Below are 71,885 nucleotides of genomic sequence, written 5' to 3'. Positions count from 1 at the left end.
TTCAACTTTTCTGAATCCAATCGGAACTTTAATGGCAAAACAGGTTAGCCCAAGATCAAAGAGTGAGGTCCCCATGGACGTTGCATCATCCTACAGCAGTGGCACCGGCCCAATCGTGCATTACGAATTGCCAACTGCTGATGCTCTAGAGGCTAAACTAGTGGTAGAAAGAGATTCTGCTTCTGCACTTAGAGATGAAGTTGACATGTTGAGGAAGCAAACATCACAATCACAAGCAGTACTCAAGACAACCATTAAATATCTTGTGGATTTCAGAACGAAGCAAGCTGAGACTGACCAGATTATTAAGGTCCTGAAGGAAAAAAGGAAATTAAATTCCTACTTGGTAAGTCATAGGTGAAATGTTCTTTCCATCGTTGAATAACCTTTGTGTTGTCTGTTCATGTAATCAATCAAACCATTTGTTTTAGAGATCATGTAATAATTGTTTTTTTTGTTTTTTAGTTTGTAATTTTATTTGAGCACAAGTCTGTATTAATTGATAAGACTCGGAGACATTTCATTTGGATTGCTGTGCCAGACCTACAAATATGCCAATCGGGCTGAATGTGCATTCAACAATAGTAGTAGTATAGATGGACCATAAGTGGCACGCATCGGAAAGGGCCAAGATGTTGGCTAAAAAAGGATGTTGTTGTAGCCAAAAAAAAGTACAACAGCCTGGCTTATGTATGTTAGTTGATATTATTTATCCATATACTCTATAAGTGTTTATATATGTCTGTTAGTTCTGTACATTCTTGGTTGATTGACTCGGTATTTGAATCTTGATACATTACTTCTGTAGATATCTAAATGGGAGTACACATTATGCTGTGTGTGACATTTGAGTTGGACATGAAGTGTTCCCAATATTCGAATTCACCTTAAACTGGATTCTAGCTTATGAATTTGAGTATCGGCATTTGTAAACCATATTCATATATGACAGTGGAATACATCTTTGTCGTCCTTTTGAAGATATATAAAAACACATAGAATGATTTATAAAGATTCATATAGGAATACAAAATGGATTCGAATTTGGTTGCCAGGGTAAACGTGGATGCTTATCGTCCCAAAATTCGAAAGAAGCGGCAAAATGTCCACTCCCATGTCGGCTGCCCGAAGCCAAGAGTTTGGGAGATGGAAATTACTGTCTACCCATTACACGGACAATCCATCGGCCCGATTTCCACTGCTCTAAATAGGGTTAGGTTAGTAACTTCAATTAGACGTGACACGACCGCCTCTAAGCCCATTCCGACACGGTGGGCGGCAAACATGGGCGGCAAAACACATTTGATTCAAGCTCGTCCGAAAGACCTCTGTTTCTCCCTCCATTCCCCATTCATACACGGTGGGCGGCAAAACAAACTCGACTCAGTCGAAATCGATGTAGGCAAATATTTTCAATAGGGGCAGGTTTGTAACTTCACTCAGACGTGACACAACCGCCCTACCTGTCAGCCCTGTTCATACATCATGGGCGCCAACCATGGGCGCCAACCACCCTCTCCTCGTCCGAAATCGCTCTGGGCAAATATTGGCGAGATGTGAGATTACCGTCCTATCCCCAACCGACGAGACGTCCAAATTTTAAACGGGGGCTAAGTTCATAACTTTCCCATATTTTAGACAGGCGCGTCCCAAAAACATGGTTTCCCATACCTCTCCCTCCATTTTCCCATTCATACACCGTCCACGCTAGAACGCCCCATCCCCACAGCAGCCTCCATCCGCCACCCCATCCATCACCATCGTCCTCCACCACATCCATCGCCACCGTCCTCCACCATGCCGGAGCACCTACCAAGACCGCGTCGTCCACTGCTAGAGATGGACGTTTCTCATCCATGGCGACGGACCAATAGCCTTGCATCGCGTCCTCTCGCTTCATCAGCACCGTCGTCCTCTTTGTCGGGGCCGCTCAGATGACCTTCTCTTCCACCACAACGGGACTTATCCCCCGATGCACCCGTCTACCGTCGCAGATCTGCTTCAACGCCACCGACAGCCATCGCACCCCTGATGCCTACACGGCGCCGCAAGAGAGGTGGTACTTCATATCTCCTCAACTTTTTGATCTCAACCAGAAAATAGATCTTAACTTGGTTACTATACTTTCTTTTCAGCTCTTCGAATTTAGTTCTTAGTTCGAAGCAAACAATGGATGCTAAATATCATTTCTCCGATTTGCAGCTTCAAATCTGCCATGGCAGAGCCATAATATGGTTTAATTGATCATGCTTAGGGTTTAATTGATCATGTTGGTTCCGTGGTGGTTTATTTAATAGAAATCGGAGGGGAAACCCTCTTTTGCTAAAAAAATATGCTTAGAGTTTCCCCCTTTTATGATCACTATACGATCAGAATACGTGCTTCGTGTCATAATAACACTGCTCCACGCATCAAGCTAAACAAGCTTAGTTGTTCAAATACAAATATGATATTATTAAAACAGAGTTTTTAATTGGTCAGCTAAATGTACCTAAATTAGTTTCAAAAATGCATGTTCGCTGCTCGGGTGTGTATCTCTATAGGGTGCCCATGGTGGGCCGGCCCACCCTGGGATTTTGGGTCGTCCTAGGCCCCGATTCCCCTCTGTTCTGTTGCGCGCTTCTATCTCTACTCGCCCCCAGCCGCCTGCCTCGCTGGCGAATTGCCGTCCCCGGATGGCATGACTCTAGGAGGAGACGCCGGACTAATAGGAGGCCAGGAGCCGCTCGCCCAACAGCGTCACCGCTGCCCGGGCGCGCCACTGTGCCTACCTTCCCACTCCGTTCAGGGCTCAGGCGTGTAGCACCCACCAAGCCAACCCGATTTATCCTGAGATACGTCCTCAACACTCAGCAGCCACTCCTCATCACCCATTTTCTAATTGATTCATTGCTCATTAGGAAGGACTGTCATTAGGGTTTGTTGTGTGCCCAGTGCTACCTACACTTAATGGTTCAGATGTATTTCGGTAATCTTTAGTACCTCTAAAGTTCACAGGGTTTTCAAAATTCTGGCCCTCGGAAAAGACACTAGTTATTTTGGATTGTTGGTCGTAGTGACATTGACCCAGATTACTACTACAAGCCAAGTTTGTTGACAATTTTACTTGTCTTTCTTACTCATTCGATATAATATCCAATTATTCATGTCGATTAGTTGCAAACAATAAGTGCTAGACAAACTTCTTCATTCAGATTTTGGACAGTCTCTTACTGCAGTTACAATCCTGCATACTTGTTCTAGTAAGCTCACAAGTAAATGATTGATTCACTACATCTATGCTTGCCTTGTCATATTTGTTGTCAATATTCTTTTAGGGTGGACCACCCTGTTTCTAAATACTGGAACCGTAGACATGAGTGAATAGTATTTCTCTATGTGATCTCTTCCGTCATGTGTGGGCAATGAACACTGCATTGTATAGAAAGAAAGTGTCATTTCCAGCTTTTACATAGGTTTCAATCTTTTACATGGAATACAATCTGCCTATTTGCTTTGTGTCGCACTACCAACACTCCACCCTTGAAGCTAAACATTATGCCACTCATAATTGCTTAGTTTATTTGTTCAAATACGAATTTCATATGATTCTAATGTTCCTACTTCAGTTTTGAAATGTGTGCCTGCCTCTTATAGAGACATAAGGGGTTTGTATTTCTGTGTGTGGTCTGGTCAGCACGGCTAGGGAGGCGAACTGTGCATATGTAGGGGTTTATAGGGAGACACTCTCCGAGTTGAATCTGCAATGCATTCCATAGATAATCTGACTACTTTTTATGTTTTCATGAATCTTAGATTCTGAACAGCATCATAATGATTATGAGCTTGCGCGCATGAAAAGAATAAAACAGAACAATGCCATGGCTGTCAAACTTGGCATTAAGGGACTGAAATCAAGTCTGGATGCAATGCAATGCAAACGCTCTCCACCTAGAGATTCATGTTCAGAAATATGATCCTAACAGTGATTCTGAGCTAGAGGGAGACCTAAGTCAATGTAGCTCCCTAGTGGAGGAGTTAGAGGAAGATGCCCTATCTTATTCACCCATCAAGGTACTTGCTCTAACTTTCCAAGGTTACATTGCTCGCACATATCTTGCAACTGATGCTTTGCATTGCTTCTACTTTGTTGAACTGCCATTAGCTTAGTTTACACATCGTGTATGTGAATACGCCCTGCCTATCCATTTTCAGTACATATTCCATCTGTCATCATACCATATTTATCCATTCAAATGATGTTCTTGTGTATCAGACGTTCAAAAGGAAGAGGGCGATTGCTGATCGTGGAGGAGCACAAGCAAAGTATTTGGAAAAGGTAGTGGCATCTGGTAAATCAAATAGCCCATTAGGTGTAGTTGCAATATCACCTGACCCACAAAACACCCCAACTCTAGCAGACTCTAGCCCTACTACACTGGTCATTTCTAATGCCCCAACTCAGCAGACCCCAACTGCAGCAAATAGTATGATTATGCCAGTTGACATAGCACCAGCTGTACGATGCAAAACCCCCATTCCAGCAAAGAGTATACCAAATCCAGTTGCCAAATCCCATTTCGAACCAGAGAGAACCCCAATTGCAGCAAATAGGACCCCTGTTCCATTTCTTCCCCGTTTAGAAGACGAAGCTTATGTTGTTGTCAGGAACTTTGTGCGCATCTTTCCTTCATGGAAAGATTATACTGTAGACACAGAATAATTTCCAGTCTTCCTTCGCAACTTACGCGTAAGTAATGTACTAATGTTATTCATGGTCATTACTGCATATGTTTCTGCTGACAGAAGACACAACATTTCATTCTTTTAAATAGGCGAGGAGCAAACTGGATTGTGATGACGAGCAAGGGTTGGTTGCGCTTTTCAAGCACTCATTGATGAAATATCGTTCCTACCTGAGGCAAGCGCACTTCGATGGCAAGCCTCTGAACGAAATTTCTGTAAAGTCTCCGGTGCTACATTTATCTGACGGTGACTAGAATAATCTTGTTACACATTGGTCTCGGCTGCAGCGTAAGGTACTGTCTATGATAGCACATCACAATTTGAACTACATTTCTTCATTTGCCTTAATGTCTCACTTGTACGAAAACTGTTAGCAGAAGAACATTCGTTCTCAAGGGACCACAGAATCTCGCAACTATACTGCACACTGCATTGCTCTTGTGAGTACCTCTTGCCCTATATGACCATACTTACTTTCATAGATGTTTGATTATGTAGCATCACTGCACATGTTAGCCTCGTAATCGTCCATTTGGTGGACATTATAAGATTCGTATGGACTCTTACATAAATTTAGAATCAACCCAATGCTTTTGAAGAGGTTTAGCTCTGCAGTCCTCTTGTAAGGACTGAACATGGTCTATCACTGTACTTACATTAACAGCTACTCCCTCCGTCCCATAATATAAGAACGTTTTGTATAGTACACCAGTGTTCAAAACACTCTTGTATTATGGGAAGAGGGATTGGTTCATTTTGTAGCATTCTGCATCTTATCTCCCTCGCCCACCATTTACTAAAAAAGATCAGATCTATACATAATCTTACCAACAAGTAGAATACACAGACAATGCCAGTGTAGAAGTGTAGCCCATTGCTCTTGTCAATACATTTTGTCCTGTAACGCTTGTACTTCCAGCGATTGGTAGTTGATTATGTAGCATCAATCTGCATCTTATCTTCATTATCCTCTATCCCGTCCAGTATTATCATATCTATAATTACTCTCTACAAAATGTAGACTACAGGCAATGCTTATGAAGAAGATTTTGTGCTGAAATTCTTGAGTTATCCTTCCCTTGACATGGAGAAGGGCATTATAAAGCCGGTGTTAACTGTTAATGTAAGTCGGTCCTTCTAAAGCCTTTATCCTCAACTGTTGTTTAATTTGCTCATACTCCCTATCTATAATCCAGTGTGTGGTGAAGCAGCCCACGTTTGCACCTTGTCATCTCATGTTTTATCTTACTGATGTGGCTGATGATATGAACAACATGCCATGCACATTATCCAAAATAGATACAATGATTTTTTTGCCCTTCATCTATGCTTGTTATGTTGACATGGTAATCCAGTAGTGTGGTGAAGCTCCCCGCATTATGAACAATGCCAAATTATGCTATTGATATTTTGAACTTACTCTTTATTTTCTAATTTGAAATTGGATGGAATTGACAACACAGTTATCATCTTTGTTTATACGCGTGCAAAACCTATCATCTCTCTGCTTTGTTTCAGGGTGATATGCCTGATGCCATGCACAAGTTTGCTGAAGGCTGTGAGACAAACCCAACATATATTGCAGCAAAGAAGGCAAAACATCTTGAAGATAGCGAGACAACCCCAAAGTCTTGTCTTGATGCAGTTTTCAAGTTACTTGAGACTAACAGTCAGACAAGCTCACAATATTCGTTGTCTGAATCAGTTCGACTTCTTCCGTCCCAAGTTCTACCAGAAAGGCATTCTGCAACTCAACTTCGACTTGAAGTCCTATCTCTAAGAAAGATTGCGGAGAGCACTAATGAGAACCTCATCGCTAAACAGCTACACCTGGAAGCTATGACCGACATGCTTGGCCGGTCTCACAGCCTTGCTCAGCAGTTCCCCTGCAAGGCTAACCTTTCTTGAACTATCTTGGAAGTGGTCTCGGTTCAGTATTATTTTGTTACGCTGCAATGGTGCCCAGTTTTGTAATCTGCTTCTTCGTTGCGCTTTATGATCACTGGTGGCGAACTTCGATGCCCAGTGGATGTAATATACCTTAAATCCTTTATTGTATAGTGTAGGTTTATTCTTAGTTACTATGCCGTAATTTCTTTATTGTATAGAGTAGGTTTGTTCTAAATTCCTACTAGTTACTGCCATCATTCGCTATCTGGAAAAAAATCAGATGTAGTCGACCGGGCTAAAACATTCGACTCTAATGGGCCAGGTTTTTAGCGGGCCATAATTGGGCCAGCCTGCGTCTTTCTTGGGCCCGAATGATTGGGGCCTTCACACATTGCGCCAGGCCCAAACTTACACCAGCCTATATTTTAGTTGGGCCTTTTGTCGACCCAGCGCTTAGTTTGGCCCAGGTAGCATTGGGCCATTAACAGGTTGAATATTGTACTGGCCTGTTACGGCCGAGATGAAACCACGGGCCTTTAGCAGGCCAAAATGCATGTTGGGCCTACATTTTCACTAGTCGTCGACGGGCCTTCAGCAGGCCGAAATGTAGACCAGGCCTTTTTGGGCCCAGTTAGCTCACGGGCCGTTACCAGGCCGAAACATATCTCGGGCCTTAGTTGGCCCACTGATATCATGGGCCTTTAAGAGGCCGAAAGCTTAGTACAGGCATCAACGGTCCGAATTACGTGACAGGCCTTTAACAGGCCCAAAGTCACATTGGGCTTATCTGTTGCCACCTTTAGCATGGGCCATTAGTGGGCTTGATGTCCCGTCGGACCATATATGGCCCATGGGCAGCATGGTCCATTCCCAGGCCGAAAGTCACACCGGGCTGAAATGGGCCCATGTCTACATCAAGCCTCTAACAGGCCGAAAGTCACTGGGCTGTAGTTGGTCCCAAATATTCACGAACAATTAACGGGCCAGATCTGGCTTCGGGCCGCAAATGGGCCCAAATATTGGGCGAACAATTAACGAGCCAGATCTGGCATCGGGCCGTAAATGGGCCCAAATATTGGGCGAAGAATTAACGGGCCAGATCAGGCTTCGGGCCGTAAATGGGCCTTTATTAAGAAGGCCATTATTGGGCTAGCCCACTAGTACCTGATTAAGTATTACGGGCCTTTGACTGGGCCCACCTTTTTAACCTATATGGGCCTCTGTTGGGCCCAGCCACGTGTCGACGTATCATAGGCATGTCTCCTCCAATGGACGGGTGACATGTGGCCCACTGACGAGCTGACAGGTGTTCCCTTCGGCCAATCAGAATTTTACACGTGGAAAATTCCCATTGGTCAGGGCTGTTAACGGGTTATCGGATCCAAAATCTGACGCGATAGCTTAACAGTGTTCCGTTACGGTGGATGCCACGTGTTGGTCATCCTTGACAAAAGCACTTCTGTGACGCGCGATTTATCGTCATGGAAGTGGACTCTTCCGTGATGATAATTTTGGTAATGTCATGGAACACTTCTACGACATCACAGGTATGACTATCTTGATTCTGTCATAAAATCGTCATGGATGTACATGCATGACAAAAACGCGACCTACTGTGACAAACACGTATCATCACGGAAGTGTATTTTTTTGTAGTGTTAGGACCTGGAACGGCGGCTATCGATGCCCATTTTGCAACCACAGGCTTCATGACGCGTATCAAAGTGTTCTGGCGCATGCAAGAGGACGGGTCGTTGGCTCCTTCAAGCAGAAGTATGCTCGAAGGGTGGAGCACGACGCGTACGCCAATTACCTGGAGAAGCTCCGAGATCGTGCCGGCTTGTGAGATGAGATGTGGGATCGAACTATGTACTCTTTAATGACAGTTGAACTATGCTTGTCCATGTGTACAGTTATTATCTATGTCTGAGTATGTTTAATCTATGTTTACTTATGTCTAACTATGGGATATGGATGCAATCAGTTCAGTTGATGGAATCTACCTCCATCCTCGTTTATTGATCCCCTTTGTAATTTGTGTTAAATGTTGACCAAAGATTTAACTGACAAAATGTTAGTGTAGGTCAGCAAAAATTATATCGTTGGATGCATATTTGAACATAGTGTTCAATGATGTAATTTTTGGTGACATGCATAAACATTTCTTAGTCAAATATTTGGTGAAATTTGGTACAAATTACACAGGGGACCAATAAACCAGGACGGAGGTAGTACGTCAATCACACACGGTTCCCAAAATTGGAACTGTGTGCTATGATTTTCATTTTGCCTGTTGCTTCAATCACACACGGTTCCTAAAATTGGAACCGTGTGCAATGCTTTCATTTTGCTTCTTGTGTCAATCACACACGGTTGGCTCTAGCAAACCGTTGCCTCTGAAATTCTTTGTGGGACAGAAAACCCTCACCACCAAATTCAAAAAAGAAAAAAAAGAAAACCCTCGCCATCCCCATGTCACAAAAGCCCTCACCCCCGCCCGCCACCCCATGCCTCTGGTCCCCATTCACACCTGCACAAGCTCCTTCGCGTCTATGCATGACACACCTATCGCGGCGGTAACCACTTAGCTCGACGTCTGCCGCCGCTGCCAGGCTGCCGGCAAACCCCACCGCATTTCGCCACTTCCCCTTGCTGCCACCTATCGCCATCGACTTTCTCAACGCTGCTCACGGTCGATCCAGCTCCGCTCGGTTAGGGAATCTGCTGTACTAAGGGTTTTTTCTCATGGACGACAAGGTAACTAATTTAATGAGATATTATCTCATCTCTCATCCCAATTCATCTGCCTCCTTTAATCACCCGGTGGAAATCGCCATGAATTCATTTTTATTCATGATGATTTGAGGGTTTTCTTTCATTCATAGAGTGTACAGTGCGCCGACACATCAGGACCTTATGACCTCTGCCAGAGATTCCATCTCACCGTACCAGATGACTTGAGCATGTGCGCGGTATGTTCAATCTCACCCTAAATCGATTTTCCTGAAGATATTCTACATATTGCAACATTTGGATAAAAGGTGCCACATGCACCATATACGTCAAAGGGGATCCCCCCCCCCCTCCTTCTTTCTATATTAGGCAAATTAATGATATATTGTTCTTTTGATTACTCTCGTATTTCCATGACATCATGTTTACCCTATCTGTTTAATTATAGATTTTTGTCCTTCGGTTTCAACTTCTGTACAGTTCTTTCAATTGGGGCCCATATTTGCATGTTACCATATTTTCCTTAACAATCCTACCATTTTCTGCAGCGCATCCCTTGCTATGCAACAGATTATGTAGTGCACAATTTTTCCCTTTACATAGATCAAGGCTGCACGGATGTCATACTTCACACAAACCATGGATTTACAATCGTAGCTACTATATTACTTGATGAACGTGGTGACTCCTATTTTGGCGCTGGCTTTTGGAAAGAAATTTCTAAGTTTTATGTACTGAAAGCTGGCACTAAAATTGGACTGCACATAAAAGGGCCTGGTCATGAGATATATGCTAACTTCCCCGACAAAATCATCCGTCCCGAGTTTGTTCGAAGTAAGTTTTCTTTTCAACTATCTGCATGTTGACTTACCCAGCAATGTTAAATGAATTGTGTAGTATTTAAGCAACCAATTGTTATTCCCTTTTCTTACTATATTCCTACCTAATAACTTCTAGTTACCAATACACTTTTCTATTGCCCTGTTTTAACTAAATATTCCCTATACTCTCATTTCTATCAGAAAGCGCCGCTGACAAGGAGACTCCAGAGGTGGACAACGGGCCTGCCAACAAGCGGAGGCGGGGCGAGCTAGGACCGCAAGCGACTCCAGCAGGCATAGACTTCATCAGCAGCCTCCCCGATGATATGTTGGCAGTCATCATCTCCCTCCTCCCAATCAAATGTGGGGCGCGAACAACCGTCCTTTCCCGGCAGTGGCGTCCCCTATGGAACTTCACCCCTCTCGACCTCATCGACACCCACGAGCTCTGCCATGGCTATCACAAAAGCTTGGATGCGTTCTCCAAGATCCTCGGCGGTCACCTTGGCCCAACCAGAGGCCTTAGAATGGGCAAGTTCCATTCCAACGGTAGGGACCGAGCCAAGCTTGATGACTGGTTCGGATCCCCCGCCCTAGATCAGCTCGAGGAGCTCATATTTTATGATGGGCATATGCGCTCACTGCCAACACCTGCGCTCCGCCTCGCGCCCACACTGCTCGTCGCCAAGTTCAGGAACTTCTGGTTTCCCCTCTTAATGATGCGCCCACTCTTATTCTACCATGACTGAAGCACCTCGAGCTCGTCGTCGTCTGCCTCTCAAATGGTGACATGGAGCGCCTGCTCCGTGGCTGTACTACTTGTCTGACAAATACTCCGAACTTGTTATTGGATCCACACCCGTTCAAGTACAACAGCCTCCTTCTACCTCTCCTTCTACAAATTAACATTATTTCTAATTTTGAAGATGTTTGTTCGTGTGTCATTCAGAAAATGATTCCGACAAGCCTGACCGCGAACCTGCGCATAGTGAAGGTCTTGGCACTAGAATCTATTGATCCCAACCTAGAGCAAGGTGGGACCGACTGAACAAACTCGGTGAGACCAAAATTGTTGCAATAGGTCACACAGAATTTGCAAGCCCATCTCGGTGAGACCGATATCCCATCGATGATACCGAACTGATTAGGGTTTGGCAGTGGTTGTATCATATGAACTCGATGGCGCCGGATAGATCAAATCGGTGCGACCGAGTTTGACTTTTAGGTTTAAGACATATGTGGAAATGATAAAGTGGTTGAGGGCTTTGGAGCATATCACTAAGCATTTTGAGCAAGTAATCCATTGATCAACACCTCGTCCCCTTTTAATAGTATTGGCTTTCCTATGGACTCAATGTGATCTTAGATCACTAAAATGAAAATGTAGAGTCTTGAGCTTGTTGCCAATATGTGTCCTTAGCATTTTGAAGGGGTTCCACATCCTCTTGTCCATGTCCATGCCACTCCAATGTTGAACTTACCTAAAATATACTAGGTAGAAATATTAGTCCAACAAGAGATATGTTGACATTAATTAGCAAAATCACCCAGGGAGCACTTGTGCTTTCAATCTCCCCCTTTTTGGTAATTGATGACAACATACATCAAAGCTTTTAGATAAAGATATAAGGAAATAGCAAGTAAAGCTTTGGCAAGACATGCAACATGCATTAACTCCCCCTACATGTACGCAATCATGTGATGATGGATCATAAGAGTATGAGAATGTATAAACATGATAGATCAAGTAATGAGTTACATGTGTCTTGGCTATATGCATCAGAGAAAATGGTGTAGATACTGGAAATATACCTTCATGTTCATGAGTCTCTCTTGCAAACAATATATACCACAGCAAGAGATCTTCATGCACATGAGTGTGATGCATATACTTACCTTGTGGTCTTGAACTAGCTTTGAAGGAGATGTACCTATGTAAACAAGGTTAGATAACACAAGAACATCTACTAGACAGAGCAAGAACAGAAGATCACAAAAATACCAAGACTGGGATGACATGTTCAGAGTGAGTACTAGGTACTCTATTTGGTTATAGACATGTCCCCAAGAATAAAGATATGCAATGAATTCCAAAGATTTTCTTCCCTTAGGTGTCTTTCTCCCCCTGAATCTGACATAGGATAATGGGAGAAGATAGGGTAATAGAAAATCAGAGCAGACAAGAAAATCAGAGAAAATAAAATCATACCATGTCTTTCCCCTCTTGAAGACATGAGACAACTTTACTCTTAAGAATAGGAGCATCAGGAGAAGCCTTAGGAGTGCATTCTCTCTTATGTGATAAGCTTTGATGTGCTCTCTCTCCCCCTTTGACATCAATTTCCAAGAAGGGACTTCTGGAGCATGAGTCAAGTAGGTTTGGTCCTTGGTAACATTACAAAGCAACATGTAATAGGATGCTGGTAGAGGATAAGTATCAATGAGTGGAGCTGGGACAGATGTGCAGGATGCAAGTGATAGAGTTTTTATCTCAGTATTGAAATCGGTAGCACCGAGTTGTCACTGTCACCTATGTTAGAGTATATTGACTTAGGAGTCAAGTGAGGACACTTGATCATAGGTCATACTCATCGTTTAAGCTCAAAATGGGGTTGCCATTTTTTGTTTAAGCATTTTGATGTATTCACATCTTGTTGAGTTTCTTTGATCCATGTCTTGGGGTAAAGCTTCTCTAAGATGGAATGACATACCTAGGGTGGTGGTGTAGGGTGCTCAAGTTGAAGTAGATCATCAAGAGTTGAGAGCACCACTTGTAGTTGAATTTCATCTTACTACATGGGTTAGTTTTGTAAGGAAGACCACTTGTGTATCCAAAGTGACAATCATGAAGTTTGATACCGATTGAAACTTGATATAAGGAATTTGTCAAAGGATATATTGAATGGATTCGTGCTTCCTTGTCTTCGACCACCATATTGTAGAGACTTGGAGATGTGGAGATTGCTTAGAATGTGATTCAGTTTCAATCTCATAGAGTTGGGCTTATCCAAGTACCTACAAGGGTTAGATAGCATGCAAGAGTACAAGAATATCCAAGACATATGTTCATCATAATAAGAGAAATGTTAGGGATTAGTCATAGTAAGGCTCATGCCTTGCATGCATCCACATGGAGTTTCTACTCCAAATTTGAGGCATCAATGATGTTGAATTCACCTCTCAACCTGCAAAACACTTTCTCATCAAGTGGTTTGGTGAATATATCTGCCAATTGCTTATCGGTACGAACATGCGTAAGTTTGATATCTCCCTTAGCAACATGATCTCGAATGAAATGATGACGAACTTCAATATGCTTAGTTCGAGAATGTTGCATGGGATTATGAGAAATCTTAATAGCACTCTCATTGTCACAAAGCAATGGAACATGTTTCACATATATCCCATAATCTTTAAGAGTTTGAGTCATCCAAAGTAATTGAGCACAACATGAATCGGCGGCAATGTATTCCGCTTCGGCAGTGGATAAGGATACCGAGTTTTGTTTCTTGGATGATCAAGACACAAGAGATCTACCAAGAAATTGACAAGTACCCGAAGTGGACTTTCTATCAACCTTGTCACCGGCATAGTCCGAATCGGAGTAGCCAACAAGATTAAAAGAAGACCTCTTAGGATACCAAATGCCAAAATTTGGTGTATGTATTAAGTATCTCACTATCCTTTTTCACAGCCTTAAGATGACACTCTTTGGGGGCACTTGATATCGTGCACACATGCACACACTTAGCATGATATCGGGAAGGGAGGCACATAGATATAACAATGAACCAATCATAGAGCGGTAAACCTTTGGTCAACCGGTTCGCCATCCTTTGTCAAGTCAAGATGTCCACTAGTAGGCATGGGGGTATTCATACCTTTGCATTCTTGAATGTTGAACTTCTTGAATAAGTCCTTGGTATACTTTGTTTGAGATATAAAGGTTCCCTCCTTAGTTTGCTTGATTTGCAAACCAAGAAAGAACTTGAGTTCACTCATCATAGACATCTCAAACTTCTCCGACATAAGCTTTCCAAACTTTTCACTAAAATGAGGGTTAGTTGAACCAAATATGATATCATCAACATAAATTTGGCACGCAAATAATTCTCCATTAACCCTTTTAGTAAAGAGTGTAGAATCGATTTTACCAATTTCAAACCCTTTTTCAAGAAGAAACTTAATCAAACATTTATACCAAGCTCTAGGAGCTTGTTTAAGACCATAAAGAGCTTTGTGGAGTTTGTAAACATGGTCGGGTTTCTTAGGATTAACAAAGCTGGGAGGTTGTTTAACATAAACTTCCTCCTCAATTTCACCATTAAGAAAAGCACTTCCTCCTCAATTTCACCATTAAGAAAAGCACTTTTGATGTCCATTTGATATATGGTAATGGCATGATGATTGGCATAAGCAAGTAAGATGTGAATGGACTCAAGTCTAGCAACGGGGGCATAAGTCTCACCATAGTCCATACCTTCGACTTGAGTGTAGCCTTGAGCAACGAGACGAGCCTTGTTGCGTACAACTTGTCCATCTTCGTCTTGTTTGTTCCGAAACACCCATTTGGTTCCAATGACATTGTGCTTCTCATTGGGCTTTTCAACCAACATCCACACTTGGTTCCTCTCAAAGTTGTATAGATCTTCGTGCATGGCATTTATCCAATCTGGATCTTCTAATGCTTCTTGAACCTTCATAGGTTCAATGCTAGAAATGAATGAGTAATGTTCACAAAAGTTAGCTAAACGAGATTCAGAGCGAGTAATTCTCCCGGTTTGAATGTCATTAAAGATTTGTTCGGTGGGATGATCTCTTGAGACTCTTGCTCGAACTCGTGAGAGCTTTTGTTTGGGTCGGGGTGTGATACGTCTCCAACGTATCTATAATTTTTGATTGATCCTTGCTATTATATTGCCCCTTCTGGATGTTTATGGGCTTTATTTTACACACTTATATCATTTTTGGGACTAACCTACTAACCGGAGGCCCAGCCCATATTGCTGTTTTTTTTGCCTATTTCAGTATTTCGAAGAAAAGGAATATCAAACGGAGTCCAAACGGAATGAAACCTTTGGGAGCGTGATTTTTGGAACGAACGTGATCCGGAGAGCTTGGAGTGCAAGTCAAGAAGCTCCCGAGGACCCCACGAGATAGGGGGCTGCCCCCCTGTAGGACGCGCCCCCCTATCTTGTGGGCCCCTCGGGCGGCCACCGACATACTTCTTCCTCCTATATATACCTACGTACCCCAAAACCAACCAGGAGCACCACGAAACACAATTTCCACTGTCGTAACCTTCTGTATCCGCGAGATCCCATCTTGGATCCTTCGCCGGCACACTGCCGGAGGGGGGATCGACCAAGGAGGGCTTCTACATCAACATCCTTGCCCCTCCGATGAGTTGTGAGTAGTTTACCACAGACCTACGGGTCCATAGTTATTAGCTAGATGGCTTCTTCTCTCTTTTTGGATCTCAATACAATGTTCTCCCCCTCTCTTGTGGAGATCTATTCGATGTAATCTCTTTTTGCGGTGTGTTTGTCGAGATCCGATGAATAGTGGGTTTATGATAAAGATTATCTGTGAACAATATTTGAATCTCCTCTGAGTTCTTTTATTCATGATTTGTTATCTTTGCAAGTCTCTTCTAATTATCAGTTTGGTTTGGCCTACTAGATTGATCTTTCTTGCAATGGAATAAGTGCTTAGCTTCGGGTTCAATCTTGCAGTGTCCTTTCCTAGTGACAGCAGGGGCAGCAAGGCACACATTGTATTGTTGCCATCGAGGATAAAAGATGGGGTTTATATCATATTGCTTGAGTTTATCCCTCTACATCATGTCATCTTGCCTAATGCATTAATCAGTTCTTATGAACTTAATACTCTAGATGCATGATGGATAGCAGTCGATGTGTGGAGTAATAGTAGTAGATGCAGAATCATTTCGATCTACTTGTCGCGGATGTGATGCCTATATACATGGTCATGCCTAGATATTCTCATAACAATGTGCTTTTCTATCAATTGCTCGACAGTAATTTGTTCACCCACCGTAATACTTATGCTATCTTGAGAGAAGCCACTAGTGAAACCTATGGCCCCCGGGTCTATTTTCCATCATGTAAGTTTTCGATCTACTTTATTTTGCAATCTTTACTTTCCAATCTATATCATAAAAATACCAAAAATATTTATCTTATTATCTCTATTAGGTCTCACTTTTGCAAGTGGCCGTGAAGGGATTGACAACCCCTTTATCACGTTGGTTGCAAGGTTCTTATTTGTTTGTGCAGGTACGAGGGATTTGAGAGTAGCCTCCTACTGGATTGATACCTTGGTTCTCAAAAACTGCGGGAAATACTTACGCCACTTGGCTGCATCACCCTTTCCTCTTCAAGGGAAAACCAACGCATGCTCAAGAGGTAGCAAGAAGGATTTCTGGTGCCGTTGCCGGGGAGTCTACGCACAAGTCAAGACATACCAAGTACCCATCACAAACTCTTATCCCTCGCATTATATTATTTGCCATTTGCCTCTCATTTTCCACTCCCCACTTCACCCTTGCCGTTTATTCGCCCTCTCTTTCCCAATCTCCTCCTCTCTTTTTGTTCACCTTCTTCCCGCCTTGCTTTTGTTTGCGCTATGTCTGAAATTGGGAGATTATCATCATTATGGACAATAATGATAACACGGAAAATCCCGAGGCTCTCGCCGATGAACCCCCTATTTTGCATACTAAAAAGTTTCGAATCGGTAGTGGTAACATCATTGTCAAAGGTGTTATTCCAGATTTCTTTACTTGTGCTGGTGCTTTACCTTCCGTGGGTTGTTCTATTCTTCATAGAACTAGTAGTCTTGCGGATGCTATTGCTATGCTTATAGTTGAACTTGAAAGACAATTTATGCATATGCATCCTTGCATACAAAGAATTTTCCTAGGATTCTCTATATTGAGCATTCTTTGGTTAAGCGCGTTGTTACTATCTTTTGTCTCATGAGTTTAGATTTATCATAAGAGAGGCCAAAGTTTTCTTGGGTGGGCCATGCTCCATAGAGCATCCTTATGACAAGATGAATTTAGACTTTTCAATCCCTATGTCGTTAATGAAACTTAGAATCAAGGTTCCTACATATGCTCTAGTTGTTATTATCAAAACAAAATTTTGCTCTATCGAAACAATGAATAGGATACTCACTTGAGTATGTCACAATTTTGCCAAAGAATGCTTAGATGAAACTTTTGTCACTATTAGGCCAAGGGCTTTCCTGTGAGAAAGATAAAGTTATACTAAGAAATTTTCTCTATTGCTTTCCAAATACAATAGCTTGCACTATATTAGATCTATTTCTTCGCTTTTTATGCCTAGCTAGGGCGTTAAACGATAGTGCTTGTTGGGAGGCAACCCAATTTTTCTTTATGTTTTTTGTTTTTTCTCCTGTTTAGGAATAAATCTTGCATCTACTCTCTGTTTAGATGTGGTTTTTATCTTTTAATTAGTGTTTGTGCCAAGTAGAACCTATAGGATAACCTACGATGATAGTTGATTTGATTCTGCTGAAAAACTGAAACTTTGCGCTCACGAGAAAAAATTCAATAAATCACAGAAACGTGCTTTTGCATTGATTCTTTTTGATACTGATCAATAAACAAATTTTCCAGTACTTCCTATTTTGGTAGGATTTTTAGAATTCCATAAGTTTGCGTTAGTTACAGATTGCTACAGACTGTTCTGTTTTTGAAAGATTCTGTTTTTCGTGTGTTATTTGCTTATTTCAATGCATCTATGGCTAGTAAATTAGTTTATAAACCATAAGGAAGTTGGAATACAGTAGGTTTAACACCAAAATAAATAAAGAATGAGTTCATTGCAGTACCTTATGTGGTGGTTTTGTTTTCTTTCACTAACGGAGCTTATAAGATTTCCTGTTGAGTTTTGTGTTGTGAAGTTTTCAAGTTTTGGGTAAAGCTTTTATGGACTATGGAATAAAGGGTGGCAAGAACCTAATCTTGGGGATGCCCATGGCACCCCAAGATATTCAAGGATAGCCAAGAGCCTAATCTTGGGTATGCCCCGGGAAGGCATCCCCTCTTTCGTCTTCGTTCATTGGTAACTTTACTTGGAGCTATATTTTTATTCGCCACATGATATGTGTTTTGCTTGGAGTGTCGTGTATTATATTAGTCTTTGCTTTTTAGTTTGCCACAATCATCCTTGCTGTACACACCTTTTGGGAGAAGCCTATTTGATTAGAATTTGCTAGAATACTCTATGTGCTTCACTTATATCTTTTGAGCTTGATAGTTTTTGCTCTAGTGCTTCACTTATATCTTTTAGAGCACAGTGGTTCTTAATTTTGAAGAAATTGCTAGTCTCTCATGCTTCACTTATATTATTTTGAGAGTCTTTTAGAACAGCATGGTTTTTGCTACGATCATAAAGTTGGTCCTAGAATGATGAGCATCCAAGTTGGGTATAATAAAAACTATCATAGAAAGTGAATTGGATGCTATGATCAATTTGATGCTTGATAATTGTTTTGAGATATGGAGGTAGTAATATTAAAGTTATGCTAGTTGGGTGATTATGAATTTAAAGAATGCTTGTGTTGAAGTTTGTGATTCTCGTAGCATGCACGTATGGTGAACCGCTTTGTGATGAAGTTGGAGCACAATTTTATTTATTGATTGTCTTCCTTATGACTGGCAGTCGGGGACGAGCGATGGTCTTTTCCTACCAATCTATCCCCCTAGGAGCATGCGCGTAGTGCTTTGGTTTTTGATGACTTCTAAATTTTTGCAATAAGTACATGAGTTCTCTTGATTAATGTTGAGTCCATGGATTATACGCACCCTTTCACCCTTCCACCATTGCTAGCTTCTCTTGTGCCGGGCAACTTTCGTCGGTACCATACACCCACCATACTCCTTCCTAAAAATAGCCACCATACCTACCTATTATGGCATTTCCATAGCCATTCCGAGATATATTGCCATGCAACTTTCCACCGTTCCGTTCATATGACACACATTACTTTTGTCATATTGCTCTTTGCATGATCATGTAGTTGACATCGTATTTGTGGCAAGGCCACCTTCATAATTTTCTTACATGTCGCTCTTGATTCATTGCATATCCCGGTACACCGCCGGAGGCATTCATATAGAGTCATATCTTGTTCTAGCTTTGAGTTGTAAATCCATAAAAGTGTGATGATCTTTATTACTGGAGCATTGTCCTCATAAGGAAAGGATGATGAAGGCTATGATTCCCCCACAAGTCGGGATGAGACTTCGGACTTTACAAAAAAAAGAGAGAAAGGCCAAAAAAAAGAAGAAGGCCAAAGAAAAAAAAAGAGAAAAGAAAAAGAAAAAGTAAAAGTGCAACTATCCCTAGGTGGTTTTGGTAATTCATAACAACATATAGCTCATTGAGCTAATGCTATTCCAAGACTATTGTAACATCCCAAAATTCTAAATTTTGGAATGTCATATTAAATAGATAGATTTGATTGATTGTTTGATTGATTGACTGAAAGTGAGTGAATTTGAAACTTTTTGAAAGTTAAATGAGAGGGAATAAAAGGACTTTCCCAAACTTTCATTTTTGCTTTTATGATCTTCGTGAATTCAAATTCTTTTCACCATAAAACCCTGGAGAGAAGATGACATGACTTCTTCCATTTATTTAAATGACAAGGGGTGTTGAAAATATTTGAATTTCATTTGGAAAATATTTCCAATTCTGGAACTTTATGCAACTCAATGATTTTCACGAGAGAAGATAAAATGACTTCTTCAAAACATATGAAATATGAGTTGGGAGTTTCAAATAATTAAATTCAAAGTTCTTTTGAATTTATTTTTTTCAATTTGGAGTTATTTGAGTTTTATTCAAATTATTTTTCTCCAAAAACAAAAATATATGGAAAATAGGGTAACATGATTCCCTACATCAGAAAATTGGAGATAAATAAATTTGAATTAATTTTGGTATTTTTAAAATGATTTTTACTGGATTTTACTAGGGCAGAAGCATTCTTTGCTTTATTTGAATTTGTGAGTATTTTATTTGACTCTACAAAAATGTTCAACTTGTAGGAAATCTTTTTCTGAAAATATATATTTTGTATTTATCTCTTTTATTTTATTTCTCTCTGTTTATTTATTTATTTAAAAAAAACCTTTCCGCCGAACTGGGCCGGCCCAGCCGCGCCGCCCCGTCACGCCCGCGCGACCGACTCCAGGCGGGAGTCCGCCGCCGCCACGGCTCGCCGGAGCCGTCTCCCTGCCGGACTCCTCCTCTCCTGCCCCTTCCCCACGCCACCGCCCTCCCCTGGCCTTTATAAGGCGAGATCGTCGCCCCGCCCCTCTTTTTCCTCCCCTCACGCCGCCCCGCCCTCGCCAGATTCGCCGTCGCGCCGTTTGCCGTCGCCGCCGCAGCTCCGCCGCCCTGCCCCGCACTCCACCGCCGCCGACGACCGCCGCCGGTGACACCATCGACCCCGCCGCCCAGCGCCGCCCCTCCCCGACCTCTCCGTTGCCCTCCTCGACCACCGGAGCTGCCGCCCCATGACGTCCGAGCTGCCGCCGCTGTCTCCCTCGCCGCCGGCAGCCACAGTAGCTGCGGTACGCCTCGCCTCTCCCCTCGTCATCCGATCTGGATCTGACGGTCCAGATCATCTTGTTTTTGTTCTCTCAAATCGTTTTAGTTTAAGTAGCAAACATTCATTAGTTAGGGTTTGCACCGAACGGTTTTCCGTTTGTTAGGTTCTGTTAGCGAGCGTTCGCTCGATAGAGTTTTCTTTTTGTCAATAGATTTCGGTCAGGGACCCATCCATGAATATTTTTATTTACAGATTGGCCCCTGTTTTTCAAACGATCACAACTTTTTGCTCGTTTATCCAAATCCAATGAAACCAACGCCCACTTCTTCATTATGATCACCTCTATCCAGATAATCAACTCAAACATGTTTTTGAAAGTTTAAAATTTGAATTAGATCAGATTTGTATTTGAACTTTGTTTGATTGTAACTTGAGTTTTATAACTCCGTTTGAGTTGATTCTTTTTGCAAATCGAAGCTCTTGAACTAAACTTTCTGATAAGGCCAAATACACATAGTTTTGGTACTGTTAGAAATTGTTTTATGCTGCAAGAGTCATTTGCTTGGTTTTGATGTTTTCCGAATCGTACTCTTCGTTTTTTCCGATCTTTTGAGTGATTGCTTATGTGTGGTTACTATTGCTTGATCACGATAGATTGACCGGAGTGTGACGAGTAGACCTATCAAGAGTTTTGAGTGCGAATCATCTTCATCAACATTGCAGGCAAGTTCACACTTTGATCATACTTCTTCTCATACCTAGTTTTTATGCATTAGATCAATCCTCAAACATTGCATGATTGGGATCTAATTAAATTGTGGGTTTTGGGAAGTAGTTGAGGTAGCACCTATTACCTGTTTTGTTTTCAAACCCTTGGGAGTTACTTCTATGTTTGCTTATTATGCCATGCTATGCTAGTAGATGCTGATTGGGTGAGCGAATTTCCATGACAGATGTGAGATTGTTAATTAATGGTTTATTTAAGGTGTCAACTTAAACACACATCTGGGGGGATTGAGGCACCTGGTTACTCCAGGACTTGCCTGTCTAGGCACCTGGGTTTCCAGGACTTGCCTGTATTTCTTCGGACCGCCACCCAGGCTCAAAGGGATCATGAGATTATTCAAGCTAGAAACTTCCGTGTGCAGCCACATGCTATTATGGGCTCTAGCATAGTTGACTAAGTTGTGCGAACTCTTACGGGGTGGACTAGCAGATGTAGGGGATGTAGGTTGGTACGGTCTACCCCTCATGTAAGGTGCAAGTGCTTCTGAAAGACTATGTCTCGGTCATCCGTTTCTCAAACACCATGTAGTGCGAGAAACCAAGCGGAGGCGATCGAGTCATGTGGGGAAAAGTGCGCAAACCTCTGCAGAGTGTACAAACTAATCATGATTAGCCGTGTCCCCGGTTATGGACATCTTGAGTATCTAGTACTTGATTTTCCTGTGAATCTCATCATGTTACTTAATTAATATTGTTGGGTTTTAATGAGTACTTTTAATTGGGATTGAGAATGCTGTCAACCATTCTCAATGTTTAACAACCACCATGATAGTTAAATAAATTTATTCCTTTGCAGTAGGGAAAAATTGGCTTTACGCAAAACTGTAACCATAGAGCTTTCCACCAGCCAAATATGCATGTAGTGATAGCCTTTATTCATCATTGCTCTATGGTGTGAATTTGCCAGTACATTCAATGTACTGACCCTCTGTGGCTGCAACGTCTCATGTTGCAGGATCTTACGACGAGTAAGTGATACGTTAGGGTTACGATTTCCTATACTCAACTTTGCCGTTGGTGTTGATGGGAATCCACAACCTTGTTGCTTCCGCTATTTTGGATTGAGGTAATAGTATTTACGTTACTTTATACATGTGATTTACCTCTGTTATAAATCCTCGAGTATTGTGTGTGTGAGCATACCGATCCAGGGATGACACGTAAGCACAGAGACTTGACCCATTCGGGTCGGGTCGCTACAAGATGGTATCAGAGCACATGTTGACTGTAGGACGTGACCCTAGAAACTGGCAAGCCCATAGGAATGATTTTTCTCTACAACTTTCTTTTCAAAAGAATCTTTTACCTCTCTTATCTTCTGAGCTTATTCAAATATTCCCTTTTAGTGAGACCATACCCCTTTTCCCTTTTTGACCCCTCGAAGATTTGACTGATGAGACCACTCCAAGAAGGACCAGATATCAGACAGCTAAGACCACTTCGGAATGAAGAGGATTTTTCCAAGGATTATAATGATGGAAACTACGACGGCTAAAGACCAGGAGAATATGAATGCTCTAAAGATTTTCTGGATTGGTATGACCAAGGAAGGCTACACTTATGGAAATTGTCAGACCATTGAAGCTGTCAATACCCAAGATCAAGATGTATCGGAGAAAGACCAAAACATGGAGCATTGGAACTCAAGTTTTGTCAAGAAAACCCTAAGGCGGGAGATATTAACTATGGAATAAAAGTTCATGGAAATGACAAGAGCAGAAGCACGGCTATCCAAGGTGTTATTACCCTTATGCTATTTTCACCGTGCGGAGTTAAGCATGCAGATGCAAGGAAAGATTTGATGGTATAAGGCTGATGGAGCACCTATCAGCAAGGTGAAGTTTTAACTTTAGCTGGTGTATCTCCAGGATCTGGAGTATTACATTAAGGATTTTAAGATGGACTTTAGGAAGCTATATTTGACAGGAGTATTTCATGAAGAACTCAGGAACCAGAAGATGAAGTAGCCAAGCTGGAGGAGCAAAACCTTGACATGCCAGAGATCCGTCAAGAACTGAAGGATAGTAGGGCATGGCTCATGCCAAGGATGTTGAAAACCCAGAAGTTTGGAACACAACTCCAGAAATACTAAAGGATTTCATGAGAGACTTCGCGTCAACAGAGATGATTTGGCGAAAGAACTTGAGAAGGACAAGCATGACCAGAAGAAGCCGTTGGAGACATGACCAAGACTTGAGGAGTTTGATGATGTTGAGATCTATTGACCTTTAGAAGACCAAACCGCTGTTATATACTTATGTTAGATGCGATGATTGTGAGCTGTCATTTGTTTGTTGTTTTTCCGACAACCACAATAAAATCTGCCTTTTCAAAAACTTTTGTTTGTGTTGTGTGCTTCCCTCTCGATCTCTCTTACCCACCCCAAACCCCTGGACCCAATAGAGGATGAATGGAGATGAGCTCATATTATCTGGACTGATGAGTCAATTGGAGACGGACCGATGGATTCAGAACATGGAGGATCGGATGAAGAATAACCCTATAGTCAGAAAGGATATGGCCCAACATGCTCTTCAATGCTTTGAAAGAGGTGTTGCTACTTGGTGGAGGATGTACCAAACCATCAGTGGATGGCAAGGAGTAACCACTTGGAGAGAATTTAAGTTGTCTTTGCTAAAGTCTCGGCTTGTGTCCCAGAAAATGAAGCCTCATGGAAATGTTATGAAGAAACTCTGTGCATGCAAGCTTTGTGGAGAAATAGGACACAACCATAAAGAAAACAAGGACGAATACCCTCATAAGCGGATGATTACTAAAGGAGTTAGCCGAGGATTTTCATGGAACTTCGGTTGGAGATTGTTCCCAAAGGTTTTGTTGCGGCAATGGAAGTTCAGTCTACATTGTTGGGAAAGATTCGTGAAGCTCAGAAGGATGACAAAGAGATTGCCGAAATAAAAGAGAGGATGAGCAAAGAAAAGGCCAAAGGTTTTCATAAGGATGAGCACGACATCTTATGGTTCGAGGACCGTGTATATGTTCCCAATAATGCAAGGATCAGGAAGTAAATACTTCAAGAGGCTCATGACTCACCATACTCGATTCGCCCTGGAAACACCAAGATGTATTTGGATTTGAAGGAGTGTTTCTGGTGGACTGGTATGAAGAAGAATATTGCGGAGTACGTAGTCGTAGTGATGTATGCCAGAGAGTAAAGGCAGAGCATCAAAAGCCAGCAGAATTACTGCAGCCTATGCCGATACCTGAATGGAAGTGGGATAAGCTTGGCATGGATTTCATTACCGGATTTCCCAGAACCGATTCTATCTGGGTAGTAGTTGATTCGATTGACCAAAGTGGCTCACTTTATCCCAGTGAAAACCACCTATACAAGTGAGAAGTTGGCCAAGATATATTTGACCAGGATCGTATGTCTGCATGGAGTTCCGAGGACCATCGCATCAGATAGAGGAACACAGTTTACCTCAAAGTTTTGGAATCAGCCGCACCACACTTTGGGTACTAGGCTAGAATTCAGTACAGCCTTTCATCCGCAGACAGATGGATAAATCGAGAGAGTCAATCAGATTCTAGAGGACATGTTGAGAGCGTGTGCGCTAGATTATGGATCTAGTAAGGATGATAATCTACATTACGCGGAGATTCTCATACAAACAGTTACCAAGCTAATTTGAAGATGGCCCCTTTTGAAGCTTTGTATGGTAGAAGGAGCCAGACACCGTTGATGTGGGATGAAGTTGGAGACCGTCAGTTGTTTGGATCAAATGTGATCAAGGATCAAGAGAATGTTAAGTTGCTTCAAGATAGACTGAAGGTAGCTCAGTCCTGGCAGAAGAGTTATGCAGACTCAAAAACGCAAGGAGGTAGTCCATGAAATTGGAGATAGAGCATGTCTTCGTGTGCCCCCTCTGCAAGGAGTTAAACGATTTGGAGTTAAGGGAAAGTTAGCCCCGAGATTTGTAGGACCATACCGAGTTTTGGAGCGTATGGGAGAAGTGGCCAACAAGTTGGAGTCACCCGAAGGACTGTCAGGAGTTCATGATGTGTTTCACGTTTCCCAGTTGAAGAAGTGCCATGCAGAGATGGCCAATATTCCCCTGTAAGGACTCTTGACCCTGGAAAGGATAATGATGTTCCATGAAGTGGAGTATGGACTTCATGAGTATAAGCTTTTATATCAGTATGTGGGATATCCCACGAGGATGAAGAGATGAATTACTATTGGATACAAAGAAGGTATGATGTTGGTAATAAGGAGCAATTGCAACTTCATGATGAGTCTGAGTAATCATGTCCTAGTTTGGTGCCAATAGAAGGAAGAAGGACATTACAATTGGATGGATTTTGAGTATGCTAGGAAGATGGAAGTTGAATGTTGGAATAACGATCAGTTGCCCAGAGGATGAGTTCAAGGTTTACAAGTGATGAGATGGGCCATAACCCACAGGCCCCAGGACCTGCCAAGAAGCAAGAACACTCTTGCTAAAGGAAAAACTCTGGAAGGAGTTACGTTTTTATCGATAGATGACCTTATAGGAGTAACGCAAAACCTGAGAGTTGTTAAGGAACAATAGATGTTTGTTTGGCTTGCAGAATCAATGGATTTATCCGAACTTGGTTCGTCGACAAGAGAAATTATGCAATGCTTGTGAGGATGACCGAGTGTTAGAATGCGAGATTCGCTAAACCATATACAGGGTAATGATTTGGGTGCGGGATGGATTGATCACCATACCGACTTACTCTTATTATTCGCCTTGCTATGTGGGATGGTAAATTTGAGTGACCTACCTATAGTAGAGAGACGATGATCAAGACCTTGTTTGAACCTTAGAATGGTATAAGCATTTTCCCCTGTACAAGGCAGTTGTTGCCAATCGTAGGATATACGGTGAGAATGAAGCCAGACTCGTTTTCCTGCAGGAGAAACCATAAATTGTTGACCACCATGAGATATCGATAGTTGTTTAGTATTGGCGCCAGACCCGTCAGCTAAGAAGACCCAGTTTGGGAATAACCATACCAAGATGAAAGGACAGAAGTATTGAGGAAAAGTTATGCCACTACTGGAAGAGCCCAGAGAAGGAATTTTCCTGAATATCTGAGAAGACCGACCCTACCAGCAATAAGGATGGAGTATATGAGTTTTGATGGAACCGTAACCATGTTTTCAAGGGTGGTAGCACCCCAGACCTCGCGTGATGATCGATGGATTTCGAGAAGACCCCCAAACCTGACCTATTTCTTTCTAGCCTCTCCGAATCTCGAGGACGAGATTCATTTTAAGGGTGGTAGGTTTGTAACATCCCAAAATTCTAAATTTTGGAATGCCATATTAAATAGATAGATTTGATTGATTGTTTGATTGATTGACTGAAAGTGAGTGAATTTGAAACTTTTTGAAAGTTAAATGAGAGGGAATAAAAGGACTTTCCCAAACTTTCATTTTTGCTTTTATGATCTTCGTGAATTCAAATTCTTTTCACCATAAAACCCTGGAGAGAAGATGACATGACTTCTTCCATTTATTTAAATGACAAGGGGTGTTGAAAATATTTGAATTTCATTTGGAAAATATTTCCAATTCTGGAACCTTATGCAACTCAATGATTTTCACGAGCGAAGATAAAATGACTTCTTCAAAACATATGAAATATGAGTTGGGAGTTTCAAATAATTAAATTCAAAGTTCTTTTGAATTTATTTTTTTCAATTTGGAGTTACTTGAGTTTTATTCAAATTATTTTTCTCCAAAAATAAAATATATGGAAAATAGGGTAACATGATTCCCTACATCAGAAAATTGGAGATAAATAAATTTGAATTAATTTTGGTATTTTTAAAATGATTTTTACTGGATTTTACTAGGGTAGAAGCACTCTTTGCTTTATTTGAATTTGTGAGTATTTTATTTGACTCTACAAAAATGTTCACCTTGTAGGAAATCTTTTTCTGAAAATTTTGATATATAATATGCCTATATTATATTTTGTATTTATCTCTTTTATTTTATTTCTCTGTCTGTTTATCTATTTATTTAAAAAAACCTTTCCGCCGAACTGGGCCGGCCCAGCCAACCGGGCCAGGCCGCAGCCCAGCCGCGCCGCCCCGTCACGCCCGCGCGACCGACTCCAGGCGGGAGTCCGCCGCCGCCACGGCTCGCCGGAGCCGTCTCCCCGCCGGACTCCTCCTTTCCTGCCCCTTCCCCACGCCACCGCCCTCCCCTGGCCTTTATAAGGCGATATCGCTGCCCCGCCCCTCTTTTTCCTCCCCTCGCGCCGCCCCGCCCTCGCCAGATTCGCCGCCGCGCCGTTTGCCGTCGCCGCCGTAGCTCCGCCGCCCTGCCCCGCACTCCATCGCCGCCGACGACCGCCGCCTGTGCCACCATCGACCCCGCCGCCCAGCGCCGCCCCTCCCCGACCTCTCCGTTGCCCTCCTCGACCACTGAAGCCGCCGCCCCACGACGTCCGAGCCGCCGCAGCCGTCTCCCTCGCCGCCGGCAGCCACAGTAGCTGCGGTACGCCTCGCCTCTCCCCTCGTCATCCGATCTGGATCTGACGGTCCAGATCATCTTGTTTTTTTCTCTCAAATCGTTTTAGTTTAAGTAGCAAACATTCATTAGTTAGGGTTTGCATCGAACGGTTTTCCGTTCGTTAGGTTCTGTTAGCGAGCGTTCGCTCGGTAGAGTTTTCTTTTTATCAATAGATTTCGGCCAGGGACCCATCCATGAATATTTTTATTTACAGATTGGCCCCTGTTTTTCAAACGATCACAACTTTTTGCTCGTTTATCCAAATCCAACGAAACCAACGCCCACTTCTTCATTATGATCCCCTTTATCCAGATAATCAACTCAAACATGTTTTTGAAAGTTTAAAATTTGAATTAGATCAGATTTGTATTTGAACTTTGTTTGATTGTAACTTGAGTTTTATAACTCCGTTTGAGTTGATTCTTTTTGCAAATCGAAGCTCTTGAACTAAACTTTCTGATAAGGCCAAATACACATAGTTTTGGTACTGTTAGAAATTGTTTTATGCTGCAAGAGTCATTTGCTTGGTTTTGATGTTTTCCGAATCGTACTCTTCGTTTTTTCCGATCTTTTGAGTGATTGCTTATGTGTGGTTACTATTGCTTGATCACGATAGATTGACCGGAGTGTGACGAGTAGACCTATCAAGAGTTTTGAGTGCAGATCATCTTCATCAACATTGCAGGCAAGTTCACACTTTGATCATACTTCTTCTCATACCCAGTTTTTATGCATTAGATCAATCCTCAAACATTGCATGATTAGGATCTAATTAAATTGTGGGTTTTGGGAAAGTAGTTGAGGTAGTACCTATTACCTGTTTTGTTTTCAAACCCTTGGGAGTTACTTCTACGTTTGCTTATTATGACATGCTATGCTAGTAGACATGGATTGGGTGAGCGAATTTCCATGACAGATGTGAGATTGTTAATTAATGGTTTATTTAAGGTGGCAACTTAAACACACATCTGGGGGGATTGAGGCACCTGGTTACTCCAGGACTTGCCTGTCTAGGCACCTGGGTTTCCAGGACTTGCCTGTATTTCTTCGGACCGCCACCCAGGCTCAAAGGGATCATAAGATTATTCATGCTAGAAACTTCCATGTGCAGCCACATGCTATTATGGGCTCTAGCATAGTTGACTAAGTTGTGCGAACTCTTACGGGGTGGACTAGCAGATGTAGGGGATGTAGGTTGGTACGGTCTACCCCTCATGTAAGGTGCTAGTGCTTCTGAAAGACTATGTCTCAGTCATCCGTTTCTCAAACACCATGTAGTGCGGGAAACCAAGCGGAGGCGATCGAGTCTTGTGGGGAAAAGTGCGCAAACCTCTGTAGAGTGTACAAACTAATCATGATTAGCCGTGTCCCCGGTTATGGACATCTTGAGTATCTAGTACTTGATTTTCCTGTGAATCTCATCATGTTACTACAATCAATATTGTTGGGTTTTTAATGAGTACTTTTAATTGGGATTGAGAATGCTGTCAACCATTCTCAATGTTTAACAACCACCATGATAGTTAAATAAATGTATTCCTTTGCAGTAGGGAAAAATTGGCTTTTCGCAAAAACTGTAACCAGAGAACTTTCCACCAGCCAAATATGCATGTAGTGATAGCCTTTATTCATCATTGCTCTATGGTGTGAATTTGCCGGTACATTCAATGTACTGACCCTCTGTGGCTGCAACGTCTCATGTTGCAGGATCTTACGACGAGTAAGTGATACGTTTGTGTTGATGGGAATCCACAACCTTGTTGCTTCCGCTATTTTGGATTGAGGTAATAGTATTTACGTTACTTTATACATGTGATTTACCTCTATTGTAAATCCTCGAGTATTGTGTGTGTCAGCATACCGATCCAGGGATGACACGTAAGCACAGAGACTTGACCCATTCGGGTCGGGTCGCTACAACTATTATTTCAGGAAAGCTCAATGAATGGCATGGCATGGATGATGAAAGTGGATCCCTCAAAATACTAAGGACAAAGGATTGGCTCAAGCTCAAAATCTCAAGACTCTTCATTTTACATTTTAGTGATCCAGGATCACATTGAGTCTATAGGAAAAGCCAATACTATCAAGAAGGGATGAGGTGTTGCTTAATGAGCCTCTTGCTTCATGTGCTTAGTGATATGCTCCAAAACACTCAACTACTTTCCCACAACCACAAATGACCTAAACCTAAAGCCAAAATCGGTCACACCAATTTTTTCTATCCGGCGCCACCGATTCCAAAAGTCATAGCCACTGCCACAAACCCTAAGCAAATCGGTCTTACCGATAGGGATCTCGGTCTCACCGAGATGGGGTTGCAATCTCTCTGTTTCCCTTTGTAACGTTTCGGTCTAACCGAAGTGAGCAATCGGTCCCACCGAGATTGCAATGTAAACTCTCTGTTTCCTCTTTGTAACATTTCGGTCTCATAGAAAAGAGCAAATCGGTCCCACCGAGTTTACCTGACCAACTCTCTGGAAAGCTTATTACCAAATCGGTCTCACCGAGTTTGTGTAATCGGTCTCACCGAGATTACGTTATGCCCTAACCCTAACCGAATTGGCCTGACCGAGATGCATGTTAGTCCCACCGAAAATCACTAACAGTCACTAGGTTTACTAAATCGGTCCGACCGAGTTTAACGATTCGGTCCCATCGAGTTTGGTATATTGTGTGTAACGGTTAGATTTTGTGTGGAGGCTATAAATACCCCTCCACCTCCTCTTCACTCATGGAGAGAGCTATCAGAACGAACCTACACTTCCAACTTACCATTTCTGAGAGAGAACCACCTACTCATGTGTTGAGGCCAAGATATTCCATTCCTACCATATGAATCTTGATCTCTAGCCTTCCCCAAGTTTCTTTCCACTCAAACCCTCTTTCCACCAGATCCAAAACCTATGAGAGAGAGTTGAGTGTTGGGGAGACTATCATTTGAAGCACAAGAGCAAGGAGTTCATCATCAACGCACCATTTGTTACTTCTTGGAGAGTGGTGTCTCCTAGATTGGCTAGGTGTCACTTGGGAGCCTCCGACAAGATTGTGGAGTTGAACCAAGGAGTTTGTAAGGGCAAGGAGATCGCCTACTTCGTGAAGATCTACCGCTAGTGAGGCAAGTCCTTCGTGGGCGACGGCCATGGTGGGATAGACAAGGTTGCTTCTTCATGGACCCTTCGTGGGTGGAGCCCTCCATGGACTCGCGCAGCCATTACCCTTCGTGGGTTGAAGTCTCCATCAACGTGGATGTACGATAGCACCACCTATCGGAACCACGCCAAAAATATCCGTGTCTCCAATTGCGTTTGAATCCTCCAAACCCTTCCCTTTACTTTCTTGCAAGTTGCATGCTTTAATTTCCGCTGCCCATACACTCTTTGCATGCTTGCTTGAATTGTGTGATGATTGCTTGACTTGTCCTAAAATAGCTAAAATCTGCCAAACTCTAAAATTGGGAAAAGGTTAAGTTTTTATTGGTCAAGTAGTCTAATCACCCCCCCTCTAGACATACTTCAAGGTCCTACAAGTGGTATCAGAGCATTGGTCTCCATTTGCTTTGATTTCCATAGCTTTTGGTGGTCATAGCCTTGGTTTCACAACCTAGGAGAGTATGGCGTCTAGCGAGGGAAATTATCACCGTAGAGGTCCTTACTTTGATGGTACTAATTTTGCTAGTTGGAAGCATAATGAAAATGCATATTCTTGGACATAACCCCGCCGTTTGGGCAATTATTTGTATTGGCTTGCAAGGTGAATTCTTCGATGGGAGAGAATCGAACCGTGAAGCTAATGCGGAAGAATTGAAGATGTTGCAATACAATGCTCAAGCATGTGACATCATCTTCAACGGATTGTGCCCCGAAGATTTCAACAAAATCAGCCGTCTTGAGAATGCAAAGGAAATTTGGGATACTTTGATTGATACGCATGAAGGTACCGAGTCCATCAAGGAATCCAAGTTGGATGTGCTCCAAAGTCAGCTTGACAAGTTCAAAATGAAGGATGGGGAAGGTGTCGCTGAAATGTACTCTAGGCTTGCTCTTATCACAAATGAGATTGCCGGCTTAGGGAGTGAAGAGATGACCAACAAATTCATCATCAAGAAAATCCTAAGAGCATTGGATGGAAAGTATGATACCATGTGCACATTGATCCAAATGATGCCAAACTACAAAGATCTCAAGCCAGCGAAAGTCATTGGAAGGATTGTTGCTCATGAGATGTCACTCAAGGATAAGGAGGAACTTCACAACAAGTCAAGTGGTGCTTACAAAGCCTCAAGTGAAGCTCCCACATCATCAAGTGAGAAACCAACCTTCAATGAAGAATTGAGCTTAATGGTGAAGAACTTCAACAAATTCTACAAAAGTAGAAGCAAAGAAAGAAGCTCCAAGTCAAGGTCTTACAATGACAAGAGATCTTCTAGTCGAGATCGCAATTGCTACAATTGTGGGAGACCCAGACACTACTCCAATGAGTGTACGGCACCCTACAAAAGAAGAGAAGATTCTCCAAGAAGAAGGAGCAACAGAGAAGAATCACCACCAAGAGAGAGGAGGAGTAGAGATGATTGTTATGAACGAAGACCCTCACGGAGAAGTAAGGATTCGGAAAGAAAGGACAAGTCATCAAGGAGCTACACAAAACAAAGACATCAAGCTCATGTTGGTGAATGGGTTTCCGGCTCCGACTCCGACAATCACTCCGAGAGAAGCTATCACTCTGACTCCGAATATACTCAAGATGAAGGTGTTGCCGGTCTAGCACTTGTGTCAACCAACTCCTACGACATATTTGACTCACCAAATGAAGGTGTTGGAAGATTCTTCATGGCCAAAGGTCCAAAGGTAACACATCCCGAGTATGTAGATTTTAATAGTGATGAAGATGACTTGCTTGTGGATGATGATTTACTTGTTGACAACTCTAGTGATGAATACTATGATGAAACGTCAATTAATCATGCTAATCAAACGAATGACAATGATAAGGAGAAAATTGAGCTTCTAACTAAAGAACTAAACACTCTTAAGTTGGCTCATGAAACTATCTTCGAAGATCATCGAGAACTTTTAAGGGCTCATGAGAAGTTACGCTTTGAAAAGCTCAATCTTGAGCAAGAGCATGAGTTCTTAAAGGCAATCAATGATGATCTCCGCAAGAAAAGTTCTTCTTACATTGCCAAGCGTTTACTCTTATCTACTTACATGCCTCAAGTCAAGTCTAGTAACAAGTACAAGAAAGATACTTCCTCTAGTAGTAACAATAATAATGTTAAATCCAATGTTGTTGCTTCTAGTAGTTCTCTTGATTCCACTAATGATTCTCTTAGCCAAGTTACACTTGAGCAAGAAAATAGTTTATTGAAGGGAATTATAGAGAAAGGTGTTTACAAGAGCCTTGCCGGGAGTAAGCAATTCGAGGAAATTGTATGCAAGCAAGGAAGGCACCGGAAGAATCAAGGTGTTGGTTTTGAACGAAAGTTCAACGCCAATGGAGTTGAGTGGGAAGAAGATCAATACCCCAAGACAAAGTTTGTTCCTCAACAAGAGAAGTATGATCCTACTTCCTTCAAGGGGACACGAGCTCAAGATGATCTTCCACCACAAGACCACAAGAACAAAGGCAAGGACAAGATTCAAGAAGAGATTGATGCATTTGAAGAAGCACCTAAAGCCTCGTTCAGTTGGGTCCCCAAGACTACGTCAAGTTCTACTTCATCAAGTACAACTACAACTCCAAGGATTCCCATCAAGATGATGTGGATCCCGAAGAAGAAGAACTAGAGAGTTCTTGAGGGTGACTCCGCCAACATTCTTCACTCATATCATTTTGGCAAGAACAAGTGCAATCAACTTTCACATCTTGCACTAGTTCAAGGAGTCACAAACCCTCTTGGTGGTAAGGCAAGGGACAAGGTAACCTAATGTTTTCATGGGCATCATCTTGTGTGTGCATTACTCTATGTCTATGGATATTCTTGTTTGTTCCTTGTGGGACTAACCCATGTAGGCAAGTTGAAAGTGCAACTCACTCCAAAGGATTGCTCCAAATGATCTACATCAACATTGAGCATCTACATCTTCAACACCTACATGAAGTCATCATCGACAAAACCCAAGGTTAGTTCATCCCTCTAAGGGGGGATCTCACATCTAGGGGGGCTTAACTCTAAGAATTGAGTCAAAGCAACTCTAATGGTGTGAACACATTAATGCATTATGTAAAAGTGGTAACCCCACTTGAGCTTAAACGATGAGTATGACCTATGATCAAATGTTCTCATTTGACTCCTAAGTCAATATACTCATATATAGATGACCTAGTCATCGTCAATTGCTTGATAGATGCTAAAATTGGTTGTGCATGCTTTGCCACATATTTCAATTGCCATCTTATTGTGTGAGCATGTTGGTGCATATTTTACTCATTCAAGGACATCCACTTGTTGTTTTGTTTGTTTGGATTCTTTTCTTTGTGCCAAGTGGATGGACAAGAATGCCTAAGAACCTTCTTTAGCTATCTATGCTTTTCTCGTCTCAAACTCTATTCATGCTACATCACAAAATTTGATCAAGTCAGATTCGAACCACTCTGTGTGAGGAGCACTCGGAGTCCCTGATTCGTCATAGACTTAAACTTCCAAAACCTCTTAGTGATTCTCGGTCTGACCGATCCTTCCATTTCGGTCCTACCGAGATCATCAAGTTGATCTGAGTTTTCAATCTCGGTGCAACCTATTTGAACTTTTCGGTCTCACCGATTTGCTATAACTGAACACAGTTATGCATCTCGGTGCCACCGAGTTGTTCCACTCGGTCACACCGACAGGGTCGAGCTATATATATAGCCACGGGCAAAATTTTGGAAATTTCTCCGAAACCCTTCGCCCGCGCAACAGCTCGCTCTGCCATCGTGGTCTCCGGATCGTCTCCTCGTCGCCAGCAGCCTCCTGTCACTGGTCTCCGCCGCCGTCAACGGATTTCGTCCCCGCCGTTGCCGCCATAGCAAGTCCACCGCCAAGTTAGGGTATGGACTTAATCTTTGTGCTATCCATGTCTGATTCCTGGCACATTGTTTTCATATTGATTCTTGCCACGATTGAAACTCTTCTATCCAGCCAAACTAGTTCACAGATTAGATGTGATTCAAATTTTTAGGGTTAGGATTCCGCCGAAACCATCCCGGACCCACCGAGTTGAAAAACTCGGTCTCACCGATTTGGCTTATGCCATTGCACTAGTGACTCTCGGTCTGACCGAGAATTACTAATCGGTGCAACCGATTTGAGGATTCTGTGAAACCCTAGCAGTCTCGGTACCACCAAACTGAAACTCGGTCCAACCGAGATCATAAGTTTAGGTTCCAAAACTGCTTCGGTATCACCGAGTTTGAAAATCGGTGGATCCGAAATGCTTTCTGTGGAAAACTAAGACTGAACTTTTGAGTCATTCTTTTGCAAAAACCTCTGCATTTTGTGATCCTCATCTTTTCTATCTCATCTATAACTCTTCACAGGGTCAGCAGTCAACTTTTGCAGTATGTCTGATCAAAGTGACAGCCAAAACAGGTCAGAAGAGCAGATGGACTTGAGTGAGGGCACTAGTCCCTCAACTTCAGATGAAGGGAGCAGAAGTACTCCTAGCAATTTTCCTAAGGCTGCAACTAGGCAAAGGAGGAAAAGAACTTCAGATTCAGAGGATGAAGATTACAAAGCTGAGGAAGATGAGGCTACTTCCAAGAAAGTGGTGCTCTAGAAGGAATATGGCTCAGCAAAGAATACAAAGCCAGGCATGAAGACCAAAAGGCCTGCAGGAAGACAACCAATGTCCAAGGCCAGAGCATCAACTCAACTGCCTAAAAGGCCTGATCCCAAAGAGCCAGCTTCTGAAGGAAAGAAGAGGAAGGAAAGGGTCAAGAAGACCATGGCCAAAATTGTTGGTCAACCTTCCATGATGGAAGAGGAAGAGCTTGTTGCACCAGCTCCAAAGGCAGCTAAGCTTATGGGAGATGCAATCAGATCAGGGGCTGCAACATCCAAGCCCAAGGAATCACCCAAAGCTGCCTCCAAGGCCAAGCAAGTTCCAAAGAGGAATACTAGGAGTATTCCAGCTGCTGAGAAGAACAAGGCCCCAGTGCCCAATGTTGCTGAAGATTCAGAAGAAGAAGGACAGGTTCTAAGAAAGCTCAAGCCCAAGATACCAGACCACAATGATGCCCATCCTGTGGCTGAGGACATGAGAATCAGGAAGGATTCAGGGCTGAGACTGTGGAGAATGGAAGATCCATATGCTTCAAGAAGAAGAACTGCTGTTGACTACAGGTTCCACACAAAGGAACAGCAGGACTTCTATGAAACAATTCTGTTGGACAAGAAGCCCATAGTCTGTGACATGAGGTGGGTTGACTGGAAATTCATCAAGGAAAACGAATAGCACTATCCTGGAGTGCAAGACAGCTTTGTTGCTTGTGGAGTTGCAGATTTTGTTGGACAGAAGTTCACCAACTGGAATGATGAGCTTATCATGTAGTTCTACTCCACAACACACTTTTACCCAGATGGAAGAATAGTTTGGATGTCTGAAGGTACAAGGTACCAGTCCACTATTGAAGAATGGGCAAGTCTGATCAATGCCCCCAAGGAGAATGAGGATGACCTAGAAATTTATGCAAAGAAGAAGTTGGGTCACAATTCAATGGCTCACATGTACAAGGAAATTCCAGACAAGGCATTAGAGACTCACAAGTTTGGATCAGTTCACTTTCTGCTGTCAGGGTTGCCAACCATAAATTGGATTCTGAGGCACACCTTGTTGCCCAAGTCTGGTGACCATAACATGATCAGAGGGCATGCCATCAACATGTTGCGTGTGTTTGATGTGCCATAGAAGTTCAAAGTCATGAGCCTGATCATTGAAACAATCAAGAGGACTGCAGCAGATTAGAAGAGGAGTTGTGGATATGCACCTCAGATTCAAGAATTGATAAACTCAAAGATGGGCACAGAAAAATATCAGTTGGATAAGGAACACTTTCCACTTTATCCAGACTTTGAGGACAATGAGGTTGTCATGAATGAAGATGATCCACAATCAGTTCAAGCTCAGGAGAAGAAGGAGAAGGCAAAGAGGGAAAAGGCTGCGAAGATGCCAACTCAAGAGGAGGCATCTGAATATTTCTTGAAAACCAAACAGGAGCAGCTTGGTTACTTGATAGCATCATCTCTGAGGATTGAGAAGGGGTTGGCAACCCTAACTCAAAACCAGGAGAGCCTGGAAAGAATCATGGAACAAAAATTCTATGATCTAGATGTCAAGGTAACTGAGATTCAGTCAGTTGTGGAGCAGCTGCAGGATGACATGCAGGAGAGGAAGGGCAAGACTACCACCAATGTGTTTGCCAGAGTGCCTAGAGCCCAGAGGTCAGTTGCAGTGCCAGTGACAGACACTAGAGCAACAACTTCAGCACCAGCCACTGCCCCTACTATTCCAGTGCAACCAGCTCCAGCACCAACTCCTCCAGCTCCATCCACTTCAACTGAAGCCTTCATCCAAGGAGCCATCTCTACACCACCACCAGAAGATCAAGCCTGAGAGTCAATCTAGCACTATGCATTTTCTATGAACTTTTTGGTAACTTGTTGCCAAAGGGGGAGAAAAATGTATAGATCATAGGCTTCGAGAGAGAGTGTGTTGCTTTTGTTCTCTCTTGCTTTATTTGGTGGTTTTTTAATATTTGTTTGCTTTTGGTTGAGATACTATGCTTGTGAGACATTGATGAGCATGTGTTTGATCATAAGCTACACTTATGCATGCTTGATATTATCCTATCTATCTTATGTGATCACTCACTATGCTTGGTGATGAGTGCATGTATTCATTGTTTATTATTTTGAGCGCTCCACCAAAATGTATGTGACATGGAAGAGTAACCCATGAGCCTAATTCATTGTGCATTTGCAGTCCAAAGCAAATCTAAAACTATGCACAAATTTAGGGGGAGCTCTTGCTTATCACATACTTCTCAAAGCGACGATGTTATTTAAATTTTATTATCATTTGTCGAAGCTTTGATCTATATGTTGTCATCAATTACCAAAAAGGGGGAGATTGAAAGTGCAACTATCCCTAGGTGGTTTTGGTAATTCATAACAACATATATCTCATTGAGCTAATGCTATTCCAAGACTATTATTTCGGGAAAGCTCAATGAATGGCATGGCATGGATGATGAAAGTGGATCCCTCAAAATACTAAGGACGAAGGATTGGCTCAAGCTCAAAAGCTCAAGACTCTTCATTTTACATTTTAGTGATCCAAGATCACATTGAGTCTATAGGAAAAGCCAATACTATCAAGAAGGGATGAGGTGTTGCTTAATGAGGCTCTTGCTTCGTGTGCTTAGTGATATGCTCCAAACCCTCAACTACTTTCCCACATCCACAAACGACCTAAACCTAAAGCAAAAATCGGTCACACCGATTCTTTCTGTCTGGCGCCACCGATTCCAAAAGTCATAGCCACTGCCACAAACCCTAAGCAAATCGGTCTTACCGATAGGGATCTCGGTCTCACTGAGATGGGGTTGCAATCTCTCTGTTTCCCTTCGTAACATTTCGGTCTAACCGAAGTGAGCGATTGGTCCCACCGAGATTGCAATGTAAACTCTCTGTTTCCTCTTTGTAACATTTCGGTCTCACCGAAAAGAGCAAATCGGTCCCACCGAGTTTACCTGACCAACTCTCTGGAAAGCTTATTACCAAATCAGTCTCACCGAGTTTGTGTAATCGGTCTCACCGAGATTACGTTATGCCCTAACCCTAACCGAATCGGCCTCACCGAGATGCATGTTAGTCCCACCGAAAATCACTAACGGTCACTAGGTTTACTAAATCGGTCCGACCGAGTTTAATGATTCGGTCCCACCGAGTTTGGTAAATTGTGTGTAACGGTTAGATTTTGTGTGGAGGCTATAAATACCCCTCCACCTCCTCTTCATTCGTGGAGAGAGCTATCAGAACGAACCTACACTTCCAACTTACCATTTCTGAGAAAGAACCATCTACTCATGTGTTGAGGCCAAGATATTCCATTCCTACCATATGAATCTTGATCTCTAGCCTTCCCCAAGTTGCTTTCCACTCAAACCCTCTTTCCACCAGATCCAAAACCTATGAGAGAGAGTTGAGTGTTGGGGAGACTATCATTTGAAGCACAAGAGCAAGGAGTTCATCATCAACGCACCATTTGTTACTTCTTGGAGAGTGGTGTCTCCTAGATTGGCTAGGTGTCACTTGGGAGCCTCCGACAAGATTGTGGAGTTGAACCAAGGAGTTTGTAAGGGCAAGGAGATCGCCTACTTCGTGAAGATATACCGCTAGTGAGGCAAGTCCTTCGTGGGCGACGGCCATGGTGGGATAGACAAGGTTGCTTCTTCGTGGACCCTTCGTGGGTGGAGCCCTTCGTGGACTCGCGCAGCCGTTACCCTTCGTGGGTTGAAGTCTCCATCAACCTGGATGTACGATAGCACCACCTATCGGAATCACGCCAAAAACATCCGTGTCTCCAATTGCGTTTGAATCCTCCAAACCCTTCCCTTTACTTTCTTGCAAGTTGCATGCTTTAATTTCCGCTGCCTATACACTCTTTGCATGCTTGCTTGAATTGTGTGATGATTGCTTGACTTGTCCTAAAATAGCTAAAATCTGCCAAACTCTAAAATTGGGAAAAGGTTAAGTTTTTATTGGTCAAGTAGTCTAATCACCCCCCCTCAAGACATACTTCAAGGTCCTACAAAAAGAAAAAGAAAAAAATATAATGAGAGAAAAAGAGAGAAGGGACAATGCTACTACCTCTTTTTCCACACTTGTGCTTCAAAATAGCACCATGATCTTCATGATAGAGAGTCTCATATGTTGTCACTTTCATATACTAGTGTGAATTTTTCATTATAGAACTTGGCTTGTATATTCCAATGATGGGCTTCCTCAAAAGTGCCCTAGGTCTTCGTGAGCAAGCGAGTTGGATGCACACCCACTTAGTTTCTTTTGTTGAGCTTTCATATACTTATAGCTCTAGTGCATCCGTTGCATGGCAATCCCTACTCACTCACATTGATATCTATTAATGGGCATCTCCATAGCCCATTGATACGCCTAGTTGATGTGAGACTATCTTCTCCTTTTTGTCTTCTCCACAACCACCATTCTATTCCACTTATAGTGCTATGTCCATGGCTAACGCTCATGTATTGCGTGAAAGTTGAAAGAGTTTGAGATTATTAAAGTATGAAACAATTGCTTGGCTTGTCATCGGGGTTGTGCATGATTAAATACTTTGTGTGATGAAGATAGAGCAACAGCCAGACTATATGATTTTGTAGGGATAACTTTCTTTAGCCATGTTATTTTGAGAAGACATGATTACTTTGGTTAGTATGCTTGAAGTATTACTATTTCTTTTATTAATATGAACTTTTATTTTGTATTCATTTGGATCTGAACATTCATCCCACAATAAAGAAAACTACATTATGAATTATGCTAGGTAGCATTCCACATCAAAAATTCTCTTGTTATCATTTACCTACTCGAGGACGAGCAGGAATTAAGCTTGGGGATGCTTGATACGTCTCCAGCATATCTCTAATTTTTTATTGTTCCATGCTATTATATTACCCCTTTTGGATGTTTATGGGCTTTATTTTACACATTTATATCATTTTTTGGACTACCTACTAACCGGAGGCCCAGCCCATATTGCTGTTTTTTTTGCCTATTTCAGTATTTCGAAGAAAATGAATATCAAACGGAGTCCAAACGGAATGAAACCTTCGGGAGCGTGATTTTTGGAACGAACGTGATCCGGAGAGCTTGGAGTGCAAGTCAAGAAGCTCCCGAGGACCCCACGAGATAGGGGGTCGCCCCCCCCTATAGGGTGCGCCCCCCTGTCTCGTGGGCCCCTCAGGCGGCCACCGATGTACTTCTTCCTCCTATATATACCTACGTACCCCGAAAACATCCAGGAGCACCACGAAACACAATTTCCACTGCCGTAACCTTCTGTATCCGCGAGATCCCATCTTGGAGCCTTCGCCGGCACTCTGCCCGAGGGGGAATCGACCACGAAGGGCTTCTACATCAACATCCTTGCCCCTCCGATGAGTTGTGAGTAGTTTACCACAGACCTACGGGTCAATAGTTATTAGCTAGATGGCTTCTTCTCTCTTTTTGGATATCGATACAATGTTCTCCCCCTCTCTTGTGGAGATCTATTCGATGTAATCTCTTTTTACAGTGTGTTTGTAGAGATCCGATGAATTGTGAGTTTATGATCAAGTTTATCTATGAATAATATTTGAATCTTCTCTGAATTCTTTTATGTATGATTGAGTTATCTTTGCAAGTCTCTTTGAATTATCAGTTTGGTTTGGCCTACTATACTTATTAAAGAAGAAGAGAAGAGGACCATGTTAACTGCAAATGTATGATTGAGTTATCTTTGCAAGTCTCTTTGCAAGTCAACTGCAAATGTCTCTGCTCCTCTTTCCAACAAGGAACATACTATACTTATTAAAGAAGAAGAGAAGAGGACGATGTTAAAGAAGAGCAGAAGAGCAAGCAGATTGTAGATATTAAAATTTTGTCTATACAATTGATGTTGCCCACCCATGATGAACCAGAGCGCATAGAGAAATACTATTCCTTCTTATCTCTCTATATGTGGCTGACATGCATTTCAAAACTAAAGTAGGAACATCTAGCTGACCAATTAAACATGCCTCTGTTTTACTAATATCAGCATCATATTAGATTCCTATTTGTACAGTTAAGCTTGTTTAGCTTGATGGGTGGAGCAGTGCTGCTGAAAACAGCGTCAGTCTGGGTTAGTTCAATTCAAATCATACAAATTAGAGTCCAAAACAAGAGCAAAAGTGTTTGGAAAAGTAGATACAAAGGAGATATATTAGGTGCCCAGGGTCTTGGACCCCTGGGTGCCCGGCCCCCTCCGATATGCACAACCCCTAGTCTGTTCGGGTGCCCGGGGACTTTGTCCCCCAGGTGTTCGGGGCAGGGGACATTTCTTCTGGATGGTCTGGGAACCCCAATCGGTTTTGTCCGGGTACCCAGAATTGCGGCTGTGCAATGACTATTTCCCCCGTGGGGGTATAAATACCCCCCTTCTTCTTCCACCCAACCCTAATATGTGCTCAAGCTTTTCTCCAACATTTCCAAACCTCCAAAATCTTGGGATCTCCTTCCCCAACCACCCAAACTCTCTCATACTTTGATAATAGGAGGAGATTCACCTGATCTGAACTTGCACCAAACTATTTTGTGTCCCTCGACTTCTACATCTACATCAACTTGTTACTCTTGGGTGCTTGGGCACCCTAGACGGAAGAGGTTACCGCGGAGGCATAATCCATTGTGGTGAAGCTTCATGGTAGTGTTGGGAGCCTCCAATTAAGTTATGGAGAGATTCACAATCTATTTTGTAAAGGTCACGGTTGTCGCCTTCAAGGGCACCGCTAGTGGATTCATGATACCTTGCATTGTGCGAGGGCGTTAGGAGAATAGGGAGAGTCCTTGGGATGCTTGGGGAGCATTGTGCCACCGCACTCCTCCAACGGAGAAGTACCCCCCCCCCCCCAAGGAAGGGACTTCGGAAACACATCCTCATCTCCACCAACTCCACTTGCCATTATTTCGGTCCTTTACTTTGTGTTAGTTATTATCTTGTGTTTACTCTTGCTAGCACTTGTTACTTGTTAAGATTTTCATATAGGTTGTCCACCTAGCTGCATATATAGAAAACTTATTATTTTTTGATCCTAAAATTTGCAAAAGAAGTTAAAATTCTGTCAGTCGCCTAATGACCCCCCTCTAGTCGACCATGTCGATTCTTTTAGCTGCCAACAAGGTTAATCTCCTCCCCTCCCCCTCCGACCATCGCTCCACGGCAGTGCGGAATGGGTGGGTATTCCCGTTACTATTGTGTTTCCTAAATCAACAAAAAAACAAATCCACACAAAAGAAATATGTGCCAGCATGTCTTGCATAGTTCAGTGATAACATTGTGGGCTTATTAATTTTGAGGAGTTTGCTCATCGAAATTACTATGGAATCTTGTTGTAGTTACCTAGATTCATATCCTCGCTGGCTAGCTAACTACAAGGTCAGCATCTTCGTTACACCCAGAGTTATGGCACATTGCGTCTCGAACTCGCTGTTCTCAGCATCGAACGGTGACTTCACGCCTGCCTGGAGGAACTCGTCATCGCAATATTTGGGAATATCCAACGCGGAGCTGAGGCTCGTCACCGCGTCGCCCAACCTGCCTGACAAGATGCCCCTGGCAGCTTTGTCAAACAAGCCCATAGCTCTGGAGTACATATTGTCACAGTAGGCGAGGACCTGTTGGATCATCTGGTCCTTTTCCTCGGCCTTCAGGATGGCAATGTGCTTGCGGGTGTCCACAGCTGTCGCACTGGCAATCTTAGTGGCAATGACAGCAAGGCCACGCTTGTCTGTGGTGGCGCTGTCCTTGTTGGCCTTGAAGAACTTGATGCAGATATCATAGATGTCAGCGCCGTCGAAGCGCTTGCACGTGTCTTCTAGGATGGAAGCACTGGACGAGACGAGGAGGAGGACAACAACGAGAAGCGAGAGAGCTTGTGATGGCCTCATGGCTTTGCTACAACGATTTTCTTGTGTTTCTGAGATGTTTTGTGTGTCGAGTTTGGTTTGTCAAACTGTAGGTGCATGGTATATATAGAATATTTTCATCTAGAACAATAAACTCGGATGTATATCAATCAATCAATGCCGAAGAACCTTGGCAGAAAACATGGCTACTATTAATTATCACTTATTGCTTACTTATCTATCAATAAATATTGGATACATCTATCTATTGATCAAATTATTAAAGCAATATAAACCGGATAGTCCAGATTTAAACCATAGAAAAATAATGGTGGTGATTTAATATGCGTAAATGGAATGTCCAATGGAGATTTATAAGATCTTTTCCTCGGGATTTCTTAAATTTTTCAAAGGGTGGGTTGCTCTAGATGACACTTGCCATGCAATCACTTGGAGTGGCCAACCAACAACTAGTGGTTGGTGCAGTTATTTACAACCGGGGTGCAACCCGGGGGGGAAAAGACCAATAGGATATCCCCATGTGACCGTTGTTAGGATAGGGATACACACGACAACTGGTACTCGCACCACAACGGTCAAAACAAATTGAACTCTTAGTTCCTCAAGGTAGGAGAATCGCAGTAGCGATTTCCTAACCCAAAGAAGAAATGAACCACACTGCAAGAGATTTTCAAATTCTTCACTCAAAGAAATAGGATAGTTTGAGCATTACTAGGAAATGTCTTTGTATCACCTAGACCCCTCTTAACAATACGATGTTCCCTGTGACTCAAATAAAAAGATAGAAACTACTAAAATACAATGTCTTCACGTTCCAATTCTTCTGGCAATTTCTTCATAGGCATGCACCAATTTCTTCAATGCATTTACATTTTAGGGGGGGGGGGGTATCTTTGACGGCTAAACCAGGTTTTTAGGGACTATTCTTCTGTGTACACTCACAAACACACATTCCAAAACCACAAAGGGGCACTAGATACACTTACATCAGTGACATCGTATTTCACATTCTCATTTGTCATTTTCCATTGGAAAGGAGATCTCATTTATGCCAATGGACCTATTCATCGTTGACACATGTATTTGCAACATTTTTTTGATTGGTAAATATATCAATTCTTTTTTTGCTACAGAATTGTGCTAGACAGTTGTTGGAGCACTGCATCCTGAAAAGGAGCACGAAATCAACATTTTCTACTAATACGAGAAGATAATGTAGAGGTTATATGCAAGGAGGAAGCCGCATCCGAAAGGAACCCCGCTGAAGACAATCTGTGCGGAATCTTCTGGGTCTTATAGCAAAAAAAAAATGACATGATGAGTAACTATATCCTATCATGGTAAAGTACCACGTGCTTCCATTCTCCCATGTTAAAGAAACAAATTTAAGTGCTTTCAGAAAAAGGTGTATGTTCAGTATGGGACATGGAGTATTTGATCTCGAGCTCATATGCTCCCGCACAAGTAAAATTGAAAAAAAAAGTAAAATTTTCAGTCGAAATGACATTCGTGGAGGTCTGGGCGAAAAAAATAAATCGATGGTCCAAAAAGACTATTGTTAGAAGCATTTTGTAGCATCAATTTTGTTATTTTTGCCCAGACCTCCACAAATGTCATTTCAATCTGAAATTTTAAACGCACTTCGAATATTCATCGATGTTCATCACAAAAAAAATTCAGATTTTTTTGATTTTATTACTATTTTCTTTTTACTGTTCATGCGGGTGCATATGAGCTCGGGGTCAAAAGAGGACTTTCGGTGTGTTCACAACTTCTGAAAAAATTAGAGCAGCCAGGACTACCCTTTACGGGTTATTTTTATAGAAGAGCAACCCTGACCACACAAATGCCCAGGACTCGAACTCTTGCGGGCAGCACGCTCGCGCAGCTGGCCAACCGAGCGACGCTAGGTTCTCAGCCGATGAAAAAAATCAAATCCAAACTCGAAGTGCAAATACAAAAGTTATCAGGGAAGAGAAAATGTCAATTATGAGGGGGCAATAGCGACGACCTCATTCCTTTCTACTGCAACTCCTGATCGTGTCTGATGAGATTCAGTACAGGATTTCTACAGCAACACGCTAAACGCCCGGCCTGCTCCCCAACGAACCAGCAGGGTCCTGCAAACCCACGAATCACTCTCTTCACAGCCCCAGTACACGGGCCTGGAAGCAACTTTAACCTAAAATCAAGCAGTAACGAGCAGCTTAGCTTATTACTAGGCTACTGAAAGAAACGACACTAGCTAAGCTCCCGCAAATCTATTTACTCTATATTCTTAACAAATTGCAGGAATACCCTGTCCTCTCGCGAGGTTGTCCAAAAAATGCCGACAGTTAAGCTCTCAAAACTTCTGGGTGTACCCGTCTGCACCGTGACGACTCTGCATCTCTGGCGCCAGAAGACCTGAAACCACGATCAGTAGGGTCTCCAATGTAAGGCACTCGATTGATGGTGAATTTTCAAGAATATGGGACGCAGTTCAGTCAAGCTCTTTGAAGAGTAAAACCTAGCTAGAGATGTCCACTCTCGGGTGGAGCTTGTCATGCAGGTATCTTGGCATCTGCCTTGGAGGTGAGGGGTCACCAAAAAGCAATTCATCGATGGATGGTAGCCAGATCAGTAGACTTGTTATATTTCCAGGATGAATGCATTCAAAAATATTTGCAGAATGAATAGTGACCTACATTGAGTATGAATGTCTTCATGGTGGGAGGGGCAGCAAGGAAAGAAACCGGAGAAAAATAATCATAGGCCCCATGAATACTAAATACTCAATACTCATGTACTTCAGGTGGACGAACTTGCTAGGCGCCAATGCCATTGTTGTATTTACCACCTACATAAGCATGCCACATGTCAATTAATATTCCAAGGTACACAATTGTTCTATGCATAATGATACTGAATAATCCCAAAAGGTTCCCTTCCAAGAAAAACATCATGAGAAGTTTTAGAATATGGCCGACGAAGTGAGTGTATGCTAAAAGTTTCAAGATTCGGTGCAATTGATGGCAGCTCTTCAAGTGCATAATGGAGGAGGCGGCAACAGATCATATCGACATTCTTCAGTCGCAATGATTCTCCAAAGTGAGACCTCTACTTGGTCAAATGTAATAAAGTGAAAACTACAAATATTTGGAGCTTCGATCTTTATCATCCGCAGTTTGTGGCATCCTAACACTTGCAGGTAGCTGAGCCGCTGCTGCTGAGAAGGTATCTTCAAGCAAGTTATCTTGGGGCATCTCCTGAGTTTCAACTGCTCCAAAGCAGCACAGCTGGAAAAACGATATCCGAACTCGTCCCTGTAATCCGCACACAATCAAGATGCAGCACTGTCAGGCCTCTCAAGCAACCAAGACTGACTGTAGGATGGAAGTCACAGTCAACACGGTGAAGATGCCAGATCGAGCTTCCATTCCCTTCAGATAGAAATTGCATGGGAAGGGAAGTTGACTGCCAAACTCTTAGGCATCACGAGGTAAGTTTTTCAATGCCTGGCGTAACTGCTATCTGAAAACACCTATGGAGATATTTGGAGCTTCAATGTGTATCATCCGTAGTTTGTCGCACAGTAACACTGCAGATAGCCATGTGGAGGCAGGGTTTCAACCACCTTTTCGGAATTATTATTTTAACTGCAGATAGCCAAGCCGCTACAGCTGGAAAGATATCTTCGAGCAAGTTATCTAGGAGGATTAATATTTGGCAGGACCAGGTAACCGTGGCTCCATGGGTCTTTGCCGTCCGATCCATTTTGGGGATATGTGCTGCCAAGTTCATTCAAGAGAAAGTTCATTATGTATGCATTTACAGAACTTTGGTCAATCTTTACAGGACAATGGATCTTTTATATGTTTTCTATAAATTTGGTCAATCTTTACGGAACTTGACTTAGGACATTTAGTATGCACTATATTTTGATATATATAGAGGGAATATTTTTATCAATTAGGGGTATTGATTGGTTGATTTGTGATATGATAACTACATGCTCAAGAGTCCAAACAAACTTCGAACTGAAAATTGGTTTAGAAGAGCAAGTGGGTGGAAGCTTCTCAAAATATCGACACCTTCAGATGTTCATGAACGATGCTGATGTGTAGTACGCTCATTGAGTGGTTTAGTCCAGAATGCAAGATAAAAATCTAACCTTGAAAACAGGACGAGCCACATCCACTTGAATAGAGCAGGACAAACTTCCTGGACCAACTCCAAGGTTGATGCTGATCTCTTGTGTATTACACTCCACGCAAAATAAAAATCAAACTTTGAAATATTGGTCATTCACGACCAACCACCTATTCCCGGTGGATAAGTTTGGGCTGCGTTATTCTGCAGCCAGCTAAAAGGATGGAAATCATCGCACTCATGAAACCACGGTAGTGAAATGACCGGACCAACTTAGAATTCGTCAAAGCATCAAAAGTCTGTCTCGCATGCACTGAAGAATAATGTGCTAGTTTCTTCGATGGAACATGGACAGAAAAATCAGAATAAGAAAATCTGAAGGTATTATCACCACTAAATTATAATCACCCATGACGGTGTTTTGTTTACCTGGCTAGAAGAGCTTTGCAGTTCTGTAAAGATCAACCAACCACACATGGTGCGTAAAGCAAATAACATTCAAAGAATGTTCAATAGAAGTAAAATTAAAATTTGAAATTGAAGGTTTGTATATATATGTTCATGGCCTAATAAGATTAATTTCTTTGATAAGGTTTAGGTCCTGATGATATGTGAGAAAAGTGAGCATGATTAATTTTTTTGTTAAGATGGCTTTCTTTTTTTGAAAAGAAGATGGCTTTCTCCTATATATCACTTCTCGAAATGAATCCTTATTTGCTTCCAAAATGATTTCTAATGTAACATCCATGCTAAGAGATGTTTATAAGAACAAGTCAGATTCTACAGAGGTAACTGAAACTTGCAAAACAGACTGTCTACGCGGACTTCTAGACTGATTAATATAATAGGGAAGGCTATTTTTTATCATTGTCATAGAAATGCTAATGAGATAGCTCATATGATTGTCAGGTATTGTTTTGAGAATAGGATTGATTGTAATTAATTGGGGCAATGAGCCCGTCGGTTTTATCTTGACCAACCTCCTTAAGGATGTACTGTTGTTATTTATCAACAAAGGTAGTCACGATGGCCTTTTCTCAGGAAAAAAACTTGCACATATTATTTCACGGTTACAGTGAAACAAAGGAAACAGAAATACTTTTCAACTCGTCAATAATGGACTGCTTATGCGCCGCAGTCGCTGACTGCTCACCAACGTGACACATGGGGTACCAGTGAACAAATATCTAGTTGCGTGGAGATAACTCATCTAACGGAATACAATGGCCGACTAAAGCCAAAGCCACCATTCTGTAGTCACAAATCATACAGAAATCCATAGACATACATGTAGTTCATACAGAAGAGTTTGAGAGAGGAAAGCCGAAGAGGGCAATTAATGGCGGAGTTAGCGACCAGTGTTGCAGCTGGGGTGATATGCTCCCTACTTGAGAAGCTTGGTTCTCTCGCAGCGGCAGAGTATGCAATGTTCAGCAGCGACCGCAGAGAGGTAGAACTACTGGTGGATGAGCTCAGTTCTATGAATGCTGTTCTTGAGAAGTTGGCATACATAGAGAACATTGATCCATTAACCAAGCAATGGAGGGACCAGGTCAGGGAGCTGACCTACGATACTGAGGATTCTATCGTCAGCTCCATGCTCCAGGATCGCCAAGATGGAGCTACGGATTGGTTCATTTGGAAGATTTTTCCGTTTTTCAAAGATCTCAGAGAGGGCTATAGTTTATCCAAACAGATCAATCAAATCAAGGCCTCTGTAATAGAGCTAAGCGCTCGACGAGAGCGGCTCAGAGTTGATGAAGTCATCTCTACATCTTCTCATGTGTCCATTGATCCTCGACTGCATGTGCTCTATAAGGATGCTGCCGGTCTTGTTGGAATTGATGGACAGAAGGATAAGCTCATGGAAATGCTAATGGGTGATGATCAGCACTTAAAGGTAGTGTCAGTTGTGGGATTTGGAGGTTTAGGCAAGACTACACTTGCCAACTCAGTATACCATGCTTTACCTACACTACAACACCATGAACACAGATTTGACTGCCAAGCATTTGTATCGGTCTCCCAGAGACCTGATATCAATGGGGTTCTTTGTAGTTTGCTCAGAATGCTTCGAGTGGATACAACATCGTCGGATAATAGTAATGTTCAACTCCTTATCATCATGATCAACCAACATCTGCAACATAAAAGGTATCCTCTTTGTTGATATATTTTAGAGCCTATTATTTCTCAACTGAATCTATATTGGTTACTATAGACATCACTACATCAGAGATTCTATTGAAATATTCTAAAGATTCTATATTTGAGTTTTTATTCTTTATTAGCTACCAAATTGACGTTATGATGCAGAACAGTATTGGTTTATTTCTAGATACCACCAAAAGTACCAAAATTATAGAGGGGATATCTGATTATGTAATGGTAGTGATAATAGTATCAAATCCCCTCCAAATTCAGTTTGTATTATGTTCATCTCTGCAACCCATTTCACAATTCCCATGTATGGTATTCTGTTAGAGGAGGTGATCGAATGTAATGGAACTTCAAGGCAAGTGTAATGTTATTATGGCCGCACTGGTGAACTATTCAAAGCCTGGTTTGACCAATACTGCCAAGTGCCACTGGATGCACGGCCTGGTCCAAAGTCAGATCCATCTGAAGTTCATTTCCCGTCTGATTTTAGTTCAAAACGAGGTTAATTATATTGTTTTGCCCATAGACTAATACAATATTTTACAGGTACCTTATTGTAATTGATGATTTGTGGAATGAATCGGACTGGTATACTATCAGATGTGCTTTCCCAGAGAACAACTCCGGAAGTAGATTAATCGTAACTACACGAATTGATAGTGTGGCTTTAGATTGCTGTTCTAATCGGCGTGAAAATGTTTATCCAATGAAACCTCTCGAAGAACAATACTCAAGAAGACTTTTTCTTACAAGAATATTTGGCTCTGAACATGCTTGTCCTGAATACTTAAAAGAAGCTTCGGCTGAGATATTAATAAAATGTGGTGGTCTACCCCTAGCAATCAATGTTGTATCAGGTTTTTTGGCCAGTAAGAAGACACCAGAACGAAAGGAGCACTGGGACAGGGTGCAGGGTTCTTTGGGCACCATCGATAGAGAGTTCGAACCAATGAAACAGATGTCACAAATCTTAAACCTGAGCTACATGCATCTTCCTCATCATTTGAGGGCATGCTTCCTTCATCTTGGTATATATCCAGAGGATCGGGAAATCATGACGGATGATTTGGTGAAGCAATGGCTTGCTGAAGATTTTGTGCCTTGCAGCCCACATAGGCAAGATCGAGAGGACGTTGCAAGGGACTATTTCAACGAGTTAGTCAACAGGAGCATCCTCCAACCTGTAGATATAGACTACAAGGATGAGGTGATGTCATGTCGATTACATGACATGATGCTCGAGTTCATCTTGGACAAATCAGCGGATGAGAATTTCATAACTGTAATGGATAAATTTGGAGTCCGGAGTGGAGGCACCAGTAAGATCCGTCGGCTCTCTTTGCAATCTGACTACGAGAATCATGCCTTGGTACCAGGAGCAATTATTCTGACACAAGTTCGGTCGCTTGCAACCTTTGGTGCTTGTGTTGACGGAGCGTTCTCGAGGCTAAAGTTTATTCGAGTCCTAGTGGTTGACCAAGGTAGTATGACTGAGGACGACATGGCTGGAGTTTGCCTGCTGCTCCATTTGAGATACCTGAAGATTATTTCTTATACAATCCATGGGTATGATCTAGTAGTACCTCCTGAAATTCTGAATCTATGGTCTCTGGAAACGCTGGATCTAAGAGATTTCGATGGCATACCTACCCTTCCAGAAGAAATAGCTCATTTGTCCAGCTTGCGGCATCTGCTTCTCCCATCAAATGTAGTCTTGCCTGATGACATAGGCCGTATGAAGTCACTGCATACAATACGCAGTTTTGATATGTGCAAGAATTCCGTAGCCTGTATAAACGGCCTCGGGGAGCTGACCAATCTCAGAGATCTTCAACTCCGTTTTGATGACACTTTGTACGACTCTGACAAGGGCAACAATGTAGCTCTATGCTCTGCTCTCCAAAAGCTTGCTGGTGGAAACCTTAAACATCTAGCAATCGTTTCGGAAGATCCATGCGGCAACCAATCTCTACCAAGGCGTCATCACCTGGATTGTCTGCATTCCTTACCAGGAAATCTAGAGACACTACATCTACAAGATCGCATGCCTACTATTCCAAACTGGATTGGTCAACTCGGTAATCTGTATGACATAAATCTTGAAGGAATCGAGAGGTTGAACCCGCAAGGTATTGATATCCTTGCAAAGTTGCCCGCCCTTCTCTACCTGAAGATGTATATCTCGATATGCATCGCTGAAACAATTGCCATCCGTGGTGGGAGTGGGAGTGGGGCCGCTTTCCCATCACTCAAGTATTTCCACCTCATTTGCTCACCGCCATGGGTGGCCTTTGAGCAAGGGGCAATGCCCAAGCTCCAGAGACTCGATATAGAATTTGAGGCGGACAGATGGGAGGAACGTGGAAGAGCGCCTGCAGGCATCCACAACCTGGGTGCCTTGCAGGTACTCTTGGTACAACTGATGAACGGCGGTGAGGAGTCTGACAAGGAAGCTGCTAAATCTGCGCTGCGTGCTGCAATCGACGGCCATCCACGTGGCCCTCGCATTGACGTCAGCCAAGGATCTTACTATCATATTTATACGGAGGAGGAATATAATACAGTTTTCAAAATGGACGATGATATGGACATCTCCGACTGAGCACAAATAGCGGTATGGCTTATTTCATCCTCCCAGTTACCTCCAGTGGCAGCTGTAAATCTCGTTTCTTTCTTCTACTCCTAGTAGCAGGAGCTATCTGGAAGCTACTACCTCCGTCCTGGTTTATTGGTCCCCTTCGTAATTTGTGTCAAATTTTGATCATAAATTTAACTAACAAAATGTTAATGCATGTCACAAAAAATTATATCATTTGATTCGTATTTAAACATAGTTTCCAATGGTATAATTTTCGGTGACATGCACTGACATTTTGTTAGTTAACCCTATGGTCAAAATGTGACACTAAATACAACCAATAAACCAAGACGGAGGTAGTAGGTATAGTATTAGTACAACGGGATTCATTATGGCCATTGTTAGCGTACTATACTACTAGTATTCTTTAACAGAAAATTTCTAGTGCCACATATTTCCATTCTACAATTAATTGATCTTTTATAACATGGCCTTCAAAACACTAATGATCGTGCATTTTGCAGTGTTTTTGAAACCTCACCGTGTTATGACATTTCACTATGTACCTCGTGTTTCCGGTTTCTATATCTATACTCCTATATAGTGCATCAGTTTTGAACTTCAAACTCACTTCTCAGAATATTCAATCACAGCCGTTAACTATGTTGATCTGACCATTGAGAACCCCTGGATTCGCCTTCTACAGTAGCTGGTGCCTTTTCTACTATCTTCCAGAACAATCCTGGCGTTGTGCCTCTGCATGCTACTTTTTAGTCAACAAGTAGCCGGATCTTCTATGGCTTGAAAGGAAAGCAGTGGCTTGACATGTTGATGTTGAAGTTAATACAGATGTGTTGGCTCTTTGTACTTTATTTAGGAAAATAAAACTGTGCGTAGGAGATACTTACCGCGATAGGATTGGGCTCCTCTCAATTTTGCCCCCAGTAATTGCTTTTTATATGGAATTAGGATGCGGCTTCCTGTACGTAAAACTTTCTTCTGTTCTTGTGTTTGGAATGAGTTTTTTTTTAGTAACTAAGGATCATTATCTTAATTGCTGAGCACGGGGCATATAATCAATTAGTAAAGTTTGTCCAGTAGTTATCTTTAGTGCATCAGTAGTTATCACAGTAGTATTATACCTTCCTGCCATGCATGGTGAACCATAAGCCGGCATTGCGCTTCAAGGATGGTTAATTAATTGACGCCCTTGCAGTTGTACTGTACAGAAATCACTCCGTGATGGGAATAAAAAACCTGTGTATCACATCCAGCTAGGCCACTTAGCTCAGTTTAGCCAGTTAAGTAAGCCACTCCAATTCACCGGAAAAATTCTCGATCCCTTCAGAGACAATGTAGTTATAAGCTCGTCGATGAAGCCAGCTAGGAACGCTACTTCAGCAAACACTAAGATCAGATTAGTAGCAAGCGGATACGAGGCTAGAACATATTGTACTCTGAGTTGCAATAGCTTTTTTTGTTAGCATGCTATGTTTGTTTACAATGATCACAATTCTCATACTAATTTTACTTTGTAGGTCAGCAAAATTTTGTGCAACATTGCCCCGGCTGCCGTGTGTATTTGTTTCCCATCCTTAAATCCTAGGTATGTAAAAGATATGAAAAAGTTGGAAAAACAAAAAAATAGAAAAAGATGTGTATGCGTGTGTGTATTATATATGTTGTTCCTTCAAGATCAAAAGACAAAAAAAGGGAATTCAAAAAGTAAAAGCACAAAAAAAATAGGAAAAGGGTATGTGTGTATATGCACTACTATTTCAGTATCTTTTTCAAAAGGTGAAAATGGCATCAAAACAATAATAGAAAAAACACCAAGAAATTTTTTTAAAAGAATTATTTCTAAAATGTAGTGTGCTCTTGTTTTTCTAGGTGTGTAAGTAGGAGTAGATAACTCCGCCTATGTCATCTGAATGCATAGCTGGTCCCAAGCCCAGAAAAAGGAGGAGGGAGTACTCATGGTTGTTTTCTATAGCAACTATAAAAGACTGAGCTGCGCCCCTGGCTATCTCTAAAGCTTTTCTCATTTGTTTCTTGTTTGTCTTAACAGAGAAAGTCGTTTTCATCCCAACTATTTGTTTGGCCATGCTAAATAAAAACTCTTCTAAAATAGTTCTTGCATAAGCTCTCAACTGATCAATGGCTGGGAATTCTGTTTGCCATTTCTGAGCAAGTCATAAATTTATGTCACCCAAATCTATGCCCCAGCCTGCTTTATGTCATAACCATTTCAAAGGGCTAACAAACCTTGTGTCTTTTTAAATGGAATAAGAAAAGTCATACTCCTTCAGTTACATACTCATACATCAAGCTTGCAAAGTATATCTATTTTTTAGGTCTGACGGATTAAAGCAACTGAGAGCATATTATTCTTTTAAGTTAAAGTTAAATAGCTTATTTCGCAAAAAAAAAGTTAAATAGCTTAATCTTACATCAGATTTACAGGGGCTTAGGGTTTAGAACAGACTTACAGTTAGATAGTAATTCGTGAAAACAGAGTAACCAGAGTTTTTCTCTTGATCAGGCCATGAAGTTGTTCCAAATTTGACAGAAGAAAGGGTGAGACTCCTACAAAGCAGCAAGCAAAACACGCAGATTCAGAGCAGACGAGGAAGGGCTAGATTCATACACAGATAATTAGTAAACATCGAGATTGCATCAGATTGGAAGGATTCTAAGTGTGGATTCCTGAGATGCCCCTCCCGCTCCCCTAGCTCCCCTCTCCACCAACCCCGCCGCCGTCGACTCCACGCCGGTAGCCCCCCTCCCTTGCTCTGCCATGGCCCCCACCCCCCCTCGCCCACCCGCTCCCTCTCCGGCGAGCGCGTCTCCTCCGGCGACAGCCGCTGGTCTGATTCCGGCTCGGACAGCGCGGCTCCCCCTCGTTCCTACCGCGACGTCGCTCGCACCCCACCGCCGGCTCCGCCCGTCCGCGACATCGTCCTTGCGCCGGCGCCCGGCGGCCCCGCCCCGGCGGCCCCCAGGCTGCCCGCCTCCGCCCGCCTTGGCCCCCGCTCGGAGGTGCACCGCGTCTCGCGCGGCGCCTCGGTGGACGCCGACGGCTACCAGCAGCCACGCCGCAGAAATCGACGTCGGCCTCGCCGCGAGCCTGCGCGGAGCCCGTCGCCGCGGCGCCAGCGCAGCCCGTCCCCGAAGAGCTTGCCGGGCTCTGTTTCCGCTGCCTCGACCCCCGCCACCGCGTCCGCGACTGCACCAATGACATTCGCTGCCGACGGTGCCTCATCTCCGGCCACGACTCCCGTGGATGTGACGACTTCCACCGCCGCGCTGGGCGCGTTCCACCCGCCGCCCCAAGGGCTGCCGAGCACCACGCCGGCCGCGACCCCCCCGCCGCCCAGCGGACTGCCGCGCCCCAGACACCGGCTCCTGCTCTGGTTGTGCAGGTCGCCCCCCAGCCACCGGCCCCAGCTACGGTCGCGCACGTGAGCGCTGCTGCACCAACGCGCATCATCATGTCGCGCACTGTTGAGATGGAGGAAGCGGAGGAGGTGCTCAGCCGGGCGATGGTGGCCACCATCACTGGGACTCGTCCCCAGGTGTCCGCCGACGACGTTGCTGAGCTCCTCTACTCCACGTTCGGTTTTGAAGAAGGCGACTTCACCACCCACCTCCACAAGCCGGAAGATTTCCTGATCATCTTCGGCTCCCGCGCCTCCAAGGACCGCATGAACGGCGACCACTACATCCGCTGCCCGCGCTTCTCACTGTCGCTTCGCCCCTGGTGCAAGCTTGCCCACGCCGGCTCCGGTGGGTTCGAATACCGCGTCGAGCTCGAGCTCCGCGGCATCCCCGCCCATGCCTGGCACTTAGCGACAGCGGAGCACATCCTCGGGACCAGGGTCTGGATTGAGCGCCTCCATCCGCAGACGCGCTCCCGCGCCGACCTGGCCACGTTCCGCCTCTCTGGTCGCGCGCACGACCCTGCCGACATCCGCCGCACTGCGACACTGGAGATCGTCGAGGTCACTCCGGGACGCACCGCCTCCTCCGCCCCCACGGTCACCACCCTCACGTACCCCATCACCATCGCCCTTGCCCGATCCAACGTCGACCGAGCTCGCGCCCCCTCTGGTCATGCAGCTCGCCCAGATGGCGCGGGTGACAGGCGCGCGGCGGCTGATGGCGACGCCGATGCCGGCCAGGGCCCCGGACGAGGCTGTTCGCGTCGCCGCGGCCGCAAGCACCGCCGCACTGCCGCTGCTCCGGAGGGACGTGCCGACGGCATGACTATCGACGCTGCCGGCTGGACGCACCCCCGTGGCCAGCACCGCGCTGACGGCCTAGCCGTCGCCGATCGCTGGTCCGGAGTCTGCAACGCCGTGCGCGCAGACACGCCACCGCCCGTACCGTCGCCGGCCCGATGTATGGACACCTGGCCCACCGCCTGCACCCAGGGCCACCCCTCTCGTCACAAAGCTAAAAGAGGAAAGAGGGGAGGAAAGAAAAAGCGTGAAAGAAAGGAGGCTGCGCTCACCAAGGCTGCGGCGGCAGCAGATCCCAGGCCGACAGGATCGCCTCAGCGGGAGTCCGTGCATGTCGCTCCCCCTGCTGGCCCCTATCCACTGGTGCCAACTCCCCCGACAAGATCGCCTCAGCAGGGGGACACGCATGTCGCTGCCCCATCTGGCCCCCAACTGCTGGCGCCAACCCCACCCCCCACCTCTGACGCCGGGCCAGACGCGGCCCCGTCACATGCGTTGCCTAGCGACCGGGTGGGCACGGCGACTGTTGTTGAGCCCACATGCAGCGCGGTCCTGGACACCCAACCAATGGTGCCGCCCGTCGACACAGTGGATGATGATCCTTTGTCGGGACAAGATGTCAGTTCGTGCACATCAGCGCCTACGGCTGCCGCACCACATGCTGATCTATCCGCGCGGGCGGACGCGCGGGACTTCCAACCTGGTGCCGCCCAGCCGCCAACCCATGGCCAGCTGATTGCTCCGACTGCTGATGCACCTGATGGCCAGCCCGCAAGCCCTGAAGCGGCCCACACACAACTGCAGATCCTTCAAAGACCCCAAAACCTGGACTCTCCCAGGCCACCGCCCTCCGGCCCTCTCGCTGACGGCCCATTAGATGAAGATGCAGTCCAGACGCCAACGCCGACCATCAGAAGTGCGACACGCTTCGCGTCCCCCCCCTGTCACGCTCCGCCGCAGCCGCCCGCGTGCCCCCTCGACAAGCTCTTGGACCCTTGGCGACTTTCTCGCCGCGGCCACCAGGCAGCTCAGCTCGGTCCTCCCCGCTCCGGGCCGTAAACCGAGAAGACAGCCGCTGAGCTTCGCCCAACCTCGGCGCGGGCGCTCGGCCACCGTGGCCAAGACGAAGACGGGGCACCGCCGACTGCCGCACGCCGCACACAGGTGCAAATACTGCGCACGCTCGGCATCGTTGACGCGGATCAGGCGATCACCCCGGAGGCCATGAAAGCTTATGATGACATCTTTGCCGCGCCGATTCCCAAGACGGTCCTTGCGGCCATTGCGGCACTAGTTGGGCGCGAGCTTCCCGCCGACCCCTCTGTCGCACCGGTTACTACAGTCATCGCTGGCAGGCCGATCGAGGCCTAGCTGTGCGCTTGTGCCCCCTGTGTCGATCATGCTTTTATGGATCATGGACCGAAGATTATCGTCTGGAATGTGCGCGGACTAAACACCCGCGCTAGGCGCACCGCCATTCGCTCGCTGATCGTGTCTACCGACGCGTCGATCGTCTGCTTCCAGGAAACCAAGATGGAATTCATCCACATGTCCACTGTCCTCGAAACGCTTGGTTCGGACTTTGATGACTATGTTTACCTGCCGGCGATTGGCACTCGCGGTGGTATCCTGCTGGCCTGGAAGAGCAGGATGGTGACTGTTGACAATCACATGTTCAGCCCCAACACGCTCACCACCCAGGTTTCGACTCCATCGAGCGTGGACGCCCCCTGGTGGCTGACCATTGTATATGGGCCGCAGCAAGACCAGGAGAAGATCGCGTTTCTTCAGGAAATCCGCGACGTCCGTGCTAACTGCGACGGCCCTTGGATGCTCTGCGGAGACTTCAACTTGATCTACCGAGACGAAGACAAGAACAACGGGAATATTAACAGACGCATGATGGGGCGCTTCCGTCGTGTTATCAACGACCTCGCGCTTAAGGAGGTTTACCTCAACGGTCGACGATACACATGGTCAAATGAGCAGACCCCGCCCACGTTGGTTCACCTCGACCGAGTCCTTTGCACCGCGGATTGGGAGGAGCGGCACGGCGAGTGCCACCTGCGCTGCCTTGCCTCGGTTGTTTCCGATCACAGCCCGCTCATGCTGGACTGCTCGCCCTCGCCCCCGGTGCACCGGCGCTTCCAATTCGAGGAATACTGGACGCGCATTGCCGGCTTCCAAGACGTGGTTGCAGCTGCTTGGTTTCGGTGGACGACCCGAGCCCGTTCCGCCGCATAATGCGGCGCATGAAGGCCACCGCACGCAGACTCACGAGCTGGAGCGCTCGCGCCGTGGGCAACATCCGCGACCAGCTCGCGATCTCGCGCGAGCTGCTCCTGCGTCTTGACTCGGCCCAGGAGCTTCGCCAGCTCACGCCCCACGAGGACTGGCTCCGCCGACAGATCAAGCTGTCATACCTTGGCCTCGCTTCGCTCGAGCGAACCCTGGCTCGACAACGCGCGCGCATCTCTTCTCTCAAAGACGGGGACGCCAACACATCCTTCTTCCATCGCCAGTGCACTTATCGCAAGCAAAATAACAGGATCCACTCCCTGTCGGTTGACGGCGTCGTGCTCACCGACCAGACTGACATGGCTGCGGCGGCCTTCGCGCATTACGATTCTCTGCTCGGGACCGATCGACCTCGAGATTGCGCCCTTGACCTGCAGCATCTCATCGAGCCGGCCGCCCTTGACGACCTGGAGGCCCCATTCACTGAAGACGAGATTTGGCAAGCCATCAAACGCCTGCCGGCGCGCAAGGCGCCCGGCCCGGACGGCTTTACCGCGGAGTTCCTTCGATCCTGCTGGCCCGTCGTCAAGCACGACTTCGTTTGCGCCTTCCAGCAGCTTCATTCGCTCCGTGGACGAGGATTCAGTTATCTGAACCAAGCGCTGCTCACACTCATCCCAAAGCGCGCCGACGCTGCCAGCCTGTTTGACTACAGGCCCATCAGCCTCATCCACCTCGTCGCCAAGATCTTCGCGAAGGTGTTGTCTCTCCGCCTCGCGCCCAAGCTCAATGACTTGATCAGTCCCATCCAGAACGCCTTCATCCCCGGACGCAGCCTCCACGACAACTTCTTGATCGTGCGACAGTCGGCGCGCCTCCTCCACCAGCTGGGAGCTCCGCGCATCCTCCTCAAGCTTGATCTCACCCGCGCCTTCGACTCCGTCTCATGGCCCTTCCTCTTCGAGGCCCTGCGTCGATATGGGTTCGGTGATCGCTTCCTTGGCTGGATCGCCATCCTGCTCTCGTCGGCCAACACCCGAGTCCTCCTAAATGGCGCCCCTGGCCCGCCGATCTGGCATCGATGTGGACTCCGCCAGGGCGACCCGGTGTCACCGCAGCTCTTTGTGCTTGCTGTCGACACGTTGGGGCGCTTGTTTCGCCGGGCTGCTGAGCTCAACATCCCGCAACAGCTGCACCCCCGTCGTGCGATCCCCATCATCTCGCTTTATGCCGATGACGTCATCCTCTTCTGCCACCCCTCACCTAGCGACACGTTGGCGGTCAGAGAGATCCTGCAGCTTTTTGGCAGAGCTTCAGGCCTGCGGGTAAACTTCCAGAAGAGCATGGCCACGATGATTCGTTGCGCAGCCGAGGAGGTCGCTCCGGCCATCGCGACGCTGGGATGCCCCATCGCGCAGTTCCCCATCACCTACCTGGGTATCCCCCTCACCTTGCGACGCCCGACTGCTGCCCAACTGCAACCCGTCGTCGACAAGACTGCCGGGAAGCTGCCCACTTGGAAGGCGCACCTCATGAACAAGGCTGGACGCCTCGCTTTTGTCAAATCCGTGCTCTGTGCAATTCCCCTGCATCAACTCCTTGTGCTCGCGCCGCCGAAGAAAGTCCTCAAACTCCTTGAGAAGATCCAGAGAGGCTTCCTCTGGGCTGGCCGCACCGAGGCTCAAAGGCGGCAACTGCCACGTGAACTGGCGCCGCGTCTGCCGCCCTACACGCCTAGGCGGCCTCGGCATCCATGACCTGGAGCGCACGGGCCTTGCCTTGCGCACCAGATGGCTCTGGTTCGCGCGCACAGGACGGAAACAGGGCTTGGGCTGGCCTCGATCTGCAGTTCTCCAGTGAGGAACGTGCATTCTTCTTTGCGTCCACCTCCATGGTCCTTGGCGATGGTCGGCGAGCATTGTTCTGGGAAGACCGATGGATCAACGGGCAATCCATCTCTGAGATCGCCCCCCAGCTATACGCCCTCATCCCCAAGCGCCGCCGCAAAATAAGAACAGTGGCCGATGGCCTTCAGGCGCACACATGGGCTTCAGACATCCATGGCGCCCTTGGCATTCAAGAGATTGGCCAATACTTGCTAACCTGGAGGGCCATTGAGAATATCACTCTCTCTGCTGATCCAGACCAGCTCCATTGGAAGTGGAATGCTGCTGGCACATACACCGCCCAGTCCGCGTACCTCGCCACCTTCCATGGCTCTACTTCCTGCCCGGCATGGAAACTTAACTGGAAAGGCTGGGCCCCCCCCGCGAGTGAAGTTCTTCCACTGGCTCGCTAGCTTGGGACGCTGCTGGACAGCTGATCGTCTCGCTCGCCGCGGACTGCCGCACCCTCCTCGCTGCCCGCTATGTGATCAGATGCCGGAATCGATGAACCACCTGATCATGGACTGCCCCTTCACCAAGCAGATTTGGCACGACATCCTGTCTTGGCTGCACCTTCCTTGCAGCGCGCCTAATGGTGAAAACTCCCTGTCGACCTGGTGGCACACGGCGCGGCAGACCACGCCCAAGCTGATGCGCAAAGGACTTACATCCGCGACGCTGCTGATCCCTTGGATGACCTGGAAGCATCGCAACGATTGTGTCTTCAATGCGGCCACCCCTTCGACTAGCGTCTTGGTTGCAAAGATCAAAGAAGAAGCTGCGCTCTGGGCGACCGCGGGTGCTCGAGGCCTGCGTGTCATCCTCCCACAGACCTGGGATGTCCACTGAAGTTACTTTGTGTTTCTCACCTGTAATGGTGCCTCCTAGGAGGATGTAACAAACTATCTCTCTCTTTTCAATATAATGAAACGCAAAAGCCTTTTTGCGTTTTCTCAAAAAAAAAAAGAGATTGCATCAGATTAGAAACATCGTGCCCTTGCACCCCTTACCATAGTAGCACTGAGACATTTCATTCACATTGAGAACGCGATAGCGATATCCAGCTCTGTTTCTCCATAGCCAAGCTCCCAGTTCCTAGTTTTGCCTCCTGATCACACCCTTCAGGTTGTCACACCGAGACACACTTCATAGAACTTCAAAATTAGAAGTGGAACTCTGTTTCAAAGAAAGGGAGTTGGAGTGTTGAATTTGAACAAAATGCAAATTCATAACAAACCATAGAATGAAGGGATAACATAGACCGAAAGAGAAATTCAACTGGGCAGCAACTACTGCTTAACCATTATCTCTTACTACAGTTCCAGTAGCAGCAGTAAATAAGTGATGTAAGTAAACGGAATTCAAGATAAAGCATCTGCTGCAATATAGTAACAACGTAAGCAAGGATAATGTACCTTGATCAGGTACATCGTCTGCTGATTCAGGTATGGCCTTCTTTGAGCTTCCAGACTGGGTGTTAACTGCTGTATCATCAGCGTCATCGGTATCCTCTGTGTCCATATCAACCTATTTGACATATAGAAATCATGAGAAAGTTGGTCTCTTCACAAATGACTGGTGAAATAGTGTTACCTCTTGTATAGAATGCTCATGAAGATTGTCACCATGGAATAAAGACTGAAAATAGAGCAAATGATTAGAAACATGATTAACTGTGTATCTAATATAAGTTCTATTGCAAAACATAACAATACTCTGAAGAAAATACATGGGTATCTAGAACTAAAGGAACATGCTGACAGCACCATATTGTTGTATCTTCAAACATGCTTAATCTCTTCATAATCCTATCATTGCCACGCCCAAGAAAAATCTGCTTCATAATCTCTTCATAATCCTATTATTGGACCGCGCATATGAGACTGGATGCTTGTTATGAAAAGTGGGTAGAAATACAGAGCTATAGGATCCAAATCCAGTGCCTGATAACGAACGATCAACCATAACCCCAATGTTGGCAGCGAGAACAATATGTTCTTGCACTTTCACTTCTAGCCTACCCCTAGCTACCATATATGTCTTGACCTCCCATTCTAACACAGACCCAACATCTATTGTCAATTAATCAGTGGCACGCACACTTCAGCCTCAGCGGTGACATCAGGTATATGTTCTCAGCTGATGCTGTACCTCACCTCTGGAAGTTCTGGCCTTGAATATTTCCTTGTCTTGCCATCGTGTTTGCAGGGTGATCCCTTTCCTATAGCCAATGAAGCAGCCGATTCATCTGCAATAACAGAACAGGATCAGGCATTTTGCCCGCATACACCTAGGACTTGAAAAAACAATGCGCTTCAGGTAATAAGAATAAACTTTAACTGAGCATTGGTAGTTTCTGCATAGCGCAGGCGCAGCGTTGCAATTCCTCACAATTTTGGACAAATCTGTACAAACCCTAGTATTGTGTAAACGAATTGTTCGGTCCTTTCGCCTATACACAAAAGATATCCAGTCCAACAGAACACTACGGCCAAGTGATATCCATCTCCTCTCCGAACAGCCATTGGTCCCGTCCCTCGATCTCCGAACTCACAGCGGCAGAGGAACGGAACGGAAGCCCCCGCCAGGCCGCCAGGTGGGTTCTTGGCTAGATCTGCACCCGGGATTCGAAGGCGAATTTTCGACTCGATCCCTACTGATGAACGCCGCGGGGAGAAATTCCTAGGTGGGGATTTAGCGACGGGCATGGCGGCTTACCGTCGATCTGGATTTCGCAGGGCCGCCGCTCCATGGTCCGGCCATCGACACCTCTGTCTGCCGCCTGAAAACCCGCAACGCGAGGCGCGTACACCTCGAACTTGAAGTTCAGTTTCGCTTAAACGCGGAGAAGACGAGGCGGCGAGGGCACGGGAGGCGCGTCGGCGGCCGCCTACTGCCGGAGGAAAAGCAGAGCTGCACTCCCGCGGTACATTGAGCGCGGGTTTGCTTCACTGGCTTTTTCTGGAGCAAAAATGGCAGACTACGGATAGAATCGGCAGATGAAACGCCTTTCCCCCGAAAATGCCTGCGTGGAGGCCTTGTAAGTATGTCACAATAAGAACCCGAAATTTTTTATTTGGTTCAATTATCATCTCTTCTTTTTTTAGAATAGTTCAATTATCATCTCTATTATTATGATTATGGTGGAGAAATTTCTATTAAATCTCATTTAAAACTCATGTATTTTTTCAGGGAAATTGCCCGTATATTCAACGGTCTTTGCATCTATTAGAATAAGAAAAACCCATCATAACGGAAAAAATTGCTTCCAACTTATTTTCATCAAATATAAAAATGTTTCGATCAAAACAAATTTTAAAATAATGGCGCCGGTGTGTCTCTGTCTCACACGAGCAATTAGATGCATATTAGGTCCACATCGAGATGATATAGATTTTGTTTGTCAAGATGAAACAATGAGCAAGTAACCGCTATCAAACACCCGCCACTTTTTACTTGTACATCGAGCAACTTGAAATGGGTGGTCGATGTACAACAGTACAAGTAAAAAGTGACGGGCCGGAGTGGAAAACTATAAGGAAACAACATGCCACTCCCTCACCATTCCAACTTGAAAAACAAGATCTATACCCACTGCTGACAGTCAAACACCAGCTAGCATTAGTAACGCTCTCAAGATGTGTTTGGATCTGAATGTTGTCTTTCCTCCACGTTTATGTGGGTAAGAGACTAAGCTCTGATCCATCCGCCGCCATCTAGCAGAATGACATGACACCGGTTGCAGGGCTCCCCAACATCTAGCTTGACCGTGGAGGGAACTTTCCCCTTGATGTATTTTTCGATTGCCAAGACTGCTTTATCGGCTTCCCAGGGTCTAACCAAGCCGGAGCATCTGGTAGATCCGTCGCCAGAACACCTGAAACTACAATCCGTGGGACACCAGCTCAACCATCCCCTTTGAAGAGTAGAACGTAGAGATCTTCACACTCCGAAGCTTGTCATGTCGGTATCCTGGAATCTGCCGAAGATGTGAGGGATCTTCCAAACGCAGTTCATCGGCGGGTCGCAACCCTATCAGTACCTGAAGATAAAAAATAGTGTAAATGCTAGAATCAATTAATGGTTCAGCCACAGAGACTATTTATGTTTGCAGGATGCCTGAGTGCATTCAAAAATATTCGTAGGATCAACAACGGTGACTTACATGCAGTTTGAACGTCTCCAAGGACGGAGCAGCATCAAGAAAATAAACCAGAGACAAATAATCGTAGGCCACTGCAATAGAAATACTCAAGTGCTTCAGGTGGAGGAACTTGCTAGGCGCGAACGCCATGGCTGTATTGGCTACCTGCATAAAGGTGGCATATGCTAATTAACATTTCAAGGTACCACTACTGTCTATGAAGTATGAACAATGCTCCTGAACAATCAGAAAAGGGTTTAGAATATACAGTACCTCGTGACGTGAAAATATGCTAAGAGTTTCAAGATTCGGCGCACTGGATGGGAACTCTTCACGTGCATTACGGAGGACGTTGTTACACAGCACATCTAGGTTCTTCAGTCGCAGTGAATCTCCGAGTGAGATCTCTATACGGTCACCTAAAAAGTCAAAACTACAAATATTTGGAGCTTCATTCTTTATCATTCGCAGTTTGTGGCATACCGACACCTGCAGGTAGCTGAGCCGCTGCATCTCGAAAGGTATCTTCAAGCAAGTTATCTTGGAGCATCTCCTGAGTTTCAACTGCTCCAAAGCAACACAGCTGGAGAAAAGGTACCCTAACTCGTCCCCCGTAACTGCCACACGATCGAAATGCAACACTGTCAGGCTCCTCATGCAAACAAGACTGACTGTAGGATGGAAGCCACAGTCAACAAGGTGAAGATGCCGGATCGTGCTTCCGTTCCCATCAGATAGGATTGACCATGGGAAGTTGAATGCTACATCACTCGCAGACAGAACGACAAGTTTTTCAGTGCCTGGTGTAACAGCTATCCGAAGCCACCTATGGAGATATGAATAGGCCTTGGGCTCGTGGTAACAGGAGAAATCTAGTTTGAGTGTCTTCACACCAATGCCCGAGCGATTTTCAAAAATGTGATTCACTGTGCTGGCGAGGACATGTCTCAACTGGAATAGTATTCCATGATCAAATATGAGATTGGGATGGCATCTCCAGGAACGTAGAAAAGCATGAGACAAACAGGCAGCATGAGCAGCATCTCGGAGCGTCATTAGGGAATGTATATGACACCAAATGTCCTGCATGCAGAAGAATAAGAGAGGAATTGAAACATTAGAATTGCTGAAATCAAATACATATCTTCACCGGCGCGGAGCAAGATGACAGGGGGTTGCAATTGAAGAATATGGAGTAGCATTCAGGTAAAATTGAACACTGCAGAGACAAGTTTTTCTGGCGGAGTGTGCTGATATATAAATCAAGATGTTTTAACAGCATGCTAGATGTTGCAACCAAATGTAACAAAGAAACAAATCAAAACATACACCACGGATTTTAACAGCATGCTAGATGATACAGATTTTGCAAAGGTAGAAGTAATGCATCTAAAACAACTGCCAGAAGGCCCATGTAATGGTAGATCAGAGTATATAGTAGATACAGCAATACCAGAGATATAGTAGATACTAAATCCAAATCCAGCCAATTTTGCTGGCCACGTTTTAAATATGGTCAACTAAGATCAAAGTATATAGTAGATACAGCAATACCAGAAGAAAGAAGGGCGACTTTAAGAATATCCAGCTTAATACGGATGTATGTAGTTCGTATTGAAATCTCTAAACAGACTTATATTTAGAAACGGAGGGAGTACAAACGAACCATTTGTACTGCAAATTTTTTTAGTACAAAACCGTGAAGAGGCTCTGATACAAAACAAAACAAAAACTTTACAGCAAACTTGGTTACGCGCCCCACAAAACTAATGCAACGAAAATAGCATAGTGAAGTAGCGAAGTATCAAACTCTCACATACTCCAAGGTTACCAAACATAAACACTTCGCCAACCCTTCTATTCTGGTTATGCATACTTGACATTGTTCTGAGCTTGCAGATAACCTGGACCGTAGATGGTGACAATCATGTGATATATCTATATATTGTCAAGCATTTTAAATTTCTACTCCCTCCGTTCCTAAATATAAGTCTTTGGAGAGATTTCACTATGGACCACATACGGAGCAAAATGAGTGAATCTACACACAAAATGCATCTATATACAGCCGTATGTGGTCCATAGTGAAATACCTATAAACACTTATATTTAGGAACGGAGGGAGTAATACACATGGAAGAACCTGTAGCCAAATGGATCACATTCACAGGGAAGGGAGGTATTGTGATTTTAGACAAGGTCCTCAAGATATGGAAGGGAATCGGGATTCATGATGTCAAGTTGTCAGCTACAGTTACTTGCTGAGGCAAAGGTCATAGTTACTGTACTGACAAAAATGGAACTTAACGAATGCTGTAAGGTCTGATGGCCAACCAGATATCTACCCTTCTAGTAATAGCTGAGGGGCTGACTTTTGAAGAGATCTAAAAAATATCTGAAGCTTTATGATGCATGCTTGCAAAAGAATGTGACCCACGTACGGTAATTGACAACCGCCAGTCTCAAAAAAAAAAAAGAATGTGATAACAAGGGGTCGATGTCTGCCGGGGAGTTGAATCTGGGAACAGAGATGGTTGGAACAGAACACAAGCAGCAATGCACTAGGAAATTGCAGCGCTAAAACAATCATGTCTTATTTAGGTAGCCAGCCAGCATGCATATATCAACAAATCTTGTGCAGTTGAGGCCTTTCATGGCTCGCGTTTGATGCTGTACCTCTGGAAGCTCTGGCCCTGAATATTCATCACGAGAAGTATCCTCTTGTTGGCAGAGCGATCCCTTTCCTATAGGCTATAGCCAGTGAAGCAGCCGATCCATCTGTAACACAAAATAGTTATGGTTACTACAGGCAATAGCACAAACACATATCAGGCATAAGAAGAGAAAGAAGAAGAAAACTTCGACTCGATTCTTCCTAATTTCCGACGGTTTCATCCCCGAACTAACAACGGCTGAGGACGGGGCGTGGGTTCTTCCCTAGATCCAGCCGTCGGCTTACCGTCGATCTGGGCTTCCGGTGGGCGCTGCTCCGGCTGCCGCTCCATGGTCCGACCGTCGGGGCCTCTCTTGGCTGTCCGTCGCGTCAAAACCCGCAACGCGATCGAGGCGCGGGACCCCGAACCTCAGTTCAGTCACAGATAAGACGAGGCGCGAGGGGACGGGTTTGATGTTTTTTCCTTTCTTATTATATAGGAGTAATTAACAGGAGAGGGATCCCGAAACTTTATATTTACTGCCGGTGTGTTGCAACAGAGGTAAATATTTCATGGTATGGTAGCTCATGATTACCTTCCCTCTAAATAATTACTGTACTTATTAAATCATGCCCGTGGTTTACCTACCAAAACAAATTTTTAGGATTTTATTTGATAATCAGTTATATGGTAAAAACTTATTGTCCTGTCAAACAAAACATAATTTTATTTGATAAATCAGTAAAACAACGAGAGAGAAAGGAAAATGTTAGATGAAGAATGTCACTTACGTTCTTTTTAAATAGGATAAAAGACTAAACAGAAAATCGATATCTCCGGACCTCAAAATACCACGGGAATTTTGACGTTCTTTTTTTTTGGAACGAGAAAGTTCTAGAAAGCATTGGAGGCAGCCGGATGGCCTTGCCACGAAACTTGGGGTGGCCCGCATGTTAGGCACGTGTGGCACCCTCAGATGGGGGTGGCCCGCATGTTTGGCCTATGGGGGAGGATGGCTGGGCAGCGCTGAGGGGGGTATACCTCCCGCCGGCGGAGCTAGGCTATGCCTCTCAGGAAAAATGCCGGGGGGGGGGGTCAATTCTCCTATAAAAATTAAAGGGGACAAGAAGAAAATATAAATAATCCCAAAAGTACTTAAAGCAGCACGCCGAGGGGTGAGCACACTCGGATGCAACTTATTTGATGCACATTATTTGTTAAGAATAAGTTCCCTAGACCGACAATGTTAGATTGATGGAGCTCTTTCTGGTCCACGTCTTCTCTCATCATAAGAGCAACTCTAGCAGACCCCTTAATAGAGGCAAATGTGTCCCGTCTTTCGATGAAAAGGTGACTATCGTTTTTGGTGGAGTAGACTTTGACGATCCGATTACGAATGTGTGAGAACGTCGCGCCTTAGCAATCGCTAAATCAACTCCAAGAGGTTATTGATCATGCCGGAGCATGATCAACCTGACCACGAGGGTCTATTTCCTGCAAGCAAACGAAAAACAAGCAAGAAAACTGAGATTGCAATCTGGATATTGCGAATATAAAAGGAAAGCTTTATTGGTCAAGGTGGGGTTCCGTGACTTCTTGGTCTGGTCGTTCAACACAAACAAAGTACGCAAAGTTGCAGCTATGGCGAACTTTAATTTAAACAAAACCCAAAGTCTAAACGACGCCCTAAGGACTGTATATATGGTGGAAGAGGGGGGGATATCGTGACCCCTTGGAGGAGGGGTCCGAAACCAACCCTACTCTTGTTTCCCCCCACACACGGACTCTAAAAACAACATATACTCAATTATTTCAAAATTAGAAAATAAGGTGGCGCGGCACCTATAATAGCCTCTGGACAAAATTTATGAAGTGGTAGTATATTTCGTGTAAGCCTTCATGCACTCATTATGGTGGCTTTAAAGTCCTAAAATCATCACTTGTAACTCCGTTCTTATTCCCTTGCGCATGCCATCATCTTCATGCTTGATCTTGCTCTAATGTCCATCCTTCTTGTCCAAGCTAGGCCCTTCATTTGTAAGCAAGACAAATGTATTCAATTTAAGCTGCATCATTACCATGGTTGAATTTATGTAATAAAAAATTATATAGTTGTTGCCTAAAAAAACTTAGAAATGAAAAGTCTTATGCAAAGTCTAAAAGAGCAACATGATTTGGTTTGTAAAGAGCACCTAAAGAAACAAAGCATACAGAATCACAAAGGTTTGTATTTTGTCTCCATGTGGAAACATGATAATGCCATGTTGTTGTTTTTTGAAAAGGAGGATGACCCCCGGCCTCTGCATCTGGGAGATGCATGCGGCCATTTTATTGATTATTCTCGAGGACCTTACAAAGTAAAACAATAATATGCCTGAATCCGCCATCTTGGCAACATCTGCTGCTACTCCTATCCAAATGATGAAGGGGTGCAAGCTGGGCCACATACCCAGACCTCTCACCTAAGCCTAACATCTAAAGCCAGAGGCCCGACCGAGCCATCTGCCGGGTCCGGGGCTCAAACCGGTCCGACGCACTCACATGTGTCGTCGTCGCCATCTTCCACTGGTCCATCTTCAGAGCAGATTGAGGTGACAACCTTGGCAAGTCCTCCGCCATCGACGCCACCACGATGCCAAGCGACGACCTCCACCTACGCGAGCCTTGGGAGGTCCTCCACCATTGATGCCACCACGACACCAGCCAACGACCTCCACCTATGTGAGTCCATCTCCAAGCAACGGACGTAAATCCATGCTAGGATAGGGCTGCACCACCGCCGTCGCCCACCACCTACAAGCGCCACCCAACCCCAAGGTTCCAAAGCGGCGCCTTCAAGAAGGGAACGGCATCGTGAGCGCCGCCGTCGCCCAACAAAGTTAGAGATTTCGTCCGAGAGACCTAGGGAAAGGTGAAGTGAGGAGATCAGTCCATACCGACGCCTACAAGGAGGAGAACGGCGCCCTTAGGCGGCGCGGACGGCCATGAGATTTCGCCCAAACTAGATCCACGCCTCCTGTACAGAACCGACGACCAAGAGGAAGCGTGGCCCGACCAGGCTGGCCCGCACGCCGAACAGGGGAGGAGGGGAGGTGCCAGATCGCGCGCACCGACCGCCGCAGAAGCCGCCGCCGGCCGCCAACGACCACCGGATCCCGCCGTCCGTGCGCTCGGGACACCAGATCCACCACACGCACAGCTGCTAGCCGGCCGTGGCTTGCCAATGAAGCCGCCGCTCCAGATCCGGGGTTCCCCACGCAGAAGCAGGGCAACCGAGGCCTCGCCGCCACCTCCTTGGCGCCCCGGGCTTGCCCACGGCTGCCTCAGGCGGCGGCGTGGAAGGAAAGAGTAGGGGGGTGAGGAGGAGGGGCGGCTAGGGTGAGAAGGAGGGGAACATGCCAATCGAACACCTAATGCCATTGCTGTAGCAGGAGCGCCTAATGATTTTTTTTTGCTAGTGTGATATTGATTTATCAATGTCATTTAGTCCATTGTTTTTCATAGTTAGTGAACATATTGCTTGTTTACAAGTCTTGTAAATCGACATCTAAAAGAGAATGGAGGTAGAGTCTGTCCGCTAGACTATTGCACACTTTTGCCTTGTGCAGAGTTGCAGGCAGTCGTTGATCTTGGACAGTGGTAATCTCGAATAACTGATAGATGTTCATGTTCTCTAGGATTGATTGATGTTTCATGTACACTACAAAGTACAACCCTTGAGAAATGTCCGTAATCAACTATCTTCTTTTTTTAGAAGAGGAGGATGACCCCCGGCCAATGCATCTGGGCGATGCATACAACCACTTTATTAATTATTTTCACAAGACCTTACAAAGCATACAACAGCAAGACTAAAGTCGTTGTCTAAGCAACAATTGTCGCTACACCTATCCAATTGATGAAGGGGCGCAGATAGTCTCGGCCTAATACCAAACAAACATCGCAGCCAAACCTAAACATCTAAGACCTGAGGTCCCAACCAGGACACCTGCCGGGTATGGGGCACCTACCAGTGCGGCGCTCTCCTCAACCAGGACGCCTGCCGGGTATGAGGCCGCCGCAGCCACCTGCCACCAACCATCTTCAGAGTTGTACTGTTGCATATA

General features: G+C 44.6%; 3 protein-coding genes and 1 pseudogene across 6 annotated transcripts; 1 reads left to right on the top strand and 3 right to left on the bottom strand.

Moving 5' to 3' along the window:
• Positions 1–43,142: 43,142 nt before the first annotated feature.
• On the bottom strand, positions 43,143–43,867 carry LOC123116531 (pectinesterase inhibitor 12-like; annotated as a pseudogene). The gene has a single exon (XR_006457108.1). The product of XR_006457108.1 is annotated as a pectinesterase inhibitor 12-like (transcript).
• Positions 43,868–45,669: 1,802 nt separating this feature from the next.
• LOC123112632 (uncharacterized) lies at positions 45,670–64,012 on the bottom strand. 3 transcript variants are annotated; one of them, XM_044533677.1, is made up of 7 exons: positions 63,700–64,012; positions 63,133–63,229; positions 62,575–62,619; positions 62,397–62,508; positions 61,992–62,157; positions 53,759–55,202; positions 45,670–46,586 (listed from the first exon to the last, which is right to left on the bottom strand). In XM_044533677.1, exons 1-5 carry the CDS (start codon positions 63,731–63,733, stop codon positions 62,128–62,130), a joined length of 318 nt encoding a protein of 105 aa, XP_044389612.1. In that variant the 5' UTR covers positions 63,734–64,012; the 3' UTR covers positions 45,670–46,586; positions 53,759–55,202; positions 61,992–62,127. The 3 variants fall into 3 exon arrangements, with proteins under 3 accessions (XP_044389612.1, XP_044389614.1, XP_044389615.1); XM_044533679.1 differs by having other exon boundaries at positions 55,106–55,202; XM_044533680.1 differs by having other exon boundaries at positions 63,138–63,229; positions 63,700–64,009.
• On the top strand, positions 49,203–54,281 carry LOC123112631 (disease resistance protein RGA5). The gene is made up of 3 exons (XM_044533676.1): positions 49,203–50,032; positions 50,585–52,652; positions 54,155–54,281. Exons 1-2 carry the CDS (start codon positions 49,218–49,220, stop codon positions 52,638–52,640), a joined length of 2,871 nt encoding a protein of 956 aa, XP_044389611.1. The 5' UTR covers positions 49,203–49,217; the 3' UTR covers positions 52,641–52,652; positions 54,155–54,281.
• Positions 64,013–64,319: 307 nt separating the features above from the next.
• LOC123116530 (uncharacterized) lies at positions 64,320–68,223 on the bottom strand. Its single transcript, XM_044537479.1, has 5 exons — positions 68,085–68,223; positions 67,802–67,903; positions 65,399–66,208; positions 65,147–65,290; positions 64,320–65,023 (listed from the first exon to the last, which is right to left on the bottom strand). The coding sequence occupies exons 3-5, from the start codon at positions 66,179–66,181 to the stop codon at positions 64,865–64,867; spliced, it is 1,086 nt and encodes a 361-aa protein (XP_044393414.1). The 5' UTR covers positions 66,182–66,208; positions 67,802–67,903; positions 68,085–68,223; the 3' UTR covers positions 64,320–64,864.
• Between the last annotated feature and the right edge of the window lie 3,662 nt (positions 68,224–71,885).

The sequence above is a fragment of the Triticum aestivum genome, chromosome 5B, assembly GCF_018294505.1.
Source record: "Triticum aestivum cultivar Chinese Spring chromosome 5B, IWGSC CS RefSeq v2.1, whole genome shotgun sequence".
Classification (NCBI taxonomy): Eukaryota; Viridiplantae; Streptophyta; class Magnoliopsida; order Poales; family Poaceae; genus Triticum; species Triticum aestivum.
The sequence above is the reverse complement of the archived record's forward strand: the minus strand, read 5'-3'. Positions and strand labels throughout refer to the sequence as shown.

Excerpts from the sequence above, each read along its gene's own strand:
- LOC123112631 (XM_044533676.1), top strand. The coding sequence starts at position 49,218 with ATGGCGGAGTTAGCGACCAGTGTTGCAGCTGGGGTGATATGCTCCCTA. Across the intron at positions 50,033-50,584 it reads CAACATCTGCAACATAAAAG|GTACCTTATTGTAATTGATG; the intron begins GTATCCTCTTTG and ends AATATTTTACAG.
- LOC123112632 (XM_044533677.1), bottom strand. The coding sequence starts at position 63,733 with ATGGAGCGGCGGCCCTGCGAAATCCAGATCGACG. Across the intron at positions 62,620-63,132 it reads CCAGAACTTCCAGAGGTGAG|TCTTTATTCCATGGTGACAA; the intron begins GTACAGCATCAG and ends CTCTATTTTCAG. Across the intron at positions 62,158-62,396 it reads AGACGATGTACCTGATCAAG|AGTTCCACTTCTAATTTTGA; the intron begins GTACATTATCCT and ends TCTTTGAAACAG.
- LOC123116530 (XM_044537479.1), bottom strand. The coding sequence starts at position 66,181 with ATGACGCTCCGAGATGCTGCTCATGCTGCCTGTTTGTCTCATGCTTTT. Across the intron at positions 65,291-65,398 it reads GCATATTTTCACGTCACGAG|GTAGCCAATACAGCCATGGC; the intron begins GTACTGTATATT and ends ACCTTTATGCAG. Across the intron at positions 65,024-65,146 it reads TGGAGACGTTCAAACTGCAT|GTACTGATAGGGTTGCGACC; the intron begins GTAAGTCACCGT and ends TTTTATCTTCAG.